Source organism: Martes martes, assembly GCF_963455335.1.
Source record: "Martes martes genome assembly, chromosome: 8".
NCBI classification, from domain to species: domain Eukaryota; kingdom Metazoa; phylum Chordata; class Mammalia; order Carnivora; family Mustelidae; genus Martes; species Martes martes.
Window position 1 is genome coordinate 56,085,107 of NC_137895.1, and position 72,089 is coordinate 56,157,195.

Consider the following 72,089-nt stretch of genomic DNA (forward strand, 5'->3'; position numbering starts at 1 on the left):
CTACAAACTTAAGTACTTTGCCCAAGTTCTAAATGGCCTTTTCTCTGACCATAACTTCTTTTTAAATCCCATAGATGGAAGCTCCTCTCTATACTCTGAAAACAATGTATGTCCTCTTTTTAGAAGGTAATTTAACTGTGTCCTTAAATCCTCCCAATGATCTATTCGCCAGATGTATACCTTCTGTCATAAAGTCCTTATAACTTTTAACACTTTGTCCTCAACTAGGGTCCTTTCTGGGGGAAAGTCTCTGGATATGATCAAAGGGTGCCTGGAGCCCAAGTTTGCGATGGTTCGCTGAATTTTGTGGGGCAAGATCCTTAGGTAAGCTTCCCCAGGTTGGCTGGTTCTCACCAGATCTCGGGAGATGTAAGACGACCCTGGGATGAGGAGCCTAGAGGTCTCTCCACTCAGAGAACATGGATGAAGGGATCTCTTGAGGTCACAGACTGCTCCATGAAGAACTAGGAAGCTCCAATTTGGATAGCACACAACTAGAGTTGTTCAATACCACCTCACATAGCTGGAAATCCTCGACCTTTTTGGACCATCCTGCATCTTCAGCAGACCCTTATAGTTTCCATGAGCTAAGGAAAGGTAAGCAATGTAGAGGAAAGCGAAAACCTACAGGAAACAAATAGTTAAAAAAACAAACAAACCCAAAGCTAAGAAAACTAGGTGCTGTTCCTTAATAGCTCTGTGGCCCTGACCAATTAGGCATCTCTGAGCCTCAATCTTGCCCTTCCAATAATGTAAAAAAAGAAAAAAAGAGGTTAAAACACAAGGAATGTATGCCCATAAGGTGGCATGCAAATAGAAGGCTTTGCTGTTGTTATTATTTTTTGTTATTATTATTATTTTAAGATTTTATTTATCTTAGAGAGAGAGAAAGAGAGAGCACGCACGAGTGGGGGGGTGGTACACACAAAGGGAGAGGGAGGTAATCTCAAGTAGATTCCATCCTGAGCTTAGAGCCTGATGCAGGGTTCTATCTCACGACCCTGAGATCATGACCTGAGCTGAAATCAAGAGTTGGACACTTCATCAACTGACCCACCCAAGTGGCCCTCTGTTATTATTTTTAGCAAACCTCCTTCTGGAGTCCATACTACAATGGACCCTAATCCTCAGAATTGTGCCAAGAGCTCTTCCTCTCAAGAAGGAGACCTCCCAAGACTCATCCAACAGCCAGTCCTAATGAGCCAGCCCCTGCCCCATCTATCAGGCAGCCAGCACTGGGCTGAGGAATTTGTGCAGCTGTCACTTTCCAACAGCTAGCACGGACCCTGCATTTTATTGCTTCCGAGCTAAGATTGGAAATTCCTGGGCAAAGGAATCACCACAGACTTGTTTGTTTCACTGTACCTACTTTGCTGGGGGCACCCCATGGGACCAGGAGCTCATTAGGGACGGGTCACGGGCACACCTCGTACTGCCCCTCTAAGTTCTTTGTGACTCTAGCCTGTGCAGCTGACAAAGGTCACATCCTGAGCCATGAGATGAAGGCATAAAATGAGGGTGAAATGATGCCATGAGCCTGGAATTTTGGGAAATGGGTGTGTTCGAGTTGAGAACACTAATGGGGCAGTCCATGGAGATTTAGCCAGAACTAAAGAATCTTTTGAATCTCAAATTCCTGGCAATCACCCAGCCCTATATCTGTAGGGTTGGGCCGTCCGAGTTGGCTCCATGTTCTCAGATGAAAGATCAGAAGGACAACAATATGAATTGTCAATTACTGTTCATGAGATAAAAAGAGAAGGAAGAGATCAGAGACAACTGGTTGGCATCCATTTATACATGCTTTGCATGAGTTTTTAGAACTGAGAAAGTCACCAAAAACATATTATTACTAGACGGGACCCTCAAGATCATGAGGAATAGGATCCAGAGTGCTTAAGTAAGCTTTCTAAGACTGCACACGACTGACAGATGAAATCAGTACTACATGCCAGTGTGATAAATGAGGGTGACAATATTTAAAAAGACGGCAAATATGGTATTATGTGTACGGATGTGTTATATATCAAGAGTTACACCATAGTATTATTTATGGTGACAAAAAAGTCAAAGCAACAGAAATATCCATTATGGTAGATGTACATGATGGGATAGTTTGTAGCCATTACAAGTAATAGAGTATCTTCATTATTGACATGGGGAGCTATGGGATGGAGCTACAGGGACCCTGGAGACTTTCTTTTGTGTGATAATAGCACACATCAATGCTGAGCCATCTGGGGTAAAATTTTATATATGTATAAATATACATATATATGTATCATGTACATATATATATGTGTGTGTGTGTATATGAAAGAATGTTTACAGTAATGATCTCAGAGGTGAGGTTTTGGGTTATTTTAATGTTCTTACTCACATTTTCATGCACTGTTGGTGTTTCGTTCAAAGATCACGTATCATTTTTTAATAATCTGAACTCAAACAGTAAAAGGACATCCTCCTTTTGGTCATGGATATCTGTGTGCCGTGAGAGTGAATTTCCCTACATCTGGTTCAGTCATAGTGGCTTTCCCTTCACTGACTGGCAAGTGCTGCCCAGCCCACATTCTAGAAGGAAGAGCATTCTGGAGCGAGTGATGTCTTGGATCTTCAAATAGAAGTTGTTGGGACAACGGTGGATTAAGATAGCTGCCAAACATCAAGGAGAGGTCTTTGTTCAAGAGTAAGAATTAGGAAGAACAGAGTGGTTGATTATGAGCCTCTGTGGATGTGACTGTCTTGAACAAAGGGGTGGTCGTGGTTAGGGAGTCCCAACTCTAATTAAGGTGCTTGAGTGTAGCCACAGGTAAGGATAACTAAAGCAAAAATATAACGAGCAAGAGGAAGCTGAATTAGTGGCATCGGAGAGAGATGTCATTTGGCTGAAGGCATAGTGTGCTAACCAAGGAGGAAAAACCAGTAGAGGGTCTGAAAAAGGACCCTCTTTTTTATGTATTTTGTATAAAATACCCTTTGCGTATTCGTCAGCATTTACCCAGCCCTGCTAGGGAAGAACGGTCGGGAATCCTGTGGCCACAGTCTCTGCCAAGTTCCGGAGCCTTGAAAGAACTTCCTACACACCACCCACAAAGAGTAGAGTGGACCTGGCATCCGTGTGTTTGGAATGGCAAAGGCCATCTTGTGTGCGCGCACAAACGTGTGCGAGTCTTAGGGATTTGAAAGATGTCTATTTAGTCCTGCAAGACTTAGAAAGTATTCAATCAATTAACCTAAAATTTAACTGGAAAGAACACTCCATTTTCCAATGAGGCTGAATAATGGAGGCACTTTACTAGTGTTTGCTTGTTTGTTTCTACCAGGAAACTATTTATGTCCTTGAAAGTTTTAACTTGGTATCAAGAGTATCTCTAGAATGTCACTGTGTCTCATATGCTCTGCTGACTACATGGTCCCAGTGGAGTCCTGGGCTGGGTTGCCTAGCTTTGTGCCCTCTTTCCTGGCAATTTTCCCTGGGCAAATGTCAACCTATGTGCTAACCGCTTTCTCACATCTGTGGAAGCCTAGCCATAGGGGTGCTCAGCTCAGCCTCTGAGTTGGACGGGAAAATCTTGAAGGAGGAATGAGATTCTTTTATCTGGGGATTGGACACTTTGTTAATTAAATACACTAGGTTTTAATTGAGTAATTGCTCTGTACCCAGCATCTACTTACTGAACCTGCTGCCCACTACTGTAGGGAAAGGGAGGGAGAGTCATTCTTTAATTATAAATATTCAGTGCTTTCCCTGAAATGATCAGTGAAGCAGGAGGAATAATGCATTCAGTAACATGAGGGGCAACGCGAAGAAGGCGATATACCTTTAATACCGCCCCCCCCGCCCCCGCCCAGTATTGCCTGACATTAGCTGGAGAAGGAGCTTTTCACTTTTTATTTTGATCATCACTTATTTGTTTTCTGGCTTCTCTGGCTTTGAAGCTGTCGCCTTGTGGACACGGCTCAGGCATTCCGTTCCTTCAGCCATTTCCAGCATCCATACACATCCCAGCTGCCTAAGAACTTAAAGACGGTCATTAGTTATCAATCTGGTAACTGTCCAAGGTGGCAGGGTTGGCTCCTTTCCCCTGCCAAGTTCAGATGCCTTCGACAGCCCTTCCTTTTCTACGACATCACACTGCTGGGTCGGCGAGACTTTCCACTCGGCTGCAAGTGCCAGGCCGAGGGCCCGCATTCTTGGAACGCTCTCAGAGTTTCATGAATTTTATCTTTCAAAAGCAGTTTCGGAACAAGCTCGCCGAGACAAGAAAGGGGGAGACTAAGAGGGCTTGAGAGCCTTTCCATTTTGTGGAATTATATTCAGAGGACGTGTCACTGAGAGGGATTTGAGAAAGGAAACGATGCAGGCAGGAAGAAAACAGTCTGAGGGAGAAATAAGGACAGGAGCACGGCAGGAGGGAAAAGAGGGAAGAATATGAAATTTCTGGTAAATTCTCAAGTTTCAAGTAGGAGTGGCAAGGAACACTCATTTGATTTTGGAAGATGCTATGTAACCTCCTTTCAACTTAGCTACCTCTCAAGCAGTGTTTGCTCATATTAGCATTGACACCCTCTGCACATATAATGGCTTTGGGGAACATGTCTGAGATTCCTGTTGGCTAACCGAGTTTGTGCAAAAACAAGTTGAAGCTATTATTAGTTCTCTTTTCTGGGAGCCATCAGGGGTGAGACCTACCTTTGCAGATTTCTCCTGGTATCTCGTCATGAGAAGCTCTTGATTCATACATTCATTAAAAGTGTGTACGCCAGCTCAAACTTGAAAATCGGCCCCAGATGGCATCGTGCCAGATGCCGATGCTCATTGCTTCAGAAGGAGGGAAAAATATTCTTGTACTTGAGGGTAATACTGTGGCACTGGGCAAGAGGGGACATTCCTTCCTGAGAATATGTGACTTTACTGAGGTCACATGAAACTTTGCCTGGTTCTTTACCCATGTGGAAAATGAAAGTGTCTAACCTACCCTCCCGATGAGGGGCATGGGAGCACAGAGCAGAAAGGCAGATGACCCCGTAGAGTTTGCAAGGACCCATGCAGATGGCAGAGAGAGTTTTGTTCTCCGGCCCCATGTGGTGTTAGAACCCTGAACTCCTTCCTATCCACAGTCTGAAGCTCATAGCCATGGAAAGAATCAGACTTCACATTCGAATCACAACCAGAGGCACGGTAAGCTGGAGCTGCAGCCCGAACAGACATGATTTCCTTCCCAGACTGGATGACTTTGTTGTATAAAATAAGTTCAGTGACATTTCAAGGGTTAATCATGAGCCTTAGAGCTCCTGGACTGGCCTTTTTCTTTTAAAAATACTTAGCTTTATATGACACCACTGTGTGTATGTGTGTGTGTGTTTTAAGAGCTCAAAGCATTTGAGATTTTCTCTCCAAACCCTCAACATCAGCAAAGGGCCCAGGCAGGTGAGATTTATTAGGTCCATTTGGAAGGAGAGGACTTGGACTCACTTTGAAGTGGAAATGCAGGAGACCAGCTCATTTGCCAGCCCACTGCCAGGCGGAGGGGGAGGAAAAATGGATCCCCCGCGCCCACCCCGGTCAATGCACTGCCTCTTCCTTTCAAACCCAGTGCAGGAATCCAGCAGGACCAAATGCCTCTTCTGTTTCAGTACCTGAAGAGAAGTTTCTGCCTTTCTCCTTTGTTAGCTTGAGAGGGGAGCAAGGGAGAAAGCACTTCCCCTCCAGTGTTTCCTGGCTCCAGATTTCTTTTCTTTATTCTTTCCTTTTTTTTAAATATTTTATTTATTTATTTGTCAGACTGAGATCACATGTAGGCAGAGAGGCAGGCAGAGAGAGAGGAGGAAGCAGGCTCCCCAATGAGCAGAGAGCCTGATGCAGGGCTCGATCCCAGGACCCTGGGATTACAACCAAGGCAGAGGCTTTAACCCACTGAGCCACCCAGGACCCCTGCATCAGATTTCTTAATAAAAAAATGCAACCAGACCACATACTTCTCAGCATCCCAGGACTCTACCCCCTCAGAGCCCAGTCTCCTTCACATGCTGCAGGGGTGGGGTGGGGGGAGAGGGAGTTTGAAGCTGGCAGAAGGCCTTGGAGGGGAAGGCTGGAGGCTGCAGCTGGGAGAGGATGTGCTTGTCATTCTGTCCTTCTGTTGTTCTGCCCCGAAAGCCAGCGAGGGTTCCTGGGCCTCACCGTCCTCCCCTCCCTGAGGGTTAGGCTGCTCAGAGATCACAGGGCCTCTTAACCCACTCCTGGGAGTGGCTTTTCTCAAACAGGCACTTTTATTATCAAATGAATGATGGGGGAGGAGGAGGTGAGGAAAGATACAAGAAACTGATGCAATCTTGTGTCACATCATTTTTTTTTTTTTTTAAGTTTTTAATGAAAAACCTACACTGTCTCAGCCTTCCAGGGACAGATTTCAGTTCTCCAGGACTTGGGAAGATGTGGTATCAAATTGGGGTGTGTGTGTGACGTGTGTGTACATGTGTGTGTGATGTTTTCCCAGCATCCACTTCAGAAAATATTCTCTCCTTTCCACTTTAAAATATTTTTCCTAAAAACCAAAGTAATGTAGGTTTGTTGCAGAAGATTTGGAAAATGTAGAAATGTGACCCAGAGGAGACTGAAATTCGCCTGCAATTTTACCATCCAATTTTATCAAAATTTTGGTGAATAGCTACCGCCCACCCTCAATTATGGAGAAGAAGTTCCAAGAGGACAGGGATCTTGCTCACATCTGTGACCCAGGCTCTGAACTGGGCCTCACGCAACGTGCAGGTGTGTTGGTTGAATAAATGCATAACTGCAGAAGAATAATTTGAATTAAAATAGGTCGTCCCAATGCAGCAGAGAACAGAAACAGTTGAATGAATGTGGCAGACTGGGAGCCAAGCTGCCTCTGCTAATTGACGATGTCTCACTCCCAGCTGAGCAGGGAGCCCCATGCAGGAATCGATCCCAGGACCCCGGGATCAGGACCTGAGCCAAAGGCAGATGTTTAACTGACTGAGCCACCCAGGACCCCCTCTCTCCATGTATTTCTAACCACAGCTCTATGAGATGGGTACCTTCTGCCCCCACTGGATGCACAAGGAGACTGGCCTGCACGAGGGAGGTCCATTTGTCCACAGCCATACAGCCAGTAAGTGGAGAGCGAGCTTGACCTCCGGCATCTGAGCTCTCATCCCCAGGGACTGTTGCCGGGGCTGTGGGGTAGGTGACTTCCAGGGCCCCTCCTGGTGGCGCTCAACTATAGAGCAAGGTCCAGATGATTATTACATGGAGATCAGAGAGCAAAGTCCTTCAGCAGGGGACTAGCTCCCGAATGTGAGGAGTCCACAGGGGCATTCAATCAGAGTATAATTAAAGGCCAGCCTGCGGTTTAGCCTGAGCTCCATCAGTCAGAGGCTGGGTTACAAGAGCTCTCCTGTGTGCTCTCCTGGTTCCCAGGCCTCGAGTTACGGCTGCCCATAGGAGAGTGCACAGGGGTAAGGCAGGGAAGCAAAGAAAAAATCAATCTGCTCATTCCTGACAGTGGGCAGCCACGGATGCCTTAGGTGGGGGAGGACGGATGGGGATCTCCTTGGATGATTAGCTAGGATTTCATGGGGCAGGGCCCTGTCCCTTTGTCTCCCCCTCCCCAGATCAACCTTCGGACAGAGAACTTGTGTTTTGGCTCTGCGCATGGTAGCCAAGTCTCTTTTTCGGTGAGGAGGAATGGGCTTCGGTAAACAGATCTATTTGTGTGACTTCTATTACTCATTTGAAGCAATGTCACTCCTTTTTCCACTGTGGTCTGTATGTGTGAGTCAGAGAGAGCCTAAACAGGCTTCTTTGAATTGATGGCTCACTCCCAGCCTCTCTTGACCAGCTGCCAACCTAGCAGGGCGTAGCTTACCAACAAATCTTTTTTTTTTTTTTTTTTTTTTTAAGTCAGACTGATTCATAGAAACTCCTTTAAAACAGAGTGAAAAGAAACCGCCCATCACACACCCCAGCACACCAGCGCTGGAAACTTATAACCCCGGGAAGCAGGTCCCTCCCCTCACTGCGGTCACATACCTCCAGAAGAGCAGACCGGGCAGCCACCAGCTCCTGCCACTCAGGGCGCTTCAGTCCCCGGAATCCTCAGGTAGGACACCTTCCAGCGCTGCTGGGAAGCTCAGCGAACTTTCTCTTTCCTTCTCTGCTCTCCTTCTCCCGACCTTGTCATCTAAGTCTTGCTTTTTTCTTTTTTTCTTGTGCTTTTTCTTCCTGTAATCCTCTGGATTGAATTCTTGAAACTTCTGGCTACAAGTGGATACCCAGACCACTTTTTCTATGAGTTTCAGGAAAATGCCTTTTGACAGGGGGAGTTGGGAGCCCCGGGGAAATCGGTGGGCCTGGGCTGTGATTACGTTTTGCAGGAACTGGTTTCTTGCTTGGGAGCAGGGAGCAAGGACTTTGGAACACACCGGGATAAGGGATTCTTTACGGAGGAAACACTGCATACCTTTGAAAGGACTTGCCAGATGTTTTCCAGGTTGGCCCTTTTGATTCAAATGCATTCAGGGTTTGAGTTGTCTCTCTTGTCCATCATTTGCTGATCTTTTTTGGATGATGGATCCATAGGTGCTTTTTAGTTCACTTTTGCTGTTGCTTAGACAAAGGGGTCTTTCAGCTTTTTCATTCATTTTGTTAAAATATCAGTTTTACTTCTCCCTTCAAGGTGGGAGGAGGGGGTGGGTCTTTTTAAAGAAAACAGAGAGGTGGTGGTGGGGCGGTTTCAACTGGTGTTTCAAGTAAAATGTGGGAGAGTTTCATTTGGTGCAAATCAGCCTGATGGGGAATTCAGACCAGAACTCCTTCTCTCCTTGCCAGATGTAGAGGATGGGAAGAGGCAGGAGGGAAACAGGGAGGAGAGGGTGGGGTAGGGGAACTTTATCTGTTCCTGCTTTAAAAAAAAAAAGTTGAATGGCTTTGTGCTTCCACCCTAGAAATTTTAGAGCTGAGTGAAAAGATGCCATCTTAGCAATAATAAACTGATTTTTTAGGTTGATGTGAGATTTTTCCTCATGGAAGTCAGTGATTGTCTTGGACCATTTATCTTCTCACTCTTCCAAAATGCGGTTGTGCAAATGCAAACACTCGTGCTAATCATAAAGTGAATCTGGAGAAAGGAGGAAGGGTGATTTCTATTTGCTTTTTGTTTTGTTTTGTTTTGTTTTGGGTTAGCGTTTTGGTTGAGGTGTGGCCCATTTCGACATAGAGTCTGGTTTTATTTTCTCCCTACATAAACAAGCCGAGGAAAATGACAGGATTCAGCTTGTCTGACGAATTTAGGCTTTTCCTTCAGAAATGCCGTTGGTTGGAAGAGAAGATTTAAATGTAATCAGCCCGTGTACATTGCACAGACAAGACGCCTCGTAAAACCGCCCTCGAGGGGATGATTAACTAAGTGCAAGGGAAACTTGTCAAGATGCAGGAAACTCCCACATTTGCTTAAAATGTTTATTATTTCCAGATTACATGGTTGTGGATTAAGGGGAGCCATTATTAGAGTCGATAGTAATGGTGTTCCATTAGTCTAGTACAAATCTTCTAGTACAAATCTTGCAGTTCTTGTTCAAGTTTAAACTACAGGCGATACTTCAGTGGTCAGCAGACAGAAAACACCGAGAAATCTGCGGGCGTAGACCATCCCAAATTGCATTTTTTGTGCAGCATTTCCCATTACACTATAGTTCTAGAAGTGAGAAAATACACTATGATAAACGGTATTTCCTGGAGCTTGAGGACAATTTTGAAAATGCCGTTCTAATTCCCGCTTTCCCCGCTGCCTCCAAAAAGAAAGAGTGAGGGAGCTCCTTAGCGGCTGGAGTTTTTCTGGATTTCAGCAGCAAGTCTTTGAAAATCCTGAAATGTGAGGGTTATTTTTTCCTTCCCACCCTCAGAGGCCCACTGGATTCTGCCACAGACTGAAGAATGGGGCGGGGGTGGAGTGCTGTCTGGAGGGCGGCAGGCCATCCGGTCTGGCGTCCTGGTCAGAGGACCCCCCAGATTTTACATTGTTTGAGGGCACTAAATTGTCCTGGGAGTTGGCAGAAGGCCATCAAAGGCCAGCCCAGAGCAGGCTACATCCCAGAACGGAGGCTGGCTACCTCCCAGGAGGACAGGGCACATCTCCTCGGGAGTGGAAGGCACATCCCTTCCACTGACCCGGAAGACTGTGACTTTCCCAACTCTTCCTGCTTCCCCTCCGGGACCCGCGTAAGCCTATCCCCATCCAGTTCCAGGCGACCATCCAGACCTGGGGGTGCCCGTGGGAGTGGGCTCCATAAAGACCACCTGGGGTTGCAGAGCCCCTTGGCTTGGTCTGGGGGGTTAGGGGCTCTGGGGCCTTTCATTCAGGCCAGATGCTCTGGGGTCAATGGAGAGAGAGCAGTCAGAGCCCTAGAAGTCTTTCAGACAAAGCAAAATGCTACTCTGTAGACTCCTCAGAGCCTGACTGGGGAGTAGATCTGAAAAATGGTCACAGAAAAGGACACAAGGCATATTTAGTTATGTTCTATCTTTAATTTTGTACACCGAATTCTCAGTTTGGGAGGGATTCTCAGTTTGAAAGATCAATTCATTCATTCTCCCACCATATGCAGAAATCCTATTTTAACACCACCTTGGACAGATGGCCATTTTGCATGTCCTTAAAATATCCAGAGTAGGGGGGCTTCCTACCTCAGAGTACGCCTCCATGCTCCCCACCTCCATGCCGCCCCCCCCCCACCTCGCCCCGCATTGCTGGACAGCTCTAATTATTAGAAAATCTTAAATCCAGCCCAGTTGGCTTCTCTGTAACTTCTATACTTTGTTCTTAGGTCTGCAGTCCTCGGCACACAGAAATTCTCTATTTCATTTTCGTTGTTGCTCTTCTCAGTTTCCATTATCCTCTAAACACTTAACCCTTAATTAATATTTAATGTGTAAAACTTGAAGGATCAGTATGGTTATTATGACCTAAGAGTCGAAAAGAACAGGAAGCATTTTTAGAGCTTTCAAACTATATATCTAGTCAGCTATACCCACATGATGGGATTCTGAGGTATTTCGTTTTCTAAACACATGAATATGGTTTCTTCTTTAACTTACCGGATGCCTGACACAAAAGCTTGGAGATGTTTTGGACTCTTGGATGTACATACTCAGAAGGACATACCCCGTTGCTACCCACGAGGTCATGGTTAAATGAGTCCAAAACCAGAGGCACAGGCATCTAACCCAGCCCTGTTCCGGTGATCCCATAACTTGGTTTATAGTTCTTGTAGCTCACACCTTCACATTGTTACCACCTGTCATGAGAACTATAGGAACAAGTTGCCAATCCATTGTAACCCCGGACTAATTGCTGGCTTGCAAGATGGATGTCAGCCCTGGGGAAGAGCTCATCAGCTTTAGCCAGAGTAGATCTGAAACTTTCTGACCATAAATTTCTCCTTTCCAATACTCTTTCTGGTTCTGCTTAGATAATCCCAAATTTCTATTTAGTAATCAAAGGAGCCCAAGTAGGGTTCCAATTAGTTTTCTTGAATCCACAATACCCCACCTCCCAAACACAGATGTCGTGAGACCACTCTTATAACATTTCAGTCCTAGGTGCCCTGACTGGGTAAAAATAATTTCTCTTAATTTAACTGGGAGATCCACTGACACAGAAGCACAAAGATAAAAGTACAAGCCCTTGTGAAGTTTATTGTTCTCTCTCTTCCTTTTTAAAAATCTCTGGGTCAGCGTTTTCTTCCCTGTTTTGGATATGGGCATTTCCTTGGAACTAAAATGGACTCCTCTGCTCTTGGTGCCTTTGGTTTTATATGGATATGGCAGCTTTTGTAGTTCCGGAGTCTGTTTATGAATTCTCTGAGGTTCAAGTGAGGTCCTTAAAATGAGGTCCTTCCAATGAGGTTCAAATGAGGTCCTTAAAATTGAAAACGTAGGCACAGTGGTTGAAAGTGGGGGCAAGAATCTTGGGGCAGATGTGAAGTGACTGAACAGGGAGCTGGAGGGCTGTGGTCTCAGCCCAACTCGGCCCTAGAACCATGGGCAACTTACCTGTCTCCTTGATTGAGGAAACTGAACTTGATGGTCTCCAAGACCCCTTGTGGCTCTGAAATTCCAGCGTTCTAAGATGTTATTGTCCTGTTTTGGAAATCCCTAGGCTCCTGCTAATGGTGTAATCCACAAAAATTGGTAGAAAAGTTAAACAAGGCATCGTGTTGCATTGAAGGGCATTTTAAGAGAAGCTCGAGGGTCCAGGCAGCCTCCTCTGCTTACCCACTCTGAGATTCCTTAGGCCTTATCATCAGGTAGCGATGAGCATTCACCCAGCTTGGGAAGACAGGGAAGAGGTTTGAGTAATGAAACATGAAGGGTACTAGCTCTGGTGAGAAGAGGCAGGCTCTGTAAGCCCGTTAAGACACTGACCACAGCAAGGGATTCACCGGTAACGAAACCGGGTTCAGGGAGAAATAGAGCTGGTCCTGGGAAAGGAACTCCACCCTCTTATCGGGGAGCCTGCAGCAGCACAGTGGGAGGGTGTGGCTTCGAAGGCGGCGTGGAGGAGCGAGAATAGGAGGAGAGGAGGTGGAGGGAGCAAGTTCAAAGGCCCGCATTTCCTTAGGCTTCTGTGTTGAGAGAGAGGAAAAGGTGCCACTGGAAAGCTTTAGAAAGAGGGAGGAAGAGTGAAGTGGAAAGAGAAAGACAGGGAGAAGGCCAAAGAGCAAGGGAGAAGTGTGAGGAGGATTCCATTCCTAGTTCCTTCCTCCTTTTCTTTCATGCCCAGTGTGGAGCCCAGCGTGGGGCTTGATCTCAGGACCCTGAGATCAAGACCTGAGCTGGGATCAAGAGGCGGAAACTTAACTTAACCACCCAGGTGCCCCTTATTTCCTTCCGTTCTTGTCTGGGGACCACCCACCCCACTGTTTCAGAACAGTCTTTAGGGCCAAATATTCTGTTTTTTTATCCCCTCAAAGAGGGGGGGTGTCAAGCAACAAATATGGGTCAATACAGGCTTGGTGTCATTTGAATTTCCACTGAGTATTTATACCAACTAGGCAGTGATCGCTCTTGACGTTTTTCCTCTTTTAGAAGGGTCAGATCAGAGCTAAGAGCAAAATGAGGTCCTTGGTCCTTTGGCTTCATTCAAATAATCAAAGACCCCTCCCTAGGGGGCTGGGGCTGGGGCACTGAGGAGAGGTTTTCAACCCCAGAAACCTTGAGTTGGGCTGGTGGGTGTGTTCCCGCTTCCCTTTGCCGGATGTGGCTTTGGTGGGGAAGGGACCTGGGCGCCCGGGGCCAGGATGGAATGTTGGAAGCCTGACTCAGGGCTCGCAGTGTGGGGACCTGGTGTGGGCGTTCCGGGGGGCCTCGCAGAGGTGACTGCTGGTGGGCCTCCTCAGCGGTAAGACAGGAAGCAGGAGTCCCCCTCCGCACGGTTTGGAGGGGCCCGGCTGACCCTCTGATTAACTAGGAGCGGGGATGGGGGTGGGGGTGGGGGTGGGGTGGGGGTGGGGTGGGGGTGGGGGTAAGGAACAGAGCGAAGAGGAGCTCTGGAAGAAGTTCTAGAACGTCTGCAGAACCCTGCGACGAATCCGGGAGAGAGAAGATGCTGGAGGGGGAGAGGCCTGGTTTGGGATATGGGAGAGGGTGGGCTTCTGTTCGGATTCTGGCTGAGCTCTGGGGAAAGTGCATTTCCGCCTTTGTTCAGGAATCGGAGTAAAGCACCTCGAGGCGTCTCGACCCCTAAAGAACCCAGCGGCCCCCCCACCCCCCAAAAGACTGAGACCCCCGGCGGCCCACCCCGCGCCCTGCGCGGCCTCCGGGGCAGGCGGCGGTTGCTCGCGGCTCCGCGGGCTCGCCAGGCTGGGCCGGGGACGGCGTGCTGCCGCCACCTACTGGCGACCCGCCCAAGCGCCGCCGGGCCCGGGCCACACCTTGATTTTCGTCCCAAACCCGAGTTACCGTCTGGGCAACCCCGCCCTTGAAGACATTTTGGTCGCCAGAACACTCCTCTTTTGCCAGAAGCAGAAGACAGCTGCAGCTTCTGTCCGCACCGGGGGACATGGCCCAGGGGCCCGGCCAGCTGCGGTCTGGGGGCGTGGGCCGGCCCCGGCATCGCAGCCCCGGGCTGGCCTGAGCCTTTGCAGATGTTGCCAGATCCACCCCCTCCTTGGACGGGAAGGAGGACAAGGGGAAATGAGAGAAAGGGGGGGGGGGGAAGAGAGAGAGAGAGAGAGAGAGGTTACTCTCCTCGGGAGCGTTTGCGAAAACAAGATTCATGCTCCTCGTTTGCCTTTGGCAGTCGCTCGTGCTCAGATTCGGCCAGAGAAGCTTACAGCCCACTCTGCCGCCCGAGCCTCTCATTGTACATCAAGTACCACAAAGAAAATCGACAACCCTATAGCCTTTGCATCAGGCACGAGTCCTCACACTAGCCCTCTGAAGTCTTTAGGTCCCAATTAAGAAGTGTCGTAGTCAACAAATCACGTCAGTGTACATGTTAAATATCTGGCAATTTTAATATGTCCAGTATACCTCAACACCACTGAAACTAAAGAAGAAGAAGAAGTAGTAGTAGTAGTAGTAGTTGTTGTGGCATCAGGATTTGAACCCGGAACCCATGCTCTACCACTCTTATGCTCCTATCTCTGTAGAAGCCACCAGCTGGAGGTAGAGGGATTTTCCTGGAGTCAGCAGTTACTCAGAGGCAAAGTTTGTTTGAGATTTTGTCTTAATAGGTGCTCCCCTCCCTCCCTTCCTCCCTCTTTTCTTTTTTCTTCTCTTCTCTTTTCTATTCTTTCTCCCCCCTTCCTCCCTCCCTCCTTCCATCCTCCCTCCCTCCCTCCCTTCCTTTTTTTTTTAATGGCATGCTTGCTACCCCACCCCATCCCCTGGTTCTTCATCCCTAACTATGCAAGAGCCTGTGCCCCTTTACACCAGTGTCAGACACACCCTACTCTTTCTATAAGAACCCTCATTTATTATGGCCAGACCACATTTGGGAAATGGAACTCCCTTTCCCCCCAAGACCATGAAAACATAGTTGTTTTCCCTGGAGCATGTAGGTACTTTTGTGGATCGATTCCTGATGTTTCTCCTGGTCATACAACCTGCCTTGCACGTGAAAACATCAGGCCCCAGAATAACGTGGGTATATTGAGGGACAACCTGAAATTCTTTCCTTCCACACCAAACATCAGATATCCAGAGGCAGAGGAAACGGTCCTTTGGGATCCTTTCTTTCCCCATATTTCCCACGGAGAAATGAACATTCCCCTCTCCCACCCCTACGTAAAAACAATATTTAGAATGGAAAGTACGCCTGACATAAAACAACAATAACAATGGCCAGAAAAGCTCATCCAAGGTCTCATCCACTCAACCTGCTTTTAATCCCAGCCTTTTCCTCCTCCGGATACATCCTCTCTGACTGCTCCCAAAAGAGAGTGTTTCCTTTTCTGCTTTTGTGTTAAATGGACGTCCACTTTGCCAACCCAAATTATCCTCCATGGGACACAAACACATCAAAACAAACTGACCAAAGCAGAATGATACTCGTGCGTAGAGGGTAGAAAGGAGAAGTGGCTGCCGCTGGGCGTCCCACTGGGGAGATGACACAGAGGTGGGGACTGACTCCTGGAGATCATGTGACCGGGGTAGCTTTGTCTTTTATCTTCTCTTGTGCCTTGCAGGAAGCACCACGTCGTTGGTCAGATGGTGTGAGGCAGCTTTCTTTAAGGTTTGCAGTTTCCAGAAAGAGATGGATATTTCCTAATTGGGAAAACATAAATCAATGAAAAGACAGAATCATGTTTACAGTTGAATAAAATCAAGACTGTGTTACGGTGTGATTGAGATTTGGGATCTTAGGTGATGTCCTTTGGCTAGTTCTCTGGTAGCCTGAGAGCTCTGCTACAAAGGTGGCTGTTCTAGAAGAGGTCTGAAGAGGCCGCTTTAGATTAAGGGTAGAACTAAGATCAGGGGTAGTAGTTGCCAAGAGCAGATTCTGATGTGTTGTCAGAAGGACTTCCTAATGGGAGCATCTTGGCAAGTAGTGAGCTCCCCGTCACAGGAGGAGTTTAAGCATGGCTTAGATAGTTCTGTGGTGTAGGTTTGTAGTTGAGGTTCATATATTGGGGAGGAATTTTAAGGCCCCTCTTCTCAGTCCAGAGATTCTATAACTTAAAAGAGAAAAGTTGAACCTGTGGACAAATTAGTGTTTAGAAATGTAAGATATTTTCTTTGTATCTACCTATTTCCTCTTAAGTAAAAGGTAGCAAACACATATATACCCTTGCATATTCAAATGTCAAAGTTACTCAGGAAATGTTCATATGTTTACAAAGATATTTGTATAGCAATATGTAACACAGAATTTGCATGTGATAAGATGCTCAATACATAGCTATAGTAGTGTATAAGTAATTTCTAAAAATTACAAAGGACTAAAGTTCATGCGTGTAAGAAAAAAAAATTGTCTTCCTAATAACATTTATTTGTTGGAAGTTGAATGGAAGTTTACTTGGTACCTGTCATAGATAAGACTCTTCCTTCAGAAATGTAGAACCTTAGGAGATGGGGAACCGAATAATTCTGTAAGTAATTCTGTTACCAGGCAGGCTGCCACTAGGGATTTTAATAAAAGGCTATGTAAGGACTATAGCATAGTGGGGAAAATGAGTACTTCTGAACTGTGTATCTGGGAAGGCTTCCTAGAGGAGGCAGGATTTGAGCTTCTTTGAAAAATTTTTGGTGGGTAGTTCCTGGAAGAAGGCCATTTTAAAAACAGGGCTTTTTCTTTGGAAACCATATTCTCAGGATTTTCAGGGCTAGAGTAAGTGTTGGGAGCCTCTTTCTCAGTGATGAGTGGGAGGGGTGGTGAGGTGTTTGGAGGATTTTGAGCAGAGGAGTAATAAGGTCGGATAATGCAGTGGTGCGGGAGATATGTCAGAGAGGGAGGAGCTCATAAGGAGGATCATGCCAGGGGCTGATGCTGTGGTCCAGGCTAGGATCTGAACCCGGCAAGAACAACATGAGCAGGAAGTAAGGAATAGATGCGGGGTAAATAATGGAGGAAGAACTCATGACCTGACTTGCTTTGGGCAATAAAATTGGGATGAGAGGAAGGAGAGATGGGGGATTTGGCAGCTGACCATTATTACTGTCTTCTCCCCAGAGAAGACGGGGTTATCCAAGGCGGCCAGGAAAATGACTAAACTGTCTTCTAGCTAGCCAGCCGATTCACATGCTCTCAGAAAGCATTCTTGCACCATCTGGTAGAAGATGCCTCCACTGTGCCTTTGTCTGGGAGAATCTCACCCACTCGCAAATGATTCATGGACATTTGAGCTCTGCGAGACTCCCCCTCTGCTCATGCAGCCCCTGCCCTCCCCACCCTCCACCCCCGTTTCTGATTATGTTACACGCCCAGGTTCAGGCTAGTTCTTCAGTGAGTCAAGACCAGGATTTCCACCACTTCCTTTGCTGGAGAAGTGGGTTTTTGATTGTTCAGTTCTGTTGTATTGTTCCCAAATACTGTGACTTAGACCACCCTTAAAGAACTGTTTCCCCCAGACTCTGATGCTGGTGGTTGAATAAATACACATACTCCATAGCAGGAAGAAGTTATCTGACCCTAGCTTAATAACCATGGATCCAAATTACGAATATCTAAACTCCCCTACTGCGTCTTTAAAAGTCAATTATCCTCAAAGCCTCTGCAGTATTAGGTACTCATCAGAAAAGGAATGGTGTTCACCGGGGCCTGATTGATTTCTCGTGGCCAGAGCACCCTAAAAGCAAAGGCAAAGAGGCAATGCAAAGCATAGTCTCAGAGCTATGTTCCTTTGATTCTCTCATATTTTAGGGGAGTAGGAAGGCATAAGAGGAAGGCAAAAAACCAATAAAGATTTAAGTGAATGGAGACTACTGGAGAGGACTGTAATCTCCCCGACCCCCTCCCCACATTAATTAGTCATTTATTTCTCCAGTCACCAGCAGTTGTCATTCTCAAGGTCATTTCCACTAACTGTAATAATTTTCTTTTAGCAAAGAACTTAATCCAAATCTAGAATGGTCAGTGGTTGTGAGGTTTGCCTCAGGACTAGGAGCTTAAAGAGACTGCAGCTCCTCTGTGGGCTGGGCTGTGGAGAAGAAAAGGGGAAGAATGGTCAAGAGAAAAAGATGGTGGTGGTAGAAGGAAACTGGCTGGCCTGCACATTTGGAAGAAAGAACAACGGAAAAGGGACATTACAGAGCTGATGTGTGGCTCTAAATCTCTAACTTCCTTTTCTCTTAACACTCAACTTCTCTCTAGAGTCAACATTCATGCTTCCTATACTTTTCTCAGCTTTGTACTCAATGCCATGATAGCCCTGAGTACCCCAGCCCCCAGAAGTCCTACTCTGCTTACAGTGATGGGTGGAGAAATGTGTTCCTGCACCTCACATAGAACAGTCAGTGGATGTCCTATCCTTCGAGAACACTGGGATTGGACTAGCTCTGTGGCCTTGGGTCTGAGAGTTAAGAAACCATATATAATGTTATGGGAGTTCCCAGCAACCAGCTGACAAGCTTTGGGACCACCCAGTGTACCAAATGCTCTGAGGGGCAGGCATGGCACCTAAGTGTCCAGGATTGCAATGCTGTTATTTTGTTCTCTCCGATGTGAGCTGCCCAGCTGGGACGAAGGGTTTGCTTTCCACTGGAGGGTGCTCTCCAGAACATTTTAGAGCGAAGTGAGGAAGAAGCCGATTACTGTTTTAGTGAAACAAATTGCCAAGAAAGAAAGTTGTAGCAGCCAATACTTCCAATGATACGGATGTTCAGAAATGGTCTCTTTTCAGGGCTTTTTTATGATATAAGATACACACCAGGGTAAGGAATCAGTCTCCCTGCAAGCTACACTGCAAGTAGTGGGTGGGTGGAAGTTTCAAGAGCCTGAGACCTTCTGTTATTCATTCCCATTATGCTCTGCTATTGGATAGATCCCCAGACATTCACCCACTGGGTAGCTCTCATGGTTGTCTATAAGGATATCAAGATGTGCCCTTCTACTCCACATTTGGCTGAGGGTTTCTCTGCCGGGGGCTCTGGGCAACTGGGGATAATCCAGGTCAGAAATTTAAGAAAATAGTTTATTCTGTTTCCAGATGTGTTGGGGGGCCACTGAAAACAATGGAAGCCCATCTAAGCTGACAATGGATGACACTAATGGAACCTGACAAATGGGGGGCAGTGAAAAGATGGAGAAAGTAGATGCATTATGAGCTAATTCCAGCTAAACAGCCTCTACTTCTAGCGGGATGCAGCGGCCAAAGGCAGAGGGAATTATGCGTTCTGTACACTAAGAGATCCAGCTAATCTAAGACATTCTGCTCCTTTCCGTAGTGGACAGATGTGTCTGAATCACAGGAATCTGAGATGAAAGAGAGTCACTTCTTTGCTTGATAACCTCACCCACTCCTCCAGCCTGCCCCAGGCAGGGGAATAATGATCAGGTGGGGCTTCGGCTTAGATCAGGGGTGAGATCCCGCCTTGGTTCCTGGGGCATTGGCAGTGGGTCTCATTTCATAAGCAGACCAGAGCACACCTAGTTAAAATGTACCATGTTCAGGCCAGGGACCAGACACTGCTCATGTCAGGCAAAGAGAGCCTCTGCAGACAACTGGTCAGAAGGATGAGTAGCCAGGATGTAATAGCAGAGCACGCGCAATACACATGGGGAAGCACCAGGCCCTGAAAAACAGGGGACACTACACAGCAGGGCACTATAGGACCTCTCATTCCTAAGGCCATTACCCTCTAGGTCAGGAGTGAGATCCAGAGGCGGGGGGTGCCGTGGATGGTCCGAAGTGAGGTCCGGTAGGAAGATGGTATGTGGAAGGCAATAATGATCAAGTCATCAAAATGGAGAGGGTGAGCAGGAACAGAAGCAAGGTGAGACTTCCTCTGGAGGGTTTCATAGCAACCCAAGGAGACAGAAAGTGCTGCTGAATTCCCAGCAGCAGGTAAGGCAGGGAACTCACAGCATTTTCCCCATCTCATTTAAAAGGCCTCACTTGGCGTATTGTATTCTATTCTGGGCCCCTCGATCACTTCCCTCTGTTAGGAGGATGTTTGTCAGTTAGAAGCCAAAGGAATAAAAAAGACATTTATAGAGCCCAAGTTGAATTAAACATATGACTTGTTATGCAATATTTGTAATTCCCTACAGTCAGCCTCTTCCTTTCCCCAGGAAGGGCAGGATCAGGATCTAGTGATGGTGTGAATTTTGGGGGTGTCGGGATGACAGCCAGGACAGGGATGAAAAAAGTGAGCTTTCTCCTTCTCATTCCCAAGGGTGTGTTCTTAGAAGTCTCCCCAGTCACAGGGCAGGGATTAGGCATAATGGCAATTTCTAGGAGGTCCAAAATGGTTTATATACACTGCCTGGTGAAGTACACAGCAGAAATCCTATTATTTGTACTTAACATGGGGTAGCCCAGTGACTAACTGACTTGCTATGTTGGTAACAGCCACTCTCAGTTTCACAGGATACTAATAGTAATGCTAATAACCACAGCCAAAGCAGCCCCATTAGTACCTGCCATGTGGTGGACATTGCTAGTTTCATAAACAGAGTCCATAACCCTTGTATTTTTCTATGTGATGGACATTATGGCCCCTATTTTATATAGGAGGACACAGAGAACAGAAGGACATGGCTAGGTGATTCTAACTCAACCTGTTCAATTCATAAACCTCTTTTCCCAGTGCATTAAAGTCAAGCAGAAAATTGTGGAGGTATGCGTGAACCCTCGGAAAGCAAAAACGAATTTGAATGTGTGGGGAGATTATTCACAGCAGGCATGAAATCTCCGAGCTCTCTCCTGAGGACGCAGGATAAACGCCACAATTTTTGTCACTCACAGTGAAATTGGACAAATCCCTACCACCAAGCAGCCTGGGTTGGAGGGAAACGCTAGGTCTGGGCAAGAAGGCAGGGGTTGTTGGAGCAGGTTGGGGTGGACGGTGGAAGCCGCAGTGCGCCTGTCATTCCTGACCTGTAAAGAGCAAGGCTCCTTTGTGTACATTAGAACATTGTAGATAATTTTTTTGAAGATTTTATTTATTTATTTAACAGAGAGAGAGAGAGAGAGATCACAAGTAGGAAGAGAGGCAGGCAGAGGGGGAGGGGAAAGCAGTCTCTCCGCTGAGCAGAGAGCCTGATGCGGGGCTTGATCCGAGGACCCTGAGATCATGACCTGAGCCAAAGGCAGAGGCTTAACCCACTGAGCCACCCAGGCGCCCCTAGATATATATTTTTTGAAAGAACATTCTAGATTTTGAGTACCTGATGTGGAAAGTGAGGGGCAATAAAAGGCACTTGAAGTGTTGAGATCATAGCATCAGTGCTGGCCACTAAGTACCTGGGACAATAGGAAAGTAGCTCAAGCAGGTTCAAAGCTTCAATTAAATTAGATAGAGTGTGAGAGAGAAGGGGGACAATTGCAGGATGTGCCCAGCCATCTCCTCCCTAGGTGGGGACATCCACACATCCACCCTGGTGTGAATAACCTCCAACTCTTTCCTTTTGAAGTCCCTTGAGACTGCATTGCATCATAGCTATCTTGAGCATGAGAATGGAACCCTCCCTCTGCAGCTACATAAATCAGAATACCCACTCCCATGTGCATCCTTCACACTTCCTTTATGATCAATGAACTCCCTTCTTTATGATTTCTTCTATGATCAATGGGCTCCCTTCTCCTCTGCTGAGATGATGGCTAACAGTGTGGTTTACCTATGCCCATTCTTTTTTTTTTTTTTTAAGATTTTATTTATCAGATAGAGATCATAAGTAGGCAGAGGCAGGCAGAGAGAGAGAGGAAGGGAAGCAGGCTTCCTGCTGAGCAGAGAGCCTGATGTGGGGCTCGATCCCAGGACCCTGAGATCATGACCTGAGCCAAAGGCAGAGGCTTTAACCCACTGAGTCACCCAGGCACCCCACCTATGCCCATTCTTAATCTGTATTCGTTCCCAATCCTCCCACCATGTGATTTGTGCATTTGCCTATCTTCTCCACGGAGTCCTGCAGGGTTGAATGGTGTGTCAATGTCATGCACAAATAGAAGGCTCATTTAGTGGTGTTTCAGCCTGCATACCTCTAAAGCCCCAGAACCGACATACTGCATCAAAGGAAATACAGCATTATGCCCTAGACCAATAGCAGAGTCCATACTATGAGGCAGACACAGCCCAAAGGCTCAGGTACAACAATAAAAACCTGAAATATTCAGTCAGGAGGTGATCAGACCATTACACTGTAATTAGGTTGTTATAATTATTGACTGCCAAGCAGCATTATAATAACAGAAGTTGTGGCTCCTACATTTTGTATCTCACCCGGGAGCAAATTAGTAGCCTATTCAGTCTATGGGCATCGAGTAAAAGCTGCTGTTGGGCAGAAGGGATCCACTTCTATTAATATCTCTGGGCGAACAGTTTGATAGAGCCATGGACACTTCCCTAGTGGAAAACGGAAATTTATATGACATCGTTGCACAGAGACTTGGAAATGATAGCTGTGAAAAGGCCTAAAAAAAAAAAAAAAAAAAAATCAAAGTCTTATTTTGGTTCTTAAAAACACAAACAAAATAAAACATTAACAGTGATAAAGTGTGTGTGTGTGTGTGTGTGTGTGTGTTTCTAGAAACAGACTTTATTAGAGAGGTGAGTATATAGATATTTGAGAAGCAGAATTATGTTTGCATTTAGGTATATGTAAATCGATGAATAGGCATTTAGGAAACTAGGTTAACAACATGTTTTCAGGAATTTATAATGAAATTGTGATGGTTTTTATTGCCACTCCTCCTGATTTTAGCAGACAGTCCACAGGTGTGGGAATGCTGAATGGTCTGATTGAATCTGACAGTAACCTCCCCCCAACCCCCGCATCTTTCTTTTCAGAACTCTCATTGCTCTTCGAGGCATCAAGAAGCCAAGATGTTGGTATTACTGGCTGGTATCTTTGTGGTCCACATCGCCACATGCATCATGTTATTTGTCGGAACCATTGCCAACGTGAGTAATACGTTCTTTTGTTCATTCATTCACCCAGAAGTTATCTGAATATTTACATAAGTTACTACAAAAGAAGTTTGAGCCACAATCCCTGCCGCTCGGGAATATGCAGTTTAGTCGTGGGGAAAAAAAAACAAACCCAAAACCCAAAAACCAAAAAAACCCAACAACAACAACAACAAAAAACCCCAACACCCACTCGCATTTCAAACAATGAAATAGCAGGAGGAGAAAAGCCGGTGTCTATCAAAGGGATCCCGCCGGGGCTGGAGGTGGCAAGGGGCTGGAGAAGACAATGAGGCTTCTTCAGTCTCTGGCAGAACCTTCTCGGAGGTGGAGCTGGGGGGAGTGGGTAGATGGGCGGGTTTCTTGGCGGAGGATGAATCGCGGAAGGAGCAGAGGGGTGCATTCCAAGAAGGGGTGCTAGCCAAGGTGCCCCGGTGAGAGGGAGAGGCTTTGTTCCTGCCGAAGGGTCGTCAGCACCACCCCACCATCCCGCCCGGGGGCGAGAGCAGAGCTTCCTTTCCTTCTGGGAACCCTGATTAGAAGGATGGAGGGGAGAGGGCCGATGAGAAGCTTTGGTTGCCAGACCGACACGCTCCAATTCTGAGCCGAGAGGAGCGTGTGAAGGTGGAATTGTGCCAGATTAACCTGGTTCCACGGAATTCACTCACTCAAGCAAAACAATGCAAAAATATTTTTCTCTGAAGTTTGGGCTACTCTGACCTCTAGCGGTCGTTTGTAGCATCAGAGTGGCTTTTATTGTGCTTTTTTTTTATTGTGCGGAAAGAGAAAAGACTGATCCTGGCGCGCAAAAATCAAGGCCACCCATCACAGGGCGGCAAACGGTGGCTCCAGAATCTGTCTGGGTCCCTGTTACAGTTACAGGACAAATGGGTTTTGAAGTTCAGATAAAAGAGTTTTGCTACCGTTGGTGGATGTGGTCGGCACGAGCAAGGCTGCCCGTGAGCCCTCCTCCAGACTGCAGGTCAGCCATTCGGTGCCCCAACCCCCAGGGCTCGCAGGGTAACAAGCCTGGTCAGTGATTTCACACTGCATCAGTGGGTCCCAAAGGGCTGAGTATCTGAATTATCAGCCCCTAGTACTGGGCTTGGCATACCGTTGTTTATTGAATCAAGAGCAGGTGATCACACATCCTGGGCCCTGTCCCTCCGGCAGTGCTCATTCTAACGGGTGTTCTGGGTGCTTGTCTTCCAGAAGAGTAACCATTTTTGTTGGGCAGGGTGGGAAGGGACATTGGCACCACAGCAAGCCTTGGGGAATACATGTTGGTCACTCTTCTACTTTCAGGGGTCCCCATGTCCTTCCGTTTAGATGGAAGTGGCTTCTTTTTTTTTTTTTTTTTAGATTTTATTTATTTATTTGACAGACAGAGATCACAAGTAGGCAGAGAGGCAGGCAGAGAGAGAGGAGGAAGCAGGCTCCCTGCAGAGCAGAGAGCCCCATGCGGGCTCGATCCCAGGACTCTGGGATCATAACCTGAGCCAAAGGCACAGGCTTTAACCCACTGAGCCACCCAGGCGCCCTGAGATGGAAGTGGCTTCCTGACACCAAGACTCATTGCTGTTTCCTTCGTTGTCCACGTTTCCTAGTTGCCTCTAGTTGAGTGGTTTTTTCCTCCTTCTTTTTTTCTAACCCCCTTAGGCTGTTACGTGAAATGGTCTTTTTAAAAAGATTTTATTTATTTATTTGAGAGAGAGAGAGACAGAGAGAGTGAGCATGAGCAGGGGGGAGGGGCAGAAGGAGAGAGAGGAGCATACTCCCCGCTGAGCAGAGAGCTCCCTGTGGGGCTGGATCCCAGCACCCCTGGATCATGACCTGAGCGGAAGGCCAACGCTTAACCACCTGGGCCACCCAGGTGCCCCTAAGACGGTCTTGAGAGAGCGAATGGATGGTACATACTTAACACCAATTGCTCATTCTGTGTTTCTGCTTTTTAGAACCTCAGAATTTTAAACCACTACGATTGAATTACTTCCTTTTTGTTGTTGTTGTTAAGTAAGGAGGAATGTGAAGCCCAGAGAAACTGTGTGATTTTTCTTCAGTCACCAACTTTCCACCTTTATCTTGGGACCTCTGTGGCTTCTGTTTTAGTCAGACCTCATTTCCACAAAGAGGTGGGGTGCTTAGCCTTATTTGAGGCTCAATGTGGGGTGTTGCTGAAGATTTGATCCTGACCCAAATCTGAGTTGCTATTTCTTTTCCTTTCAAAGCAAAGTATCAACTTTTCAACCATTGTTTGTTTCCTTTTGGTTTCAGGTCTGGGTGGTTTCCGAAGATACACAAGCATCAGTCGGTCTTTGGAAAAACTGTACCGCTGGTGGCTATGATGATGTCCTGTCATATGCCAGCGAAGGTATGTCTTAGGGGACTGTGTTCAGTACTGACATTTGGGTGGTCAGGGAAACGTGCACCCTGCGGGGGACTGCTTAGCCTAATACCCTTCTTCTCCTCTTCCTGTGTCCACAGATGCCCTCAAGGCAGTGCAGGCCTTCATGATCCTCTCCATCATCTTCTCTGTCATCTCCCTCGTGGTCTTTGTGTTCCAGCTCTTCACCATGGAGAAGGGAAACCGCTTCTTCCTTTCCGGGGCCACCATGCTGGTGTGCTGTGAGTATCCTAGGGGCGGGCTCCTGTGTATGGCGGCCTTACCATGGGCACTCCTGGCAATTTGAACAGAGGAGCACCCGGCTCAGTGAAGCTGCATTGGACAATTTTCTCCTCTGCTTGCTTGTTCTCTTTTTGAGAACCCCTGCTGGAGCTTGGAATTAGTACTGTCCTGTGCTTTAAACATACTGCCCTATTTAAACCTAGTGCTCCCAGGAGTGGGGGTGGGGCGACCAAGTGGCCGGGCCACGCCCATTGCATGCCCTTGTATAGGAGACTCTTGAGGGCAGGAAGGTGGGTGTCCTTAAACAAAGCCACTGCCATAGTGCACGCCCGAGTTCCTGTTCTCATCCTTCTGCACCATCCCAACACCCATAACTGGGTGAAAGGCTGTGTCGTTTCATGCCCTGGGCAGCCTGCCTACAGAGGCTGGGGTCTAGAAGGAAAAGTCGGTGGTGGACATGAAGTTCTCTGTTTTACTTCGCACTTGTAGCTACACAAACCGGTGTGGGTATGGGAGCCCAAACACCTCTAGTTTTATCAACACAACCATCCAGGTTGGTTCAAGGCCAATCAGCAGAACTAGCCTATGGGGCTAAACAGCCAGATTTTATTTTCCCAGTGAAATTTCCTTTTACTATGAGGGAAATTGAATCTTTTAAAAGTTACACAATTTTTTCTTGGTTTTAATAGAAAAAAAAACAAAAACAAAAACCAAAAATGAGGCCTTTTTTTTCCCCCTTGTAGGGTTGTGTATTATGGTCGGAGTGTCCATCTATACTCATCATTATGCCGGTGGTTATGGGACCAACTACTCCAAAAGTCACCATGGCTACTCCTTCATCCTGACCTGGATCTGCTTCTGCTTTAGCTTCATCATTGGCGTGCTCTATCTAGTCCTGAGAAAGAAATAAGGCCAAATGAGTTCATGGGGATCCTGGGGCAGGGGGTGGGGAGAAGGAAGCCGTTGAATCTGGGAGGGAAGTGGAAGATACCACGCAGGAAAACCCAAGGGGGGGCGGGGAGGGGAAGGAGGGTGGGAGAGGCCGGAAATCCAAACCATTCCTGGGAAGGTTCTCTACCATGGAGCCCCTGCCCTAGGGAGGGAGTAGTTGGCTACTCTCTGCTACTCTCTCGTCTGGAGAGCCTCTCTCCAGCCACCAGACTTGGCCTCCAGCTGTTCTTAGTTACACACACTGCCTGGGGACCCACCAGCTGCCGCACCACTGGCTCCACTCCTGAGGCTGAACTCTGGGTCTTGCACTGCGGTCCTCAGACCTATTGCATCAAGTTAAAATAGCGGTACAAGTTCCAGCAAGCACAGATCTTGTTTTTGTGTTGACTGTGCCAAGCCTGGAAGCCATCCCGCCTTTCTGACCCAAAGCAGAACATCACATTCCAGTCTGAAGGGCCTGTATGAGGGGACTTTGGCCTATGAGCCATTAGCCCTCTTTAGAACAGATATTTAACTCTGTGGAACTCAGTGGTATTTGTGATGAATTGGGAGAAAGACATAGAGTCCTAAGGCCAAATTGGTGGGTGAGTTAAACCAAGAAAGAGGACTTTTCCCAGGGGAAGGCCTGGGGGCTGGTCAGAACCCAGACTGGACCTCACGCAGCTGTCCCTCACAGAGAACTCTTGTTGTGGACTTTGCTAGGCCTCTTGCTTAAAGCCAAAGCAGCTCTTTTGGCATTTCTGTAAAGCCACTCATGACCAGTTCTGTGGTGAAAGCACCACGCAAATGATGAGACCAAGGGGCAGTCTCGTGACAGTGCTACAGTAGGGTTGTTTTTAGGATCCCCTGTTCATGCGATCAGTGTTTCTTTTAAGCACATACTGGGAGAGAGATGGACATGGTTCCTTGTAACATGATTTATTACTCTCCCTCTAAATTATAACTTTTGAGGATGTTTTGTCCTAAAAACAAAAAATTATCCGCATTGGGGATCGGAACTCCTAGTCTCAGTGGTAGCTCTCTCTCTGACATGGGCTGGAGCCATTGCCTTTCAGAGGCCCTGTCTATCCTGCAAGTGAGGCAGGGCAATTCTGGAAGCTTAGTAAAACACACACAAACCAAAACCAAATAGATCCTTGGGGGAAAGGTGCTATATAATTGTAAAGTATTAAGCATACTAGATTTCGGTCATGATTAGAACAGAGTGCCTGCATTCCCAGGAAAATTAGAAAATTCCCACGAGACAAATAAAAACATAGGTGATAGACATATATTTTCTTTAAGAGAAAAAATAAAAAGCAAAAACTCCTGTGGTTCCCAGTCAGTTGGCAATTGGGCTGTCTGTTGCCATAGGAGCATTTCTATATAGGACTTAGTAGCTGTATGTTATTCCTGGGGAAGCAGGCATTGCTCTGGCCTGGAGCAGCTATTTCAAGCCATCTCAGATTCTGTCTAAAGGGGTCATTTTGGGAAGACACTTTCTTTATTACCAGAGAAGATCTACCCCAGGGGGAATGTGAGACATCTTGCCTACTTTTCCTTCTCCTAGCTCTCTCCTTATCCCATTTCTTACACACTTTTCCTTTCTGGGGAGTTGTCATACCATGATTGCTGGTATTTATGTAAAAGGACTATGACTAAATATATTGCTCTATGTTCATTCTGGTTAAGGGATTATTGAGGACAGGCCACCAGATTACATGGGCTGGGGGTAGAGAGATGGCAAGCAAGAACTGTGGGATGATGAACTTTTTAATATGATTTAATTATCACGTGATTATAGAAGGCTGTCTTATGTGCAGAAGAATACTTACATATCAGATATACTCAAAAGAGATACTCGCATTATGTTGAAAAGTCAAACTATGACTGGAGTGAACCATGTATTCCCTTGTCTTTTACTTTATTTCTGTGACATTTATGTCTCATGTAATTTGCATTACATTGGTGGGTTGTTCTAGTACTGTATTTGGCTTCTCCTTTAATAGATTGATATTTCATATACTATAAATGTAAATATTTTGATACAAATGTTTATAACTCTAGGGACATAAAAGTAGATTCTGATTCCCTTCACCGTGTGAATGTTTTCTTCCTAAAAAAATGTAGGACAGTAGGGATAATAGTGACATTTATACCTAACGAAGTTGTTGATCAGTGCGATTTGAACAACTTGGCATTTATTTGAGACATTAAACTACTTTCTGGTAATACATTAGGCATTCTACAAAAACTCTTTCAGGCAAATGAATGTTATTAGGTATAGTTTTATCTTAACATTAATTAAACCTCTAAAGCAAAAAATAGAACTTCATAAGCTACATCAGGGAGATGTCATGGTCTTGAGTCAGCATGACTTATGACATTTAGAAATGAGATACTTGAAAAGGTTCTTTGAAATAGCCAATTCCTCTAATGTGTCTTCAAAATATAAAGCAATTTACAAAGGTATGCATCACATACACACCTTTGCAAAAATCCATTCATTGCATAAACTGGGCATATCTCTATGGGACAGATGAGAAAAGGAAAGCTTCACTGCTTTCTGTGAGCAATAAGGACTGGAATTAACAATAGAAAAGCAGAGTAGACACGGTATACCCTAGCACTATGTCAACACTAATATCATACAAATGGTTTTAATGTGGTTTGGTGCTCTGTCAGACCCCTGTGGTTTTGGATGAAATAACTGCACAGAGTAATACACAAAAAATACACAATGGAACCTGAGAATAAAACTTTAACATATTTTAATGTCAATTAATCAAATTGTATTGATTATTGATACCCTTTCAGAGACCTATGTAATTTCTTAGATCGCTTCTGGCATACTATCACAAGAAGCTACTTCTCTCCTTTAGTTCTCCCTGGGATTCATTCTCCCATGTCATTTGCCTGGTAGTGGATCAGACCTCCAGAGGATCCTTTCTTCCTTTCCTTCTATAGATCTTTAATCAGACTCTCCGACAACTCTCCTCTGCCAGAATGAAATCTTCTATCTCAAAGACCTGGATAGTGAATGAGGGTGTATTACTTAGGATTCTCCACAGAAACACAACCATTAGGATGTGTAAATTATATACAGAAAGACATTTATTTTTTAAAAATTGGCTCACATAATTATGGAGGCAGGCAAGTTCAAAATCTTCTGGAAGGATAGGGCTGGCAGGCTGGGACCCAGGGAAGAGCCATTGCTTCCATTCAAGTCCAAAGAATGTCTGCTGGCAGAATTGTCCCTGGTTTAAGGGGAGGAGGTGGTCAGTCTTTTGTTTTATTCAACTGACTGAAAGAAGCCCACACACATAGAGGGCAATCTGCTTTACTCCAAGTCCACTGATCTAAATGTTAATATCATCCAAAACACCCTCACAGAAACATCCAGAATAATGTTTGGCCACATGTCTGGGCACCATAGTCCAGCCAACATGACAAATGAAATTAGTCGTCATGGGGGAAACATTCCAATTAAGAATAAGGCACTGGCTTACCAAACATTTCCAGAAATAATTTAAAAGAAGCTTAAACAATGGAAATATTTATGTTTACAGTTGATACTTAGCTCAAATAGTGAAATAGTTAGGACATGGGTGTTAACTTGAAAGATGATCTTGAATATCCTATGAAAAGACAGGAAGTTGTCAGTCTCTTATAGGGGAGCTTCTTAGGTAGGGTTAAGTTGAATTAAGGTGTTTAAGAAAATACTCTTTGGTGAAACCGGTCCAAATTTATGAAGATAGGAAAGATGAGCTACAGAGCTCTCCATTACCACTTAAGAATGGGATTTGCAGGGGTGCCTGGGTGGCTCAGTGGGTTGGGCCTCTGCCTTCGGCTTGGGTCATGATCCCAGAGTCCCGGGATCGAGCCTCGCATTGGGCTTTTTGCTCGGCAGGGAGCCTGCTTCCTCCTCTCTCTCTCTGCCCGCCTCTCTGCCTGCTTGTGATCTCTGTCTGTCAAATAAATAAATAAAATCTTAAAAAAAAAAAAAAAGAATGGGATTTGCAGGCCAATGAAACTTATTTATTTGTCAAAGTGATAAACGTGAAGTGCCAAATGGTTAACAGGCAGCTACACCCCTCTGTGTTGGACTCAGCCATTATAGTCTCTGTGAGAAACCCCACTGGCTTTGAGGCACAGAAGAGTATATCAGCAGGGCCTTGAAGGAAGGCATATGAAAACTAAGAGGATATTGTGCAGGATTCCACCCTTAAAAAGAGAAGCTCTCTCCCATATTTACTAATAGGCAGAATGTACCAGAATACAGATAAAATTCCCTAGCAAAAATGTGTACATGAGTTTAAAAAAAAAAAGACTAGATTTTAGGGACTAGAGAGGAATGAGGTAGAGTGGTGGGAGGCAGGATGAAAGAAGAAAACTTGCTGGAAATTTTGGAGTAGATTCTGAAGAGGATTGATTCATTTTAGAGAGGTACTTGCAGTCTAGGAAAGTGGACTTGTGGTCCAGGACCACACAGCTGGTAGAGAAGGAGGTACACTGATTAGGAGGAGCCCAAGGAAAGGAGTGTTTCGGAGTTCTCCTTAGCCTTGTTTCTGAAAGGGAGACACATGGGGCCTCCTCATGAGGTAGGAGGGTGGTACATTAAAACTTGTAATGATAAACTACTGGGTGCTAGGTATTGCACCTAGAGGCTAGGGAATGAAAGAACAAGCAGGCATGTTTCCTGTCTTCATCTAATTTATAGTCTAGCCTGGGGGTAAGACTCATACCTAGGGAAAATGGAAGAAGACCCTCTGGGAGCACAGAGCAGATGGGAGGACCGGCACATGGGGGAGGATAGAAGATTTTCAGGTCTTCATCGCTTCTTCATGGTCCTTATCCCACTCCATGAGCAATTAGCTGACAACACTTATGGATTTTACCTCTGCTGCTTCTCTTACCTACCCAAATCTCCCTTCCCCAAAGGCCATTGCTTTGTTCCAGGCTCTCTTTGCCTTCCATAACTGCAGGTGAGAAACATCCCAATGTCCTCCATGTCTTCACCTACTCTCTCCAATCTCTTCCTTCTGCTAATGTCGGGATGGGTATTGATGGATGCTTCTCCATCACAGGGAGCCAATTCAGGGCCTGGAGGGTCAGAATTTCAATGTAGGATGCCAATGTTTATGGGAGGTTCATACTCAATCTTCAGTTAACTGATGACGATCAACAAGGGCTATAGAGTGAGTCCCAAATCAAGAATGACTGTCTTCATATGGCAAATGAAGGACTTTATTATATTAAGAGATAAACTGAACAAGGTGTGGGGGGTGGGGAAACAAGAACAAAGTACTGAGCCCTTCCCAATATAGGAATGGGTCAGGTTCCAAAAGCTTTTTTCCTGAGCTGGTTATTGGTTAAACTCAGAGTATATTTTTCCATAGATGCGATTCAGAATCATTTTGCTTATGATATGGCTAAGAGACTTCTGTAATCTAGCCTGGAAATAAGTTCAATAATTATTGAACTATTATTATTTTCAATGGGAATGAGTTTAAATTCTGGAACATAGAGCCTTCTGTTACCTTTTTTTAAAAATTAATTAACTATATTTTATTTAAACAAAAATTTTAAATTAACATATAATGTATTGTTTGCTTCAGGGGTACAGGTCTGTGAATCATCAGTCTTACACAATTCACAGCACTCACCATAGCACATACCCTCGCCAATGTTCATAACGTGGCCACCCTATCCCTTCCCTCCCTTCCCCCTCCAGCAACCCTCAGTTTGTTTCATGAGATTAAGAGTCTCTTATGGTTTGTCTCCCTCCCAGGTCCCATCTTATTTCATTTTTTCCCTCCCTGTCCCCTGCAACCCCTTGCCCTGTCTCTCAAATTCCTCATATTAGAGAGATCATACGATAATTGTCTTTCTCTGATTGACTTCTCTTGCTTAGGATAATACCCTCTACTTCTATCCACATTGTTGCAAATGGCAAGATTTCGTTTTTTCTAATGGCTGCATAGTATTCCATTGTGTATATATGCCACATCTTCTTTATCCATTCATCTGTTGATGGATATCTAGGTTCTTTCCATAGTTTGGCTATTGTGGACATTGCTGCTATAAACATTTGGGTGCACAGGCCCCTTCGGATCACTACATTTGTATCTTAAGGGTAAATACCTGGTAGTGCAATTGCTGGGTCATAGGGTAGCTCTATTTTCAACTTTTTGAAGAACCTCCATACTGTTTCCCAGTGTGGCTGCCCCATCTTGCATCCCCACCAACAGTGTAGGAGGGTTCTCCTTTCTCTGCATTCTCGTCAACATTTGTTGTTTCCTGACTTTTTAATTTTAGCCATTTGACTGGTGTGAGGTGGTATTTCATTGTGGTTTTGATTTGTATTTCTCTGATGCCGAGTGATGTTAAGCAGTTTTACATGCATCTGTTGGCCATTTGGTTGTCTTCTTTGCAGAAATGTCTGTTCATATCTTCTGCCCATTTCTTGATTGGATTATTTGTTTTTTGGGTGTTGAGTTTGATAACTTCTTTATAGATTTTGGGTACTAGCCCTTTATCTGATATGTCATTTGCAAATATCATCTCCCTTTCTGTTGGTTGTCTTTTGTTTTTTTTGACTATTTCCTTTGCTGTGCAAAAGCTTTTGATCTTGATGAAGTCCCAGTAGTTCATTTTTGCCCTTGCTTCCCTTGTGATGTTTCTAGGAAGAAGTTGCTGTGACCGAGGTTGAAGAGGTGTTCTCCTCAAAGATTTTGATGGATTCCTGTCTCACATTGAGGTCTTTCATCCATTTTGAGTCTGTTTTCGTATGTGGTGTAAGGAAATGGTCCAGTTTCATTCTTCTGCATGTGGCTGTCCAATTTTCCCAACACCATTTGTTGAAGAGACTGTCTTTTTTCCATTGGACATTCTTTCCTGTTTTGTCGAAGATTAATTGACCATAGGGTTGAGGGCCCATTTCTGGGCTTTCTATTCTGTTACATTGATCTATGTGTCTGTTTTTGTGCCAGTACCATACTGTCTTGATGATTACAGCTTTGTAAGACAGCTTGAAGTCTGGAATTGTGGTGCCGCCAACTTTGGTTTTCTTTTTCAACATTCCTCTGGCTATTCAGGGTCTTTTCTGGTTCCATATAACTTTTAGGATTATTGGTTCCATTTCTTTGAAAAAAAAAATGATGGTATTTTGATAAGGATTGCTTTAAATGTGTAGATTGCTTTAGATAGCATAGACATCTTCACGATATTTGTTCTTCCAATCCATGAACATGGAACATTTTTCCATTTCTTTGTGTCTTCCTCAATTTCTTTCATGAGTACTTTGTAGTTTTCTGAGTACAGATTCTTTGATTCTTTGGTTAGGTTTATTCCTAGGTATCTTACAGTTTTGGGTGCAATTGTAAATGGGATCGACTCCTTAATTTCTCTTTCTTCTGCCTCGCTTTTGGTATACAGAAATGCAACTGATTTCTGTGCGTTGATTTTATATCCTGACACTTTACTGAATTCCTGTATGAGTTCTAACAGTTTTGGAATGGAGTCTTTTGGGTTTTTCACATAAAGTGTCATATTATCTGCAAAGAGTGAGAGTTTGACTTCTTTGCTGATTCAGATGCCTTTTATTTCTTTTTGTTGTCTAATTGCTGAGGCTAGGACTTCTAGTACTATGTTGAATAGCAGTGGAGACAGTGGACAGCTCTGCTGTGTTCCTGACCGTAGGGGAAAAGCTCTCAGTTTTCCCCCATTGAGGATATTTGTTGCGGGCTTTTCATAGATGGCTTTTATGATGTTTAGGTATGTACCCTCTAACCCAACACTGTGAAGAGTTTTAATCAAGAAAGGATGTTGTGGGGCACCTGGGTGGCTCAGTGGGTTAAGCCTCTGGCTTCGGCTCAGGTCATGATCTCAGGGTCCTGGGATCGAGCCCCATGTCGGGCTCCCTGCTCAGTGGGGAGCCTGCTTCCCCCCCTCTCTCTTTGCTTGCCTCTCTGCCTACTTGTGATCTCTGTCTGCCAAATAAATAAATAAAATCTTAAAAAAATATGTTGTACTTTGTTAAATACTTTTCCAGCATCTATTGAGAGTATCATATGGTTCTTCTTCATTCTTTTATTAATGTATTAAACCACATTGATTGATTTGTGGATGCCAAACCAACCTTGCAGCCCAGGAATAAATCCCACTTGGTGCTGGTGAATAATCCTTTTCATGTACTGTTGAATCCTATTGGCTAGTATTTTGGTGGGAATTTTTGCATCCATGTTCATCAAGGATATTGGTCTGTAATTTTTGTTTTTCATGGGTCTTTGTCTGGTTTTGGGATCAAAGGAATGCTGGCCTCATAAAATGAGTTTGGAAATTTTCCTTCCACTTATCTTTTTTGGAACAGTTTCAGGAGAATAGGTATTAATTCTTCTTTAAATGTTTGATAGAATTCCCCCAGGAAGCCATCTGGCCCTGGGCACTTGTTTGTTGGGAAATTTTTGATGACTGCTTCTATCTCCTTACTGGCTATGGGTCTGTTCAGGTTTTCAATTTCTTCCTGGTTCAATTTTGATAATTTATATGTCTCTAGGAATGCATCAATTTCTTCCAGATTGTCAAATTTGCTGGTGTATAGTTGCTTATAATATGTTCTTAAAATTGTTTGTATTTCTTTGGTATTGGTTGTGATCTCTCCTCTTTCATTCATGACTTTATTAATTTGGGTCCTTTCTCTTTTCTTATGGATAAGTCTGGCCAGGGGTTTATCAATCTTATTAATTCTTTCCAAGAACGAGTTTCTCGTTTCTTTGATTTATTCTACTGTGTTATTGGTTTCCTTTGCATTGATTTCTGCTCTGATATTTATTATTTCTCTTCTCTTTCTGGGTTTAGGCTTTCTTTGCAGTTCTTTCTCCAGCTCCTTTAGGTGTAGGGTTAGGTTGTGTACTTGAAACCTTTCTTGTTTCTTGAGAAAGGCTTGTATTGCTATATACTTTCCTCTCAGGACAGCCTTTGCTGTGTCCCAAAGTTTTTGAACAGGTGTGTTTTCATTTCATTTGTTTTCAGGAATTTTTAAAGTTCTTCTCTAATTTCCTGGTTGACCCATTCATTCTTTAGTAGTATGCTCTTTAGCCTCCATGTATTTGAGTGCTTTCCAACTTTCCTCTTGTGGTTGAGTTCTAGTTTCAAAGCATTGTGGTCTGAAAATAGGCAGGGAATGATCCCAATATTTTGGTACTGGTTGAGAACTGATTTGTGACCCAGGATGTGATATATTCTGAAGAATGTTCTATGTGCACTAGAGAAGAATGTGTATTCTGTTGCTTTGGGATGGAACGTTCTGAATATATCTGTGATGTCCATCTGATCCAGTGTGTCATTTAAAGCCTTTACTTCCTTGCTGATCTTTTGCTTAGATGATCTGTCCATTTCAGAGAGGGAGGTATTAAATTCCCCTACAATTATTCTATTAGTAGTGATGTGTTTCTTTGATTTTGTTATTAATTGGTTTATATAATTGGCTGTTCCCATGTTAGAGGCATAGATATTTAAAATTGTTAGATTTTCTTGTTGGACAGACCCTTTAAGTATGATATAATGTCCTTCCTCATCTCTTGCAGTCTTTGGCTTAAAATCTAATTTGTCTGATATAAGGATTGCCACTTCACCTTTCTTTGGATGTCCATTAGCGTGGTAAATTGTTTTCCACCCCCTCACTTTAAATATGGAGGTGTCTTGGGGTCTAAAATGAGTTTCTTGAAGGCAGCATATTGGTGGGTTTTGTTTTTTTATCCATTCTGATACCCTGTGTCTTTTGACTGGGACATTGAGTCCATTTACATTCAGGGTAACTATTGAAAGAAATGAATTTAGGGCCATTGAATTGCCTGTAAGGTGACTTTTACTGTATCTCTGTTCCTTTCTGGTCTGTTACTTTTAGGCTCTCTCTTCACTTAGATGACCCCTTTCAATATCTCCTGTTGGGCTCATTTGGTGTTTGCAAATTCTTTTAGTTTTTGTTTGTCCTGGAAGGTTTTTAACTCTCCTATTTTCAATGACAGCCTAGCTGGATATAGTATTCTTGGTTGCATATTTTTCTCATTTAGTGTTCTGAATTTATCATGCCAGTCCTTTCTGGCCTGCCAGGTGTCTGTGGATAGGTCTGCTGCCAACCTAATATTTCTACCATTGTGTGTTACAGACCTCTTATCCTGAGCCAGTTTCAGGATTTCTCTTTGTCACTGAGACTTGTAAGTTTTACTATTAGATGATGGGGTGTTGACCTATTTTTATTGATTTTGAGGCGGGTTCTCTGTGTCTCCTGGATTTTGATGCTTGTTCCCTTCACCAAATTATGGAAATTCTTGGTATAATTTGCTCCAATATACTTCTGTCCCTCTCTCTCTTTCTTCTTCTTCTAGGATCTCAGTTATTCTAATTTTCTTTTGTCTTATGGTATCACTTATCTCTCAAATTCTCCCCTCATGGTCCAGTAGTTGTTTATCTCTTTTTCTTAGCTCTTTATTCTCCATCATTTGGTCTTCTATATCACTAACTCTCTCTTCTGCTTCATTTATCCTAGCAGTAAGAGCCTCCATTTTTTTATTGCACCTCATTAATAGCGTTTTTGATTCCAACTTGGTTAGATTTTAGTTCTTTTATTTCTCCAGAAAGGGATTCTCTAGTATCTTCCATGCTATTTTTGAGCCCAGCTATCACCTTGATAATAGTCATTCTGAACTCTAGATCTGACATCTTACTAATGTCTGTATTGATTAGGTTCCTAGCCATCAGTACTGCCTCTTATTCTTTTTTTTTTTTTTGAGGTGAGTTTTTCCGCCTTGTCATTTTATTCAGATAAGAATAGATGAATGAGAGAACAAAATACTAAAAGGGTAACAATGACTCCAGAAAAATATACACTAACAAAATTGGAAGAGACCCAAAACTGGGGTGGTGGGGGAGAAGAAAGGAGAAAAAAAATTGTGTTTATATATATATATATATATGTATATATATATATGTGTGTGTATATATATATATATATGATTGGTGAATAGAACAGAGCCACAAACTTGAATTTGGGTCTATTTTGGTCTGTTAGAAGAAACTGGATCCCAAAATTTTAAAGAAAGAAAAACTAATAAATATATATTAGTTTTTCTTATTTTATATATATATATATATATTTACCCTTATTTTATATATACATATATATAAAATAAGGGTAAACACGATGAAGAGATGAATATGACTAAAAAGATAAAATTTTAAAAGATTCTAAAAAATGAATTGATAAGAAGTTGGTCGAAAAAAGGGAAAAAAAAAAAAAAGGAAAGAATGTGATCAGGCTGGAGACTAGAACAAAGCCTGCGCTAGATTTAGGGTATATTTTGATCTGTTAGAAGAAACTGTAGCCCAAAATTTTAAAGAAAGAAAAACCTATATGTATACAAAAAATAAGGCTAAATACAATGAAGCTATAGAATATGACTACAAGAATAAAAATTAAAAAAAGATTTTTAAAAAATGTATTGATAAGATACAATAGTTAAAAAGCATTAAAATAGGAAAGAGGAAACATTTAAAAATATAAGAAAAAACAAAATTTAAAAAATTTAACTTTGAAAGACTAAAGAATCATGGGAAAAAAGCCATCAGTTCTATATGTTGCATTCCCCTAGCTCCGCAGTTCTCATTGATTGGTGAACTTGGTCTTAGCTGGATGTTCTTGCTAATCTTCTGGGGGAGGGGTCTGTTGCAGTATTCTCAAATGTCTTTGCCCATGGCAGAATTATACTGCCCTTGCCAGGGGCCAGGCTAAGCAATCTGCTTGGGTTCGCTCTTAGGAGCTTTTGTTCCCTGAACGCTTTCCGTACTGCTTTGGAGGACAGGAATGAAGATGGCTGCCTCCCAATCTCCGGCCCAGAGGAGCCGAAAGCTCAGGGCCCTGCTCCTCAGTGAGTCCTCAGGGAAAAGCAGTCAATCCCTCCCGTCTCCCTCATCTCTGGCCGCACTCTGTGCTTGCCTGGCCTGTGATGGATCATTTCTATCTCTGGCGCACAGCCTCATTTGGAGTCTCCAAACCCAGCTGATTCCTGCACCAGAGGAGAAAGGTGAGTCTCCCCGGATCTGCCACTTGTGGTGTCCCTGCTCAAAGAGCAGTGACCCAACAGTGCCTCGGATCACAGTTTAGGGTAACCATGAGCTGAGAGCTCACTCCTCAGCTCCGTCTCTGTAGCTGGCTTCCCTGCTCTGATATCTGGGGGCTCTGCCACCCTCAGATACCCCTCTTTTTGTGACCCGGTGGGTCCTGAGACTACACTGTCCCTGTGAGGGCTCCACCCCCCGCTTAGCTTCTGGAGCAACATCTCTCAGTGGAGCAGACTTCTAAAAGTTCTGATTTTGTCCTCCTCTGCTTTACTGTTTGCCAGGAGTTGACCCCTCCCCCCATGGTCTATCTTCCCACATATCGCCTCAGATTCACTTCACACATCCTACCTTCCAGAAAGTGGTCTCTCTTTTTCTGTTCCTAGAATTGCTGCTCTTCTTCTCTTCCATCTCCTGTTGAGTTTGTAAGTGTTCAGAATGGTTTGATAACTCTCTAGCTGAACTCCTGGGACCCAATGATATTAGGTCTCCTACTCCTCTGCCATCTTGCTCCTCCCTCCTCTGTTACCCTTCTAAATCTTTCATGGTAAGAGGAGTGTATCTGATGGAGAGTGGGATGGAGAGTAGATATGGGTCCATATTCAGAAGTAAGGCAACCTGTGGGCCAGGGAATGCCTTTAACCTGAGTGGGGTATGGCATGTTCAGAGTTTGCCATTGAGTATAGGAGAACATGGTGTTTAGCATGACTCTGTCTGGCTATAAACGTACACAGTATATAGTTTTTAAAATTAGATGTTAAGCTGAAATGGCTTGCTCCACTCTTTTGGTCTCATGGCTCAAAATCAATCTTAATTTTCTAACTTATGTTATCATATCAATGGCTTTAATCCAGTCTATCCAGGGACTTTAGAATGATTCTAACTCCTTAGTATAGTAGTCGACATGCTCTTGGGCATTATGACATCTTACTATTTTAGTCTGATTTTATGACTTCTCTTCCCTCTTACAAAATGTTGACATAGGGCATATATATTTATAAGTTTTAAGGTGAGTCAAGATCCGACCTGTTTTGAGTATTTGGGTACAATTTTACAATTGCTCTTGAGGTAACTAGGCATTGCAAAATCAAGTTTGAGAATTATAGTACTGGATTTATGAGGGAAGTAGATTATACTAATTAATTTGACATTTAGTCATCCTGTTTTTTAAAAAGTTAGAATCTTTCTGGCAGTAATATTTAAACCCAGATTTCTTTCCATAAACCAAATTACCAACTTCACTTCAATATGGGATACTTGCACTGACTGTTAATTTCTTTCTCCAGAGTAATTCACATTCTTTACCTCTCATTGTATTTAATACTTCTCAGAGCTCCTGGAAGGACAGATAAAAGGTAAATGCAGACAACTCTGAAATGTTCAATTTAAGTTCATTTCATTTCAGGTTCATATGACCTTCCCCTGCACATCTGCATTCCAAGAGTTGTTCTTCCTGATTTGGGGAAAGGAACTCTCCTTCTTTCTGTGGTTAATGTCCACCACCACCATTTTGTGAATTTTATATTCTTTTATTTCCTCAGGGATGCTTTATAGATACCTCTTTTCTCCTTGTATCTCCAACTTCTCTCTCTACTGGAAATTTTCTCTTGTGGGTAAAATAAGCATAAATTTATCTCATTGTAATAAAACAAAACACAACCAAACAAAATACTTCTTCCTATCCTAATAGTTTACCACTTGCTGTCTCTTCACAGGTGTGCTTATTGAAAGTGTTGTTTATTGTCTATGTCTCCACTGGGCCCCAACTTGACACTTGTGGGGCCTCAGGCTAGAGCACAAATGGAGGGCTGCAAACTGGATGTCTAAATATTTAAAACTTCGATATCAAGTTAATGAGCTGCTAAGTAAATGTATCCTATTGTTCTACCTTTATGAATATACGTAGAAGGTTAAGACCAAACTTAGAATTCTCAGAATTCTTGGAGTTCTGGGGTAGAGCTTGGTTTCATAGGGGAGAGTTGGTACCGGGACTCCCACTCATAGCCTGCTTTCCTTACTGGTCACTTCTGCCTCCATCCCTCATCATGAGGGACCCAGAGTGCATAGATATGGAGACCCCAGCCCACATACCTAAGACCAGTCCTTATTCCTTCCTCATCCTGCAAAGGGCTACCCCTCAGCCACTTCACCCTACGAGTGTGTACACCTGTGGTATGTTTTGACCTCTAAATAGATTTGACTAGGCCCAGAGGAAGGAGGCCTAAAAGTGGTCATGGGGACTTTCCAGGGAATTTGGGGTCCTGGATAATCAGAATAGAATCTTGAAGAAGAATGTGGGCTCCAGAAGGTACATTCCTTGGCCCCAAGCCCAAGGGTTTTTTTTTTTTTTTTTAAAGATTTATATATTTATTTATTTGACAGACAGAGATCACAAGTAGCCAGAGGCAGGCAGAGAGAGAGAGGGAAGCAGGCTATCCGCCGAGCAGAGAACCCGATGTGGGGCTCGATCCCAGGACCCTGGGATCATGACCTGAGCTGAAGGCAGAGGCTTTAACCCACTGAGCCACCCAGGCGCCCCAAGCCCAAGGGTTTTTAGTCGATGGGAGGTTGTAGTTTGGAGGAGGGTTAGAGCAGAGCCTTGAAGGCACAGGCCTAGTGAAGACCCCCTCACCTGGTCTGTAAGGCCACTGGCCCATCATTTCACTTCTCCCTCCTTCTTTCATGGCCGATTTAAGCCAATCTACTTCTACCCTCACCAATTTGCTGCTCTTCTATAGTATCTTTAGATTCCATAGCACAGTAAATACCCTTAATCTGTATCTTCTTCTTCCTCTCCTCCTCCTCCTCCTGCTTCTTCTTTTCTTGACCCTCTAGTCATTTTATCTCTGTATTCTGCATGATGACTTAATTAAAACTCGGATAATTAATCACCATTTATCTTGTAATGAATCTAAAATTTGCATCTTGACTCAGACCAATTTTCTGGATTCAGGCCCATAAAAACTACAAATTCAACTGAACCCATTAGGGCCTGCCCCTTTCTTTTGTATTCCTAGTCTCAGAAAATAACCACCTATCACTTAGATGCACAGGCCAGAATCCCGTGTCATTCAGATTCCTCCTACTTCATTCTTCATATCTAATTAGAAACTGTGTCTTGTTGATCTAATGCCTAAATATTTCTAGACTTTCTCCCTACCTTTCCATCTCCTTTGCTGTGATGCCAGTTCAGACCTTTAATAGCATTTTTAAAAAATAGCTGAATAGTCTCTTAAAAATTCACTGCTATAACTCATTTTCCACTCTGTTGTAAAAATTATTGTCCTAAAATGCAAATATGATCATGCCCATCCCCTCCTTTTAATCTTTCATTGACCCTTTTATGTTGTTCATGATAAAATTCAGAGTCCTAAACCTGTCTATTACAGACTTTTCTCTCCATGCCATTCTATCCTTGAGTGGAAACATACTACTTACATCATATTTTTGGAAGTGTTTTGCACACACTATTTCTTTTCCCTGAAGATCTTTCCTTCCTCTGGTATCTGGCTACCCCCTTCTGATTCCTCAAGACTCAGCACATTCCTCATCTCAGAAAAGGTACTATATGACTACCCAAGGCCCTACTGGGACGCCTTCTATCAATGCTTACATAACACTGTGTGCATGGTCCATCAGAGTATTTTTCACAAGATATTTTCATTGTGGCTTTAACTGAATGGTACCATCACTAGACTGAACTCCACTGGAGCAGGGAATTCATCTTTCATATTCTTTCAGCATTTAGCATTATGCCTGGCAATTAACAAATATTCAATATAATTGTGTGAAAAGTGCCAGGGAAGGTGGTGGGGTTATCACGATGGGTCACAGAGACCATCCCCAAGGTGCTTACTGATTAGAAGGCAATTAGACAAGGGGCTCCAGTGTAGGTGGAGTGTTGCTGATGCTGAAAAGGAGGGAGGAAGGATAGCTCTAGGTGGGTGTTCCTAAGGCCTTTAGGGTCATTAAATTTGATAAAAGCTATCTCTGCAAAAATGTATATGTATACATTATATAATACATATGTATATTTTTTTTCATAAAATTTAGTATACACACAAATTCCCCTGGAGCCATCCTTGGATTTCCTAAGTGGTACACCCCTTATGTCTGGGCAAGAGTAGCCTCTGCCTTATAGCAACCTGCTCTGACCTTTATACAGCTGTGCTCCATGGGCACATGTATTCAGGAACATTTGAGATGAACTTGAAGGGTGGATACAATTTTGGAAGTTTTACACATGGGAGGAAGAGGGAAATTAGTTCAGATGGATGAGCCAAAAAAAAAAAAAAAAAAACCCCAACAAAAAACAACCAAAAACCCCCAAAATTTAGGGATGGAGAAGCTAGCTGGTCCAGTGATATATTTGGAGAAGTAGATTAGGATCTGCAGAAAGAAGGTCCTGACCCTGTGAGTCAGGAGTTTTAAACTGACTTGGTGGGATCATGAGGGAGTCATGAGGGAGTCATGCACATGTTTTTTTGAGGTGGGCATCATATAATTTGGCAGATTATAGAGTGGGCTCTAGGGGAGGAAACGGAAGGCAGGGAGAGGGCTGGGAAGCTGTTGCAGTACTTGAGGAGAGAAGCAAAATGGAAGTAACAGCACAAAGTGGTTGGGATGGGAACGGAAGAGAGGAATACAAAAGGCTAGACTTACGTGCCATGTGATTCAGCAAGAATTTGAGGAGAAGACCTCAGAGAGTATTCCGATTTATTGGACTGGATGATGGGAAACTGGTCATGCTGTTAATGAAATAGGGAAGCTGGAGGAAGAATTAATTTGAGGGGGAAGAGGATGAGCTCAGATCTGGATATGCTAAGTGTGAGGAGTCAGCTGGACATGGAGGTAGCTCTCTCCTCCAAGTCTAAAAGGTTCTAGGATAATCTTGAGGGTTCTGTTCCAGATTGTTCCTGGAGGTCCCCGAAGCACCCCCAAACAGAAGTCCTTAGGAGGCTGCACATTTCTTACGTTTAAACTCTAGAGAGTTAAACTTTTCTGGGCACACCTATCATCCTGCATCAGCTCACTTGGGACTGACCCTTCTTATATTTGTTTTAATTCAGCTCTCTTCCCACTTAAAATTTTGCTTTTAAATTGTTTTATTGCCAAGGTTAGCGTCCTCAAATTAGCATTCTATTTTCTCTTTATGTTAGTTCCAATGCAGATCCTATAGGCCCGTGGAGAACAAGGCTTGGGGCGGGGTGGGCATGGAGAGATGACAAAAGGACAGGATATGGATTTAGGTCACACTTGGAGTTTTAATTTGGTATTCCGTGAAACTTCTTGTTAAAGTCCAATTTGCTTAAATTTGATTTTCAAAAATGTTGCCTTTTACTGAATTTTCCTTTTGAATGTTTTTAACATCTGCTTTTGTTTTAAAAATGGTTGTCTTTCTTTGTTTTTAAAGGCATCTTTTACTTTTACCCGAACTTTCTTATCCCCCAGATAGAGACTTCTTCTGGGCAAATTATTTTGATGCTAGGCCTGTGAACATCAGTCTCACCAATGAGATCTGGAATGATGTCTGGATACAGGTAACAGTGACCTGGCATGGACATTAGTCAGGTGATTATGACAAAGCCCCTGTGATACCAGGAAGGATGAAGAAATAAAAAAAAATGAGGGGCAATAATTTCTTGATATTCCGAATTAGTCAGATTATAGTCTGAATTAGAGAACTACTCAGCGTTGGTCACCATTGTTCAAAGGGATGTGAAGAAATTGGAGTGACTGTAGTAAGAAGCAACAAAGATGATTAAAGGTTGGAAAATATGTTCCAGGATGAAAGATGAAAAGGTTTTTGATGTCTCGGGAATGGAAGGCAAAGGTGGGACATGATTCTGAAATATGTTTTATAAGGGGATGTTTAATGGAGAGATAGGACACTAGAATGTATGATAAAGGAAGCTTGTGAACAAACCTAAGAGAAGAAAAAAAAAATTCACTCTCTTAGTTTAGGCCAGAGTCAACCTTTTACCCTTTCCTGTACCCTTGACAGACATTAATAATTAATCACAACACTCTTTTCTGCAGTGTGGGTCAACCCTCACAAATCTCCAACCCAGAATTCCAAGCGGCCTTTACCAGTCCTTTGAAACTTTTACAGAAGAAGAAATCCATCTGCCACTCTAGCTGTAGATATTTCACTTTCTGAGGGCTAGAGGTTTTACCAGCTGGTTTCTCAAACATTTTTGCCAAACCATGGCTCAACTACATAGTTTGCTTCATGAGTTTCGTGAGAAACAGACTTAATTTATAAACAATAATGGATCTTGACCCTTTGAACAAACTGGGACATCTCTGGAATGCTTTTAGTGAAGGGGTGGGGAATTTTGCTACTAATTTAACAGATAGTTTAGTTGTCTTCTCAAGCAAGATCTTCCCAGATAGCCTTTAAGATCTCATAATGCCGATAAACTTGAACAAAAAGAAATATATGTGGATGGAACAAGTTATAAGGGAATAGTTTCTACTAAGACCTTGTCTTTAAAATGTACTATTTGACCCAGTGGAGAAATACTGGGCTCTAGGTCGACCCGCAACACTGATTGGCTAAAGAAGGCATTATGGTGCACTAATGAAGCTAATTGAAGTCTCTGTTTTTTCTGTAGTTCTTTATGTGTTGCTATGAAAAAAAAAACCCTGATAAACAGTGGTATTCTGACAGCGAGTCTCTGGGAGGTAAACAGTGATAAATGGCAGATCAGGAAGCTGAAGGGCAGAAATCAATACTCGCTCTTTCTAGGTAGTAAATTATGAGAAGCTTTGGATGAGAGGGACAGATGTTGTTTTTCAAATCATACTGTTGAACTTGTTTATAAATTTCTTCTTTCCCTGTGGGCTTAAATTTCTATTTTTGCCATATATACCCTAAACATATGGTGACCTATAGCAGGTCAATTAAAAAGGTGGCAGGTAACTCAACCTGTTAATATTTGAATTTTATTCTCTACTATCTAAAACTTCTCCAACTTTTTGGATGATGCCTAGCAGAGTTGCTTTGTTAAGAAAGCTTTTGGATCACAAAAATCGATGAAAATAAAAAAGAACTAATTGTGCTTTAAAACAAAACAAAACAAAACAATGAACCCTTAAGTATTTCCTAATGCTAAGTTTCAAGGGCAGCATCTTTCTTGGTGCCATTTGGTTCAGAAACACACATTCTGGAGTCACTAAATTTGAAATACAAAAATAAGAGAGATTTAAAAAGAGCCATTTCTTCCAATGAGGTCAGCAACAATTTTTACCATATTTTAGACAAATTCACCACGTTTCTCCAAGTCACATATTTACATATACCAACTTGAAATTTCATCGCTGAAACATAATAAAGAAAAAAAAATCAGTCTTCAAAGATGTTTTTGCTGCTTTTTTCCCCTGTGGCAGTTGTTGACCTTTAGCGTTTATTGATTTTCCTCTCTTTTCCTTATTTATAATCCACCCCCCCCCCCCCACCTTTTTAAGAAGAGCAGAGTAGCTTCTTGAAATCTGGGCTTATAAAGCTGCTGTCAGGAAATTCACTATTTTATAGGCGCCGATGAGGCTGATAGGCCGAAGAAATGTATGCGACTCCATTGGAGGAGATATCTTGTAGCCTGTCACTCTGGTATAGGGTGTTTTTACTGCTGTTCACCTGAGGTAGCTACCAGGTGCTTTCCAGGACAAGCGCAGGTGTGGTCTCCAGAGTCCAGATTACAGATAGAATATAACCACCACAGCGCCCCCTTTCACCCAGGAGCACTGCACCTGCAGAGGGAGGGGTTGGCTCTTTTTTGCCCCCATGTCCTGTGGGCCTATGGACTGCAGGCTTACCTGACTAACCTTAGACCGGAGCTCAGAAGGAAGGGAAGCCTCCTGCCATACTCGATAATGATTATTTTGAAAAAGAGAGAGAGCGTGGGAGAGAAAGAGCGAGCAACCAAGAGAGCCTTACAGACCTTGGTGTTGTAAGGCAGAGAAACGAAACAATGGTTTGAGGGGTTCTGACTTAAGGCCAGATCATAAATACTGCCGAGACATGATACTAATTAACACCAAGTGTATCACCTTTGACCGTAAGTACCTTGAGGGCTTGTTCCAGGAATTTTTCCTCTATTATTTTCCCAGACCCAACATACTGCCTGGTTCATAGTAGACATTGAGGAAACATGCGGTCAACAAGCCAAAGAAGAGGATTAAAAAAAAGATCTTAACTTAAAATGAGGGAGAAATGGACTTCCATTAAAGCATCAGGGATATAGAGAATCCCTGCAGGGGAATTTCTTGGCAGGGAATATTGTTGAAGTCTGTCATTGGTTATGGAGGAAGTTTCATATAATCAAAGGACATGCATGGTCACAATAGAATTTCAACAATTTTGGGATGAGTTCAGTGGGTTGTTTGGAGGAGGGCATGGATTAACTATTCACAGGCTCTCATGCTTCCCTTGACTTTGATGGTTCTGGCTCTTAGGAAGGTACCTCTTTCTCTGCTCCCTCAACTGGCTGTGTCTATTTTCTTGGATAGTTCTAATTTGCTTACATAGTTCTAATTTCTTTACAGTCACTGAAGTACAGAAACCACTCATTTTGAAGCATTTTTGAGAATATGATATCGGCAAATGCATTTTCAGAGCAAGGATTATACGTTCTCCAACAATTAATGGTGCTATCTACTGAGGTACATGAGATGTGAGGTACAAGTGAGATGGCCCAATGACCTCTCTGCTAAAAAATAAAGTATAACATTATGTCCTGGTGTTAGCTAGCAAGTGTTAAAAAACAGAAGTCAGAAGCTACTTCCACCTTTTATTATTAATATTTTTTTTTTTGCATTGGCATCTGTTGACCTATATTGTGCATTCTGTGTAAATTCCATATGCCAGAGAAATTCAAGAGTAAAAAGGTCATGTGAAAGTAGAGCATGGGTTGGAGAGGGCCCAGAATAAAAGGATCCGGAATAAGAAGATGGTTTATCAAGATATAAGCAACGATTTCTGATTTTTTCCAACCAGACAATAAATAAGCCCAGAGGATGCTTTGTCAGTGTTGGATCAGTAAGACATTTTACAGTAAGAAAAACAATTCATTTCCATCTTCTGGGTACCTCTTTGCTCCTTCTATCTTGGGGCTACCTGTGAGTTGGCAAAACCTGCCCGCTGCTTACTGATGGAAACTTTAGGGCTTTGAGGTCAAGAACCAAGCCTTGAGGGGTGCTGCTTGTCAACCCAGTTAACAAATAAGATTGACATCCTTGTCCTAATGAGTGGCTGGTTTCCAGTCTGTTATTTCACGCTTTGACACTAGATGTCAGAGAAAGACTTAGCCTTCTAATTTGTGGGTCTCCCACTGCTTTAGCAGAAAGAAAGGCTGCCTTGTGAGAGAAATCAGGTATTGAAAATTGGCAGATTTCCCACTGTAAGCCACTGGGGACATCAGTGTTCTTATGCCAAAACATCACTACCACACTCATGCCCTGTTAGATGTACTTTCGATGCTATTAAATCCCATGTACAGAAGGGTTAGATCAAGGTCACTTCTTAGAAAAAGATTTTTGATGGGGGGTGGGGAAATGAGTACCACCAATTTACTCTTCTAATTTTATGATAAAACATATTCAATTTTACTTGGAAATAAAAGACAGATATAACATGGTCATGTTCTTATAATCCTTTTTATTAGTGAGTTAGGAAATAGCCAAACCAATTAGAAATTGCATGAAAGTCTCATAAGATCATTCCAATATTCTGTGGTGGTTCCTTTCATTTTGTAAAATGGCATTTTGTTTTAAATGATATTAAGTAAAAATGCAGTTTTATTAGAGTTATTATTTTAGTTTTATTGCCAGATTCAGCCCCTTAGCAGGCTTTCTGATGTCATAAAAAAAAAAAAAAGCGTGCTTTTTCATTACTAAGGGATGGTGCATTCAAAAAATTGTCCTTTTCTCTCTTTTGTTTGGTTTGGTTTGACCCGAAAGAAGGCAATGTGAACAAACTGGAATCAGGCAGGACAGTGGTTAGGACAAGGCCAGAAAAGGATATGTGGTTTTCCTCATCGTGCACATTCCCCCCACCCCTCAATTCCGAAGGGTCACGGCCATCGTGTTCTCAACCATCTTTTGGAAATAACTAGTCATCTACCCGCCCAAGGTTAAAAATAGCACTCTTACAGTGAAAGGAAGGTTCACTCAGACAGGGAGTAGCAGCCCCGCCTGTGGAAGATATTCCAGGATTTCTCTTGGTGATTCTAGAAGCCATTATGTCATCATCAAAAATAGCATTATTAATATTGCATGGGTGTGCCCTTTATTTATTTGTGAGTTGGGTGTTGTGGAAGGCACAGGGAACATGAAAAGGAAGAGACAGAACTTCTCTGAAGGCTCATGATGGAGACAGGAGAGAAGAATACCAACCAATCATTCTAACACCTATGACATTACTTACAATGATCTCTGGTTGTCATGGTCAACAACCTTGACAGGCTGGGGCCATCCAAGAGGCTGGGGCCTCTTGGAACTTTAAGATAGAAGTTGATGTGGACAAATAATAAAAACAATTTCCCTGTGGAACTTAGATTAGAGGATTACTCAGACAGGCTTAAAATATGGAGGGCTGCCAGTACCATTAATTCTTGATTTATTGACTGATTTATCGATTTATTTATTTTAAAAAATCACTCAGATGGTGCATACTGTGTGCCAGGCATCATTCTAAAAATTTTGTGACTAATCAAGCCATTTCATCCTTAAAATAACCCTACTAAATAGGTACCAGTATTAGTCCCATGTTACAGATAAGAAAACTGAGGCACAAAGAGGTTAACTGGCTTGCCCAAGTATTGACAGATAGGACCAGAATCCTGCAGGGCCTGTCTCACTTATCTTTTCTTCTACCCAACCTGGACTCCTACCTTACAACCTGTGCTTTTTCTCTTCTACCCAGGAAGAGCACAGTAGAGTTTAACAGATTATGATTTTGGAGTCAGTCATACTTATGTGTTGCTCTTAGCTCTGCTACTTAATAAATGTGAGTTTGGGACAATTTTTAACTTCTTTGAGCCTAGCCTTTCTTATAGGGAATAATGGTAACCATTTCCTACAGTTGTTAGGAGAATAAAAGGAAATATCATAGTAAGATTACATAGATTCAATACATGCTCTGGCTTCCTATGAGAAAGCCAGCTCTAGTCACCCCCACTGATTCTGGCCTGATGATAATGCCCAGTGGGTTTCCTCTTACTTTGGAGAGGCCTGACCTATTTAACCAGTAGGACATTGCAGAAATGTCAGAGTGACTTCTGAAGCCAGGTGGTAAAGGACATAGCAGCTTCTGCCCGGCTTCCTCCTTGATCAGCCAGTCTGGGGAGAGCCAGCTATCACATCCAAGGCCCCTCAGGCAGCCCTAGTGGAAAACTCCATATGGTGCCAGAAAGCCTCCGGCCAACAGCTTCAGCTTGCCAGGCTGTGTGAGGGAGCCATTTTAGAAGCAGACTCTCAGCCCCAGTCAAGCCTTCAGGTAATAGCAGTCCTGACCAAGATCTCACTTACAACCTCCAAAATTCCCTGAGCCAGAACCACCCAGTCGAGCCCCTTCCAGATTCCTGATCCACAGAAATTGTGAGATAGTGAGAGTTTATTGCTATTCTAGACCATTAGGTTTGGGATAGTCTGTAAGGTAGCCATGGGCAACTAGTATAATTTCCCTCACCTATTCTTTCTCCAGTATGTCAAGTGAAACCCTTTTCTTGTCTCCATTTCTCACAGAACATTCTGCTTCAGACATTAATTTAGTAGATGGAGTTTGTCCTGAGAACCCATCTATAGTTCATTTCACTTTTTTTCTTTCCTCCTGTCAATGACCAGTGTCTCCTCCCTGCTGATAGCTGGAGGGTTCTTGGTATTCTCATGTGGTCAACCAGTCCTCACTGGCATTCAATTGCCAGCTAGGCATTAGTGGGTGTGAGCTTTTGAGCTTTCTTGTGTCTCTTCATGGGGATAGCAGGACTGTAAGAGTGGATATGGATGACAAAATCTTTAACAGCAGGGTGAGTATCTGTCTTAGGGTGAAGTTCTAGAGGTAGAAGTGGCAGAGCTGATAATTTGGAGGAAACCCCTACTAGGTAGGTCACATTTAGGAAGATGATTCCTGAAAGTATTAAGTTTTATGGATGACTGTAGGTGTACAATGTGGGATATAAAAGGGACTTGCCTGGAAGTTTGAAAAGCCTATAAAACTGAAAGCTTTCAGCACTTTGGGGGAGGGTATCTGTGTTCCTACATAAATTTTCTTTGGCCAGCTTTCAGTTTAAGCCTGGAGCTTATAATGACCTAAGTGTTGGCCCAGAATATCCAGCCTATCATGATTCAACTCCTTGTGCTTATGGAATACCCAGACATGCTAGATTTGGTGAAACCAAGTCCCTGAAGAGATACCACTAACTGGAACAAATGTGTTTGGTGGAAGGAGGCAGGAATTTGAAGTCAGACAGACCTGGACAGTAACCCTTTACACCTGAACAATGAGGGCCTCTGTCCTGGGCCCTGAAACTCAAGAGGGTTCTGCTCTTGGGAGAGTCCAAGGGGCCAAGAGGCCATTCTTGCCTGGTGTGCTGACTCCTCCAAGACCACACTTTGGGTCCTAGGGACCTAGGATTTCCTGCCCAAAGATATAAAACATCCTTCTGAGATTCTCCCCAATGGTGGACCACTTAGCTTCCTTGGCTTGAAGAGTGAGCAAGGGACGGTTGTTTGGGTTAAGGAAGGTAGGGGCGGGGAGGGCGGACAGAGCTTGGACCTAAGGGCTAGGTTGTCCACACACATGAGTATGAAGTTCTTTGTGGGGCAGGATGGAGCAGAGTGGGAAGAGAAATGTGGCTTGAGTCTTCCCTTTAAACTCTTGCCCTGGGCCCTGTAAATGTGAGGTGTAGATCTGGACCCAGGTTTGAGTAATTCCTTGTAAGTTAAAATAAAATAGAAATTCCTGTAGTAGCCTGGGGATCTGGCTCCACCAATGTCTCCAGTTCGTCTTTACCAGTCCTTCCTTCCTCCCTGCAGCCAGCCCAATCAGGCCTTTCTATCCCGAGAGAACGTCAGGGCTAGTCCCCTCATGGGGTTCTTGCATCTGCTGTTCTCTCTGCCTGGAATCTTCTTTCCACAGATCTTCGCATGATTGGTTCAGTCTCATCATTGAGATTTCAACTCAATGGCAACTACTTGAAGAGGCTTTCATTTATCAAACAGTTTAAATGAAAATCTTCCCACCCACCTTCCCTGTTGTACTTGATGATACCTGCATGCTGTTATCTTAATAGCATTTATCACTATCTGAATTGTCTCATTCATTTCTTTGTTCCCCTTTTTTTTGACATCCCACCCACCTTGCATGTTACATATGTTTCATGAGAGCAGGGTTGTCTGGCTCACTTGTATCCCAACTGCTTTGAAGAGTACTTGGCATAGTAGTTACTCAAGAAATATCGTAGTGAATGAACTTCTCAGACTTTGTTTTGTTGGCTATAAATGAGACTATGCATAGTTGTGATGTACAAATTAGGTCCAGATTTGAAACAATAGACAAGGACCCAGCCCACATTCCTGGTATGTATTAGGAATCCAGGAAATGTTTTTCCCATTCTCTCTTGCCCATACTGCAAACTCATCTTAAGTTTGCTAAAACGATGAGAATTCCATGCCTCTACCCCTGTTACCCCTCTGGACCACTCTACTATCCTCCACCTCTTCCCGTTCCTATTCTGCTCTAATTTCTGGTGTCTACCCCCATACCTGGCCTGCTGCTTTTCTGGTCTCAACAGTTGTTAGTGTAAGTGTGTCCCCTGGTGGCCACATCAGATGCAGCACATTGTGGAGAATGGGAGGGCGCTCATGACATGAGTCATTCTCAAGCAGTTTCAAGAACCCCTAGTTCAGATGAAAGTCAGGGCCTTAGAAACTACGGTCTCCACATATATTCAGTGTAAAATTCACATCTACCTCTGTGATTTCACTGCCTGCCTCAGTTCAAGATCTAGCATCGTATCTGGATCATTACCTCCTTTCAGGTGAGAAACCAGCCTCTGACTCCCCTTCCACATAGTCTCCTTTTTCAAGTGGACCATCGTTTTCCTCAAGTTCCGATTTTCTCAGATCATTTTGCTCTGCTCATTAACATTCAATGGCTCTCAATTATTTGAAGAATAAAATCCCATCTCCTCAGCCTGGCATCCTAGACATTTCAACATCTACGTTCAACTTGGCTTTGAAGTGCCATCTCTCCACTCTTCCCCTGCCTCCTTTCCCTCCACCTGCTCTTGTTTATGCATCTTGACTACTTCTTAGAAATATGCTTCTACTTCGCCAATGTCATGTTGGCTTTCATGCTGTTATTCCCATCTGAAATGCTGTCCTCTCACTTTTCCCTGTCAGTTTACTCTCATGTTTCTGAAAGCCAGCTCAAGGATCTGACTTCCATGAACTGCCTCCTACTCTCATACCCTTCTTGAGATCCACTGTTCCCACAAACAATGGCTCATGTTTCTGCCATGACAATTATGCAGGTCTTATCATTGGTTTGATTTTTTACAGGCTTCCCTTACCAGGTTTGTAAGTTTCTGTAGGGCAAGGATGGTGTTTCATCTGCTTTAACAGTGTCACGTATGTGGTAGGTCCATAAGAGTTGCTGAATGGGTAAATGAATATGAAGGCTCTGGCTGCAGTCTGTGTTTTCTGGAGTCTAGTCAAACTGGCCTGAGAAGTAAAAGGCCATGTATGATAATGCTGGAGCAGAATCTTTGAAATTGGGACTGCCTTGGGAAATCTTGAATGCATAGTTACTCTAACCCGGGAGGAGGGTGTCCATGGTAGTTCCGTGAGCTGAGCTTCCTTAGGCGAATGATACACACGGTCATTCCTGAATCTCTTTCTTTATATTGAGAAGATGAGGGTGAGGATCTGGGGATAATGTCTCCTTTACTCTGATGTGTCAACGTAAAAGGCAAAGTGTAAAAGTTAATATTATAATATTAATCCCGTATATATGGGAAACTGATTTCCTGCAACACTGTATCTTTCCCAAAATTTAACTGAGTTTTATTTTTCTTTGGTAATTATAGTTTATAAGTAGGTAACCATATTTTATAGTTAACAGTTACTATAACTATGGTAAGTTAAAGTAGGTAACTATATTTTATAAGTAGTTGGGATGAGCAAGGCTGATGCTATGATATAATCTCTTAACTAATTTTGAGATAAAGGACTTAGTAAAACCTAATGGACACAACACAGTTCTGGAGATTCAGTAACTAGATACATAGATTTATCTTTTTTTCTGAGTCACTTCATTGTGTGTGTTAATGATCTTTTGTCTCAGTTTTCTCATCTGAAATTTGGAAATATCTGATTTCTAATATTACCAAGAAGTTAGGTATCTAATAAACACTAATTGAATCATACCCATAACATTGAATATTTTCCAGAAAAATTCCCATTGCCTTAGAAAAAGTTAAATTTGAAGTTACATACTTGGGACCTGTCCTTTTTCTCAAAGACCTATACCCTGAGCCCAGCATTATAGAGTGCATTGTCTTTTGCTGTTCTTCTTGGTTGATGGGAAGGTTGTGTGCCTGGTTCAGAGAATAACCTTCCTACATTCTTTGATTGATTAGATACTTAATTTTTACACACTAGATCCCCTTTTTGTTCAGAAGAGAGCAGCAGGTAGCTAACTTTGGAATATCTACTGTCAGGTTCTATATAGGGGCCACATCAGGCCAAGTCCCAACAACCCAACCTCAACAGGAAAGCGAAACCAGCTAAAGAGACTTGTGGGAGCAAGTGAGCCAGTCTTTGGGTTTCTGTCTCCATTTCTGGGTGGAAGAATATATATATATGTATATATATATATTTTTTTCTTTTAAAAGGCACCAATTATGCTATATATTACCACTTACATGATGTGATTTAATAAGACATACTATAAATATTTAACTCTATGACTTATAGCAGTGTAAATTAAATGCCTGAGTATGAGTTTTAGAGTAATTGGAGTCTGGTGGGTCTGAAGCAGGTGTCCATGTCCCCGGCGTTTTTTTGAATAATCCTAGGCCAGTCTTGGATCTTAAGTACTCTAAAGGCCAGTTAAATGGACCTTGTCCTTGACTGTTCAGAACAACCTTTCATTTGGCACTGATTTGTCAGAGACCTTCAAAGTCATCCTGGGCCAAGTTTCAGAGGTTTCTTTCTTTCTTTCTTTCTTCCTTTATTTCTCTTATTATTTTTTAATTAACATATAATGTATTATGTGCTTCAGGGGTTTAAGTCTGTGATTCATCAGTCTTACACAATTCACAGCACTCACCATAGCACAAACCCTCCCCAATGTCCATCACCCAGCCACCCCATCCCTCCCACCCTCCTCCCCTCCAGCAGGACTCAATTTGTTTCCTGAGATTGAGAGTCTCTTATGGTTTGTCTCCCTCTCTGATTTCGTCTTGTTTCATTTTTCTCTCCCTTTCCCTATTATCTGGTTCAGAGATTTCTTAAGGACACTAGCTAGAACTTGGCTTTCTAAGGCCCATCATGAGAAGAAATTGTTCCTGAAAGCCCACCATGGATCAAATCTTTCATGTTTGTGTCAACTTGTAGAATTAATCCAACTGTCCCAGCCACTACTCAGAAGACAGTAAATAAATAAAATAAATAACATGTTCTTGCAAACATATACCCCTCTGTACAGCTCTGCATTGTAGACTACCACCGGTAAGACTAGAGCCAAAGTCTGCATCAACAGCATTGTGTATGTTCCCTGGAAAAGAGTTCATTTCTCACTACAGTCTTCTCACAACCAGGTCAAGTCCGTGAGATAAACAGCCAGTTGCATGTTGTATGTTCTTTGTTTTATTTGAAGGTGTTTCTCAAACACACTACCCACCAATACTACTACACGTCCTAGAGTAACTAGGGAGTACTCACACCTAAGCTATCTATGAACCAAATTCAATAGCTTTCATGACTCTCCCCAAGTTTAGGGAAGAGGTTGCCCACCAGGGCACTTGCTGCCACGAGGTAAGCAACGAAACAAATTTAACAGTTGAGGCTGGGAATGTGGGCACTAGCGTCCTCCATCCTGAAAGCAAACAATGTCTTCCATAATATAGAGGCAGTCTAGGCCGAATGTATATTCAGCAATGTGTGTCTCTCAACCCTGTTTGAAGGAGATAACAGATAATGCTATTCCACCAGTTGTGTGAAGTGGGAGAGGGTCAAGAAAGCATTTGCAGCTTAGAGCACAGGCTGTGAGATGCACCCAATCTTAATACAATCCTAAGTCCCTGGGCGGCAGCCACATGAACAGAATTTGTAACCGGCAAAGACATTTTTTATTATAAGTCAATGTCTCTGGGAGATGGAGCTTGTGTGAATGAGTTAGAGAGAGGTAGAGAAGAAAGGAGGGGGGCGGGAGAGAGAGAAAAGTGGGAAAGACAAAGCAAAAGATGAATGAGAACCAGTAGTGGCAGGTAGAGATAAAAGAAAAGCAGTATAAAACAAAGGGCGGTATAAACGGACTAATAACTTCGGGTGATTGTGGAGATACGTCACAAATAGAACTGGGGAGCCACGGGATTAGGACAGCTCCCTGAAAGTTCAGAGTGTGGCTGTGGACAGAAGAAAGAGAGAGGAGATAAATAACAGGAAAACCAAAGGAAAAAGCAAAGGTAAACCACTTCAAGAAATAGGTAGGAAACAAGATGTGCATTTGGAATTTAAATGAATTATTTTTGTCTCCCCAGTTTTCACTTGTAATGTGTTCTGCCGATGACAGTCTAATTCCCAATTAAGATATGCTAATAAGGCTGACCATATACCATAGACTCGCCAGGCCTGATAAGCAGCTTATTTTCTTTTTGGGTTAGGGGGAAGGCAGTTATCTTGTCTTTCCACACCTAAGTTTCTCATTGGCATTCCTCCTCCAAAGAAACAAAATCACCACGTATTGTTCTAACAAATGTTTATTTTAGTCTAATATACTTTCATCTCGGGTGAATTGACTACTAACCGCTCATATAAACTTTGTATTCCCCCATCGGCTTTCAGTTACTTTGATCAAGAATAATATTCACACAAATCTCTTTTATTAATGGGGAAAATTGATTTCATTCTGGTCTATTTATCTGTGGATGAGTATAATTATTTTTCAAGACGGAATGCAACTTAGGAGGCTGCAAATACGCCTTAGAAGTCACATGGAGGGAATGGGGGGAAGTCATGTCGCAGAATCCGCTTCCTGACCCGCAAATAACAGACAGTGAGTATGAGCCGAATCATGGTAATTGAATGAGAATCTGGATCATCTTTCCAGGGATGTCAGAAAGAGCATTAGAAACTGACAGCAAGACTTAACAGACGCAGGAATGGGTTGCCGAGTGTCCATGCATTATGAAAGGCACTGTCCACACATCATCATGTTTCCCAGAGGGGGAACTCACCCTTTCCATGTGCCTGTTTCTCTAGTGACAGTCCCTGCCCTGTGGTTCTGCAGGAACTCCGGGGTCCTTCCTGAGGGCTGCTGGCATTCCCAGGAATTGTTTATAGTCTCCAAATGTTACTGCCAAGCTCTTGCTATAGGGTTCTCCCAGATTTCCTCTGCTGGGTTCACTCTCACCTCTGTGGTGCACCAGCATCTCCGGTCCATGCCAAGCTGTCATCACAGAGCCTTCCTTTATTTCCCAAGCTGACACCAACATACACAAGGATACAGAGATGAGTGGTGGTTAAAATTATGAGCTCTGTGGTCAGACTTCATGAGGCCAAGTTCAGGTTCTGACCCTTACGGGTTGCATGACCTTAAGCAAGCTACATAACCTGTCTGTACCTCAGTTTCTCCATCTGTGAATTGGGGGTGATAATAATAATTCCTTCACAGAGTAGCTCTGAAACTCAATGAATTAAGGATGGGTGGGGCACCCAGAAGTTCACAGGCACACGGTAAGCCCTTGGTGTTAGTAATGACTAGTGAGAGGTTGTAGCAGTTTAGAAACTTTACCAAAGCCTTCAGATTACAAGAAAAATTATAAGTTGGGGAAAACAGTGTGAAACTGGCTATGAGCTATTGCTGCTACTGTAGACACAGTCTCAGAGCCTCTGATGGGGTGTTTTCCTCTCTGTCCTCAGCCTGTGCTGCTGCTCTCCTGCTGGAGTCACTCTCTTCCAGCTTGCATTCCTCCCTCATCTCCCCCACCCCTCCAGTCCCAGACCAGAGTCCCTAATCTCTGAGTCCTGAGGAAGTCCCAGATCAGTAAACAGCACAACAGTGTCTGCACTCTTGCTGGACAACACTTTCACTTACACTATTTGTAACTCTTAGGTCTTCAAAGGCTTAATCCCTTCTGGGATTGGACACGGAGCCTCGCATGTGCAATAACTACAAATCCCATTCAAGAATTCCCCCGCAACACCCCCCGACCCCCCCCCCCCCCCAAAAAAAAACCAGTCTCTTACTGAAGATGAATTCTCCTGGCATTGCCAGGATGGGGACAGGCCTGGGAGAAGTGGGAGCCCATCCTGAGGCTCAGGATTCACCCATCGGCATTGAAAATGTTAAATACGATCCTTTGACTAAGACAAGCTTGTTTTGAGCCCTTGAAGCATGTTCAGTGCGGCCGATGATTATCAGCTGGAGGAAAAATCCGAGATACTTCAAGACACGGTGCAGAAACAGGATGAGTGAAGAGTTAAAGTTGGCAGCAATGACTCTGAGAACCATCCCTTGGAAATAACGTGATGAAGCTGGAAAGGGAAAGCAAAGATCACATATTCATTCCCCACGCTTCTCCTCACTGTAAAACACACTGGTTTTATGCTGTAATCACCTTGGCCTCTATTTCCATCCCTCTGCCGAATAGTTTTCTTCAAAACCGTTTCTGTGCTCCACGTTGCTGCATCTGATGGCTTTTCTTTTTCTTTCTTTCTTTTTTTTTAAAGATTTTATTTATTTATTTGACAGACAGAGATCACAAGTCGGCAGAGAGGCAGGCAGAGAGAGAGGGGGAAGCAGGCTCCCTGCTGAGCAGAGAGCCTGACGCGGGGCTGGATCCCAGGACCCCGAGATCATGACCCGAGCAGAAGGCAGAGGCCCAACCCACTGAGCCACCCAGGCACCCCCGGATGGCTTTTCTTAATCTAGGTCTTCCTCCTCAACTCTTGAGAGCATTTGACATGATTGAAATTATATTCTCTCTTGGACCTCCTGGTCCTTCATCTCCTGATTTGCCCTGAGCCTCTGATTCTGTCTCTCACAGTTTTGTGGTCTTTTCTTCCCACTCCTTTCCCCAAAGGTTAGAACCTAAGGCTTTCTCCTTGACATTTTTCCCCCTGTTTCTTACACTTTCCCCTCTGGTAACCTTATTCATTGCTGTAGTTTCAACTGTAATTTCTCTGCAGATGAGTCCCAAATTCCTGTCTTTAGCATTGACATTTCCCCGTCTACACTTACTTTTTAAACTGCCTTCGTGTTAGATATTCAGCTGTAACCTTAAACTCAAACTCAAAATCTTCATCGTCAAAACTATTGGCATTTGTGAATCTCTCTCTCTCTTTTTAAACTAATGGTTCTACCGTCTTCTATTGATGTAGATTTAAAACCTCCGAGTCAGTGTTTTCAATTTTTTTTTTTTTTTGTTACCATGATCCACAGCAGGAGCTACTTTTTCCATCTTGACTGCTGAATATACAGATATAGACACACAAACACACATAACTAGAAGTTTCACAAAATGGCACTTACCTCACCACGTGTGATGTCCTCTGTTTTATTCTGATTTATTCCATTCCACTAAGAACACATGGTTGTGACCCATTACATTGGGTTCATGACCCATTAAGGAGATATAAATTGCAGTTTTAACGATACCGCTTTTAGGGTCACCTGAGTGGCTCAGTCAGTTAAACGTGGATCTGGGCCTTGGCTCTGGTCTTGATCTCAGGGTGGTGAGATCAAGCTCCTGCACGGAGCTCCACACGGTGTGTGGAGCCTACTTAAAAGAAAATACAGCTTCTATTTATTTATTTATTTAGAAAATACTGCTTTTAAATAGTCTTTGATTTGTCTTTCTCTTTAAACTCCCAAACCTAATCAGTCATTAAGAAATGGCCTTATTTTGGGGCACCAGGATGCCTTGGTCAGTTAAGAGTCTGCCTTCCACTTAGGTCATAATCCTGGGATCCTGGGATCCAGCCCCTGTTTAGTGGAGAACCTGCTGCTCCCTCCACCTCTGCCCCTCCCCTAGCTCATGCTCTCTGTCTCTCTCTTTCAGATAAATAAATAATATCTTAAAAAAAGAGAGAGAGAGAGAGAGAAAGAAAGAGACGGGCTTGTTTTCAAAGTGACTTGCATATTAAGTCTCGTTTTTCTATTTGCTCTCTGACTTATCCAAATGTCACCTCCATTGGGAAGTCTTCCCAGGTTTCCTTACCTGGGGCCCATCTCACTCTCCTCTAAGCAACTCTGTTTCTTTGGTTACACCTGCCTTAATTTGCTTCGCCATCTAAAGTATCACACCCCATAACTTTCTGTTTTCTTATTTTGCTTTATGTTTTTCTTCTTAGACCTTGTCACTTGACAATAAACAATGTATTTCTATGCTTTTTTATGAAGACTTGGTTTCCCTAGCACTTAGAACTGAACTGTGCTTAGAGCATAGGCCATGAGTAAAATCAAGCTGGAGGGAAGAAGGAATAAAGTCATGACTCCCAGCAGCAATAGGGACTAAGGCCTCCTCCAGGGCTAAAGAAAAGGAGGTACCAACAAACTCTTTTTCTTTTTTTATTTTTTAGTTAATTTTTTTTTTAATCCACTTTGGATCCTTTGCCCACCCTCATGGGCAAGGGATTGACAGGTGCTGATTGCCTTCATGCCTCAATTTGTTGCCCAGAATCATTCCCTATGAATGGTTCCAATTAAGCAAGGCACACCCCAACAGCCAGGAGTGGGATCTATTTAACCCCAAACCCTGGGTGTTGCACAGTAGTAGTGGGGGAGGGGTTGGAATGGGTGTTGAGAGACAACCAGAGATGAAGTAAGATAAGGCCTCTTCACCATCTAAAGTGTCACACCCCATAACCTTTTTATGGAAAAAAAAAAAAAAAAGGAAATCCCAGAGGAAATCCTGGTTAAGTCAAACAGAAAACTGATGATTTCACACTGATAATTGTACCTGGAGTTGTATATGTGGTGAGTTAATGGATGAACTGGGATCATGACTCAGGTCTTAGAACTCCCAATCTAATATTTTTTTCATTGCATCAATTGTAAGAACTGATTTCCTGATGTGTGAAATATAGCTAGTATATGAGATGTGGCACAGCTAATAAAAATGATTACAGTTCACCTCTTGTGGAAGGCTATTTTGAACAGCCTTAATGAATCATATGAGATAAAAATAATAATCAGAACACTTTTCAAACTATCCTGCAAAATTGCCACTGGTCTTTCGCTACTCCTAAGCACTCAGGGGTGCCTCCTTCAATAGCAGGGGGTACTCACAGCCTGAAGAATCATGGGTTAAGTTCTGTGGTTCATAATTTTAAATTATATGAAAATTCTTCCTTTCACAGAGTTGGGTTTCTTTCCCAGCCAATGGCCTTTGCTAGTCTGCATGGCTGTTTAGCTCCATTAGAGGGGCAGGTAGAAGAAGGCCTAAGGTGTCGTCACCTGTCCAGAGCATTGAAGAGCAGCCTGAAGCAATGTCACCAACAAGCAGATGACAGTAATTCAGAGTCACTGATGACAATACCATGAGAGTCAGACAGCACCTTAGAGATCATCCAACCCAACCCTTGAGATATCATGGGGCTCAGGGCAGTGGAATGAGTCGTCAAAGTCACACAACAGGTGAACGTCAGAGCCAAGACCAGGTTGAGGCCAAGTCTCCTAATGCCCAGTCTTTGACCTTGGTGCTGCCTTAGCAGGGAGAAAGAAACTAAGTTCATTTGACCAAATACGTCGAGAAGAGACACAATCTAATGATGATGAAGGAAGCCATAGCAATGTAGGAATCCATTTTCACAGTTCCTATTTCTGGAAGGTCATTGGACCACGTAAGTCAAGTTATCTGGGACACAGAGTTGTAGGCCTCATCTATCCTTTTGTATTCAAATGATCTCTTACCCATTAAAGCACATATTCTTAATTTTTTTTTTCTTTTTGGATGGAGTAAGTTGTGGTCTTAAAGAAGTGATGAAAGCTGTAGACCTTTCCCCCAGATATCTGTATGTGCATTCACAATTTTACAAACATTTTCGAGGGTTTCATGAAATTCTCGAATCTCATTCATGGCACAAGTGACAGCCTTCAGATAGCTTTAAAGAGACAGTATGGATCAGGGAAATCGACAAGAGCAGATCATGACTCATCTCAGCTGTCTCTAAGAGACTTGATGGTGGGCAAGAAGGAATTCTGCCAGCAGACTGCCTTTGGACTTCAACTGCACATATGCTGTTGGTTTTCTTTTCTGGAAAAATCTTCACTGATGTGGATTTTCCCCAAGGGTACTGATGTTAAAATCATGGCAGAAAGAATAGGATGTCCTGAGCACACCTTGTTTCTTGACAGTGATAGTTGTATGTGCTTCTGTCAAGGTGGCAGATACCAGAACTTTGGTTTATGGGAGCAAAGCATAGGGTGATCAGGCCAGTCAGTAAGACTGGGCTCCAGAACAGGGCTGAATAAAATGACTGAATGACTTGTAGTTTCCCAGGTTGCCATGCATCTTCATGCTTCTGTGGCTTTGCATACGTTGTTCCCTCTGCCTAGATTATTCTCACTCATAGTGTGCATCAGTCAGGGTTCCCCAGAGAAACAGAACCAACACAAACAAATACATATATGGGATAGAAATATAAGCATGTACTTTAGTAGAAATATATATTTATATATTTGATATCCAAAAATATAAATATATATATTTCAAAATAAAAAAAATACATAGAAAACAATTTATGTTAGGAAATTGGCTATGCAGTGGTGAGAGGAGGTGGGGAAGTCCAAGTCCAAATGTTCAGGGTGAAGAGTGGCTGCTGCCATTCAAATCTGAAGGCCATCTGCTGGCAGAATCCTCTCTTGCTTGGGGGAAGGTCAATCTTTTGTTCTACTCAGGCCTTCACTTCACCGGATGAGGCCCACCCACATTATGGAGGGCAATCTGCTTTACTCAAAGTCCACCAATTTAAATGTTCATCTTATTTAATATATCCTCAAAGAAACATCCAGAATAATATTTGACCCAATATCTGAGCATCAAGACCCAGACAATGGACACACGAAATTAACCACACACATTGTTTGCCTGGAAACTTCTCCTAATTTTTTAAGGTTCAGCCTAAATATCTTGCTCCTTCTCTGCTCTGCCACTGGGACTCACCACATTCTTATATTCTAAACTATTTTCCACAGTATTATAATCATCTGATCACACGCCTGTGGTCTCTGTCAGAGGGCAGGGACTGCATGCAGGGTCTGTTGGAGATGATATTACCAGATGATATGCTAGGCCCTACCCAATGACTAGCATAGAGTTCCTCGGTGTAATTGGTGGAATAAGGTGAAGAATTAATGGAAAGATTCAGAAGCTAGAAATAATAGCAGCATTGAGTTATTTAATCTTCAAATAATGGGCTTATTTTCTGAATATTTGTTGCCTCAGAGATGCAATAGAGCTTGGCCACCTTGTCCCAAGAACACATGTACACACATACCCGTATTTATTTTGACAGACCCTGGGAAGATTTGCCATGGTCGTTAGTGATGCATACAATGATTAGCCCTTCCTGCTTTTCTCAGGGCAGGATGAAGCATAGGGAAGAACCAGGTTTATAGCTTTAGATAAATTTGACTTTAATGCATGTGGAGAGCCCTTTGCTGATTGTCTGAACTTGGGCACAATTTGTATAGTCTCAAAAACTTGTACTTTTAGAAAAAAATCAATCATATGAGAACAACAACAACAATACCTACAACACGTGTTAGAAAACTTAAGTGCCCAGTATATATAGTAGGTACTTAGTAAACATTGATTCTCCTTCCCTTTTCTTTATTTAGGTTTGATGTAATATCTAGTACATAGTGCACTAATTGTTGAAAGTAATTAAGAACATGTTAATGAGTTCTAAAGATAGTCTGGATGTCTCCTGATGTTCTAGGCTTCCTTTCTGTCTTCTTCCACTTTTTGAGCAAAAGGGAGAACATAAATTGTGTAAGAGATGGTCCCATATGAAAAAAACAGTTGGTTGGTGTGTGTACAATTTTGTTATTGCTATTGTTAATTCCTAATATTTTCGGGCAAACAGACACTTCTGAGAATCTTCAGAAAGCTAAGGACTCTTTCCCCAGAACAATGCACATACACAGGACACTTTGCATATAATCTCAGGGAGCTCATGGATCCCAGAGACTCCAGGTTAAGAACCCTGGGTCAGGGGCGTCTGGGTGGTTCACTCGGGTAAGAATCTGACTCTTGATTTTGGCTCAGGTTGTGGTCTCAGGATCTTGGACTCAGGATTGTGGAGCCCTGCTCAGGTGATAGAGCCCTGCTTTGGGCTCTGTGATTAGCAGGAAGTTTTCTTGATATTCTCTCTCTCTCTCTCTCTCTCTCTCTCTCTCTTTCTCTCTCTCCCTCTCCCTCTCTGCCCCTCCACCCCCCACCTCTAAAATAAGTCAGTCTTAAAGAAAAAGATCCTTGGGTTCAACTCTCCTCATGTGCCGTCCATCTTCTGTTCGTTGCCTCACATTCCCTCTCTCTCTGTCTCTCTATCTTGTCTCTACCTCCGTGTCTCTGTTTCTCTTTTTATCTGTATCTTTATCTACTTAACCAATATGTTTAGGATTAGGATAAGGATTGTGGATGGATAAATGGGTGCTTAAATAAAAAAAGTAGAGGGTAAGAAAGAGCTATGGAGTTAGAAGGACGGCTTTCCCCACCCCTGCCCCCACCCCCCACCTCCCCTGGAAAGTTCCCTGGTGGTCACCTTGGAGCTGCTGATCTACTATAGGGCAGAGTGCAGTAATGGTTAAACTCATGGCCTCTGGAGCTAAACCGCTGGGTTCAAATCCTGGTTGTGTGTGACTTTGGGCAATTAGTTCTGTCTGTCTCACAGTTTCTAAAGCGGGGCTAATGATAGTACATGTTCAATTGTTGCAAGAATTAAATAAGCTAAGATATAAATGGGTTTTAGAATAATATGTTTTAGTAAGTGCTCGGTAAACTGTTAGTTACAATTATTTATTTTGATGATTGAAAACACCAATAATATAATTACTTATATACAGAGCATGACTTACTACAAATAAGAAATTCAGTATCGCCAAGAGGAACACTGTGATTAGAAATCCCCTCTTCTGGGGAACCCTCCTACACTGCTGGTGGGAATGCAAGCTGGTGCAACCACTCTGGAAAACAGTGTGGAGGTTCCTCAAAAAACTGAAAATAGAGCTACCCTACGACCCAGCAATTGCACTCCTGGGTATATATCCTAAAGATACAAATGTGGTGCTCCGAAGGGGCACGTGCACCCGAATGTTTATAGCAGCAATGTCCACAATAGCCAAACTGTGGAAAGAGCCTAGATGTCCACCAACAGATGAATGGATAAAGAAGATGTGGTATATATACACAATGGAATACTATGCAGCCATCAAAAGACATGCAATCTTGCCATTTGTGACGACGTGGATGGAACTAGAGGGTATCATGCTTAGCGAAATAAGTCAATCGGAGAAAGACAACTATCATATGATCTCTTTGATATGAGGAAGTGGAGATGCAAGGCGGGGGGGGTTGGGGGGAGGTAGGAAAAGAAAAAATGAAAAGATGGGATTGGGAGGGAGACAAACCATAAAAGACTCAATCTCAAGAAACAGACTGAGGGTTGAGGGGGGAGGGGGGATGGGAGAGGGTGGTGGGGAAATGGACATTGGGGAGGGTATGGGCTATGATGAGTGCTGTGAAATGTGTAAACCTGACGATTCACAGACCTGTACCCCTGGGGATAAAAATACATTATATGTTTATTAAAATAAAAAAATTTAAAAAGAAAAAAAATTAAAAAAAAAAAAAAGAAATCCCCTCTTCTGAAAGATAGAACTTCCCTTCCTTTAAGGCGACTTACTCTTACATAGGAATCGTAGGCTAATAGGGTATTTGGATACCATCCTGCCCTTTTTCCCTGAGACCCAGTGAGAAGTGGGATCCAATGTCCATAAGATGTTTTTTCTATCATAACATGGTCTTCTGTTAGGAGAGGAGGAGCCCAAACCTATTTCTAGACATCACTAGGAGGGTGTACTGTCCTTTTGTCTCTTACTTAGGAAGGGTCTCTAGACCAGTAATTATGTTTATACCAAGGCAAAGAGATATACCATTATATTGAATTATAAAGCTGACACTTTCCCATGAGAGGTTGCTTAAAAAAAAAAAAAGAAAAAAAATGTAAATGTGCAGTCATCACTGTTTACACTTCACAATTTTAAGGTAAAAGTCTGTCTAAAATGGAATTTATTTTCCCTAATTTATAGGTCTTGTTTACATTTTGGCCCTTCATTCTTCTCTTACAACATGTGTCTCCTCACTTTTTAAAGGAAAGTGTTAACCATTGCAGAACTGCAGCCAAGCTGTCCAGTAAGTGCAGTGTTAGCAGGAGGTGAGGGCCACACAGTAGAGGCCAGCTCCTGGCCCAGTAGCCCCCCCCCCACGCCCCCCCTCCCCGCCCCTCCCACTCCTCTCCCTACTCCCATCCCCCTTCCCCCATTTCCGGAGGGGGAAGGCATGGCCAGTCTGTGTCCAGAAGGTGCCACTGTTGCATAGCCGACCTGGGAGGGAAGGGTGGTGGCTCCTCCTGGGGTGGTCAGGGCAGCTGGAGGGGGTGGGGGTGGGAAAGAAGGGAGAGGAGGTAGCTAGGAGGTGTGGAGGAAACACTGAGCAGAGGCAGGTGGTCGTTTTTCTACTGGTTCCAGAGCTGTGAATTGTCAGTTTTGAAGGGCGTGTAATTTAATTCTAATTGTAAACTGAAGTGGGAGGAGATGCCGGCCTGAAGTCTAAACACATTGACAGGCCTGGAGGATGTCTAAAATCCTGAGGTCTCCTGGTAACCTACTTGCATGAGAATCAAGTCTCCTCCTGAGAGGAAGTCAGTCTAAGGGAAGAAGGAGCAGGTTCTGAGCTTGACCAGTTAAGAGTGTGGTCCTGGATCTCTTAAGTGCTAATTGTTCAGTCAGCCTGGCTCCCGAGTCTGCATCTTGTGGGGAGAAAGGAATCTAGGGAAACATCCAAGAGATGGTTGATGAAAAGTCCTAGGCACTGCGGTACAAGCCACACAACCTTGGGACTCTCCTGGCAGATGGTAACACCAGTGGTGGCTCAGGCCCAGAGCAGGTCCCCATTGCTGGCCCACCAGGCACCGAGCTGTGACTGCGGTGGTGGGGACATGGCTAAAATGCTCATAATTGCCTTGCACCCAGAGCTTACTTTCTGCCTGGCCCCTTGACAAGTGCTTCAAAGTCTTCTCTCGCTTAGGTTTCAAAATAAATCTAGAAGGTAGATTCTATTTCCGGGCTCGTTTTACAGAAGAGGACACAGAGATGGACTTGACGTGAGGAGACGACAGGGCCTGGGTCTTGGGCAGGCTGGGCCTGGCCCAAGCACATGGCTGCTGCCCCCCCTACCCTTGGAGCCCATCTGAGCTTTGGGCAGGCTGCAGGACTTGCCCACAGTACCTGCCTGGAGGACCAGATAGGGTTGCGGTGGAGGATTCAACGGCCCGGCATCGTCTTGAGGTCTTTGTGGTGCTCTTGGACTTGAACCAGGCCTTGAAGACCTGGATTTGGGAAAGGACTCTCAGGCAGGGGTGAAGGCAGGAGAGGGTGAGATGTGAAAGGGACAGTGAAAGGCCAGTCTGAGTGGGTGCCGGGGTAGGGGTGAAGGCTGTGCAGGAAGAGTGAGCTGGAGGGGCAGGTTGCCATCCATGTTGCACACGTGGGCACAGAGGGGACACATGGTGAGCTGAGCTCCACTTCCGTATGACCCCAGAGACCTTCGGATTCTCTTCTGTCTGTGGCCTCACTCCCCAAACTTTGAGTTCTTGGTGCTTACCAGAAGCCATGGATTATTTATGGGCCCTGGTCTAGCCCCATGAGGTTGGCATAAAAAAATTTTTTTTTTCTTCCTGAAGAAAGTTGAAGAAAAAATAACTTTACTGTCAATTCTCAATTATCTGTGAGGAAATAAGGTTAATGGAAATCTACAGATTTCAGTAGCTAATGGCTTTGCCTTCTTTTGAAACCCATGTTTCACCACTGCTTCCAGAAACCAGCAACACTGAGTAATTTTCACATTTACTCCTTCACGTCCTCCATCTGAAGTGCTAATCAGCAGTGAAATGGCCCAAATGTGGACAGCGGGAGGGAGAGGGAGCAGAGGTCTGGAGAGCTGTCCATTTACGTGTGAAGCTCCCGAGACATCCAGAACTGAGCACTGGGATGTTTGTGCCAGTTGCTGTTGTGGCTGGCTGCTGGTGGGAGCCAAGAGGTGAGATGGGTGGGCAGAAATCTGGGGCACAAAGGCTGTGCCTGTCACTGAAGTTCAGAGGTCAAGGGTATCCCACAAAACTACCGGTTCGCAGGGGAAAGGAGTTCAGTCAGGAACTCTGTGTACCTCATCGTCCCTCTTCTGTTCCTCTGGATAATGGCTTTGTGTGGTAAATATTTATGCAACATCTGAATTATTGGTGATGTCATGTGTGCCCTTGTATCTTAGAACATACTGTAATTTAGAATTGGAACTCTTTATAATCGCCATTTCTGCTAAGTAGAATCTATTCCTGATGTGAAATGCAGGACCTTGGGAGGAACATTAGCCAAGAGAAAAGGGCCTGGTGTGTCATCTGAAGAGCAACCCTCCTTTCTCTTGTAAGCAAGGAAGATGGGCTTTGGTCACATAAGGAGGTTGTGAGTGGGGAGTGATGGGGCTGGAGAGAAGGAGGTCAAGTGTTTTCCACCTTTCTTGACGGTAGGACCATAGAGAGCTTACCATGGGCCACAGGTAGAGGTCCCGGGGCAGGAAGAATCTCGGGCAGCCAAGGGATGTGGAGGTCATCTGGCAGGCAGAGGAGAGGCAGGGAAAGCGTGGGCTCTGTGTGGTTGCAGCCTCTGCTCGGACCTTTGTCTACTGTTCTGACCCAGCGGCTCAGAGAGCAAGTGCCGTGACAGCTCCTTTTTCTCTTGTAGCATACTGCCCATTCTTCTGTGGTCTCTGGCGTCTCACCCCTGACAGCTGCTACCCTGGCCTCTTGTAGCCCCAGAGCCATGCCCAGCCATTGCAGCTTTGTGCCATGCCAGACGCACCCCTGGATCTTCGTCCTCAGGGGAATCCAGATCCTGATGGGGCTTTGCACGGGTTGGGGGTCTGGGCCACATATCATGGTGCATTGAAGCCCAGGGAAGGGATGACACCTGCAGAGAAGAGAATCTTTTTTTTTTTTTTTTTTTAAGATTTTATTTATTTATTTCACAGACAGAGATCACAAGTAGGCAGAGAGGCAGGCAGAGAGAGAGGGGGAAGTAGGATCCCTGCTGAGCAGAGAGCCCGATGCGGGGCTCAATCCCAGGATCCTGGGACCATGACCTGAGCCAAAGGCAGAGGCTTTAACCCACTGAGCCACCCAGGCGCCCCGACAAGAGAATCTTTGAGGGCAGATATCCATTGAGGTTCTTCCCACACTCAGCAGCCTACCATCTTCTCATGGGACGTGAGTGACGATGATAATGGTGGAAAGACAGAGTTAGGTAGGAAATTTGAATGCTCTTACAGTATGGAGAGGGGATTTCTGTATATAAATGTTGGAAAAGTTTATTCCTGTGTCCCGGGATTCTGGGAGCAGGCATTACCTCTGACCATGGCCTTTCAGACCCCAGGGAGACTTGGCCCTTGATGTGCTAGGTGGGAAGTCTGTTTTGGTGCTATGTTCCTGGAAAAGCTGGGCTTGAAAATGGAACAGGTATTTACTGGATTGTCTGGAGACTTAATGCTTACTTCCAGCTCTGTGAAGGGTTAGGTGTGTTATTTGGCCATTAATGACACAGTCTTGGAAAAAATCACGTCACCAGCCTGACTTCAGTTTCTTCATCTGAGAAATGAGGGTATGGCAGAGATAATGTCGAAGGTTATTATTTGCCTCGAATAGGATTTTATTGTAAGTCTCTGGACAAACAGCTTACATCTCTGTTTCCTTATCCACAAATGGGGATTATAATACCCACCTTTACCTTTTAATCTATAGGAAAACCCTCAAACCTCTGGGGAGGAAAAGCATTATTTAAATTCAGAGTAGAATTATTATTATATTCTATGTGTTCTCTCCTAGTCATTCATCACTGCCATGCTCTACAATTATGCCCTGGGGTGAGTTATGTGAACAGTCACACTGGGCAAGTTTCTTGAGCGATGGGCCATTCTCATTGTGCTGGGTGGAAAGGACACCAAAAGTCTTTTACTGAGTTATTTGAGTGTGGAGCTTCCTATCTATTTAGTATACAAGCCAAAACTGGAATACATTACTACCTGTATAATATAAGATTGGTGGTTATTTCTCCTTTCCAGTGTTTTCTTGCCTTTGAATTTCTGTGGGCTTTGTTTTGACCAGTTCTGACCTGGGAGAGCACAGCCTGAGTCCTCTTTGGCTCGCAGCAAGACCCTGATGATGTCTAAAATGCAGAAGCTACCTGGGGTTTAGAGTAGAGCCAGGGTCCCCATGCCTGGAAAATCTGCAGAGCCCAAAGTGCATAAATAAATGCATACCTCACCTAGCTAAACAAACACACACAGGCTTATAATTGCTTTTGTATTTTCCCATTGTAGCCACCAGAGGCCTCCCAAATTGTGGGCGATTTTAATGTCAGTGGAAATCTACTGGGAATTAACAACAACAACAAAAAATCATTTTAAAATTGAATAGAATGTCTACAAAAGTTCAAAGTCTGTTACCTTGTTCATTCAACATCGCTATTCATGCAAAATGTCATGCAAATCAGTCCTTATTTACTGAGTACTTTGCTTCAGTAACCAAAAAAATGCTAAGAAAAAAATGGCTTATGTTTAGCCATCTATTTTTCCAAAAATAGGACAGCAATTAAAGTAGTACCACATGATGTGACTGATGATATCAGTGCAGGAAAAGAACACCATCTTGGTGCTGATGCTTTGGGCTGAGCCTCTGTCCTTCATCAGGGGCTGGGCAGTGTGTCCACAAGGGAAGTCCTGGAGAGCCAAGGCCATGAGCAAAGTAGATGCCACGCGGGGCATAGAACGATGAAAGTGTCCTTTGTGAACAGGCATGACAACTGTGCCTTCCAACGGGGGACTTCAGAGACCCTTTAGCAATCTGATTTCACCTCTATGGTGCTCAGTTTCTTCTTCTATAAAAATGAGAGGTTTGGGCTATGTGATTTCTAAGTCCTTCAAAGTGTGTGACTGTTTTCCAAAACATTTAAGACCACTTACTGTGCATCTGTTATATGCAATTGCCACACAAAGGGCTTTGCAAATGTTTTCTTATGCAACTGTCATGACCAGTAAGAAGAGGCAGCATTATTTTACTAATGGTGAAAGTAAGCTCAGAGAAGTGAAGTTACTCACCGGTGGTCACACAGGTTGTAAGAGATAAAGCCAGAATTTGTACCCACATCCGTTTTATTCCAGAATTTCTCACTGTCCATGTCTTTCATGCATTCCAGACTGAGAGAATAAGTTCAGTTAACCTACACAATTTAACTCCTGAGGTGTAGCTTCAGTTCAAAATTGTACTGGTGGTAAGCAACGGATAAGACAAAGGCTTATGCATTCACGCGTTTATTCTTTCACATAAGTGTGGTGATAGGCTGTCTGAGGCAGGTGTGATGGCTCTGGGATCACCAATTATCTTACCTCCTTCTGCTTTCTGCTTTACTATACTCTAGGATGTTGTTTCCATCCCCTAGGTGGACCTAGGATCCAAGATGGCTGACGGAGATCCAGCCATAACATCTGAGTTGCAGGCTTGAAGGAGGAAAGCAGAATACAGTTGGCAGGTCTCCAAGCTGAGTTAGCTCCACTGAAGTAACATTTCCAAAGTTCCACACAGCCCCTCTGCTTATAGCTCAGTGACCAGAATTTAATGACATGTCCATACATAGTGGTGAAAACAGAAAGCTGACAAATGCAGTCTTTATTCTGGATGGCAAATCACTCAATTAAATAGCAGGGTTTATGCTGTCAAGGAAGAAGGGGAAAATAAGTACTGGAAATCAAATAGTTGTCTTTGCCACAA

At 43.6% G+C, this 72,089-nt stretch overlaps 1 protein-coding gene across 1 annotated transcript; it reads left to right on the forward strand.

Moving 5' to 3' along the window:
- The first annotated feature begins 7,984 nt into the window (after positions 1-7,984).
- On the forward strand, positions 7,985-28,744 carry EMP1 (epithelial membrane protein 1). Its single transcript, XM_080812343.1, has 5 exons — positions 7,985-8,123; positions 22,973-23,086; positions 25,367-25,463; positions 25,577-25,717; positions 26,462-28,744. The coding sequence occupies exons 2-5, from the start codon at positions 23,009-23,011 to the stop codon at positions 26,626-26,628; spliced, it is 483 nt and encodes a 160-aa protein (XP_080668469.1). The 5' UTR covers positions 7,985-8,123; positions 22,973-23,008; the 3' UTR covers positions 26,629-28,744.
- Positions 28,745-72,089: the final 43,345 nt, after the last annotated feature.

Excerpts from the sequence above, each read along its gene's own strand:
- EMP1 (XM_080812343.1), top strand. The coding sequence starts at position 23,009 with ATGTTGGTATTACTGGCTGGTATCTTTGTGGTCCACATCGCCACATGC. Across the intron at positions 23,087-25,366 it reads TTGTCGGAACCATTGCCAAC|GTCTGGGTGGTTTCCGAAGA; the intron begins GTGAGTAATACG and ends TTTTGGTTTCAG. Across the intron at positions 25,718-26,461 it reads GGCCACCATGCTGGTGTGCT|GGTTGTGTATTATGGTCGGA; the intron begins GTGAGTATCCTA and ends TCCCCCTTGTAG.